This window comes from Triticum aestivum, chromosome 1A (genome assembly GCF_018294505.1).
Source record: "Triticum aestivum cultivar Chinese Spring chromosome 1A, IWGSC CS RefSeq v2.1, whole genome shotgun sequence".
NCBI classification, from domain to species: domain Eukaryota; kingdom Viridiplantae; phylum Streptophyta; class Magnoliopsida; order Poales; family Poaceae; genus Triticum; species Triticum aestivum.
The window spans coordinates 542,357,009-542,427,979 of NC_057794.1; the positions used below are offsets into that span (position 1 = coordinate 542,357,009).

General features: G+C 49.5%; 4 protein-coding genes, 1 long non-coding RNA gene and 1 other non-coding gene across 7 annotated transcripts; all 6 read left to right on the forward strand.

Annotated features, from left to right (window-relative positions):
- Positions 1 to 21,496: 21,496 nt before the first annotated feature.
- LOC123072484 (small nucleolar RNA Z118/Z121/Z120) lies at positions 21,497 to 21,604 on the forward strand. Its single transcript, XR_006435195.1, has one exon. It is a non-coding gene; the product is annotated as a small nucleolar RNA Z118/Z121/Z120 (small nucleolar RNA).
- A 1,524-nt stretch (positions 21,605 to 23,128) lies between these two features.
- LOC123180171 (putative cyclin-dependent kinase F-2) lies at positions 23,129 to 24,542 on the forward strand. Its single transcript, XM_044592143.1, has one exon. It carries the CDS (start codon positions 23,208 to 23,210, stop codon positions 24,186 to 24,188), a length of 981 nt encoding a protein of 326 aa, XP_044448078.1. The 5' UTR covers positions 23,129 to 23,207; the 3' UTR covers positions 24,189 to 24,542.
- Positions 24,543 to 29,735: 5,193 nt separating this feature from the next.
- Positions 29,736 to 38,735, forward strand: LOC123180181 (cyclin-dependent kinase 10-like). The gene is made up of 3 exons (XM_044592153.1): positions 29,736 to 29,816; positions 30,583 to 30,670; positions 38,470 to 38,735. The coding sequence occupies exons 1-3, from the start codon at positions 29,736 to 29,738 to the stop codon at positions 38,733 to 38,735; spliced, it is 435 nt and encodes a 144-aa protein (XP_044448088.1).
- LOC123180191 (uncharacterized) lies at positions 31,219 to 32,245 on the forward strand. The gene is made up of 2 exons (XR_006490748.1): positions 31,219 to 31,464; positions 31,853 to 32,245. It is a non-coding gene; the product is annotated as an uncharacterized lncRNA (long non-coding RNA).
- A 3,573-nt stretch (positions 38,736 to 42,308) lies between the features above and the next one.
- On the forward strand, positions 42,309 to 51,491 carry LOC123064912 (uncharacterized). Of its 2 annotated transcripts, none has more exons than XM_044488307.1 (7): positions 42,309 to 42,500; positions 43,049 to 43,167; positions 43,265 to 43,347; positions 43,618 to 43,739; positions 50,349 to 50,513; positions 50,993 to 51,086; positions 51,166 to 51,491. In XM_044488307.1, exons 1-7 carry the CDS (start codon positions 42,470 to 42,472, stop codon positions 51,371 to 51,373), a joined length of 822 nt encoding a protein of 273 aa, XP_044344242.1. In that variant the 5' UTR covers positions 42,309 to 42,469; the 3' UTR covers positions 51,374 to 51,491. The 2 variants fall into 2 exon arrangements, with proteins under 2 accessions (XP_044344242.1, XP_044344247.1); XM_044488312.1 differs by having other exon boundaries at positions 50,430 to 50,513.
- Positions 51,492 to 52,778: 1,287 nt separating this feature from the next.
- On the forward strand, positions 52,779 to 57,937 carry LOC123045094 (uncharacterized). The gene is made up of 3 exons (XM_044468065.1): positions 52,779 to 52,785; positions 56,688 to 56,813; positions 57,068 to 57,937. Exons 1-3 carry the CDS (start codon positions 52,779 to 52,781, stop codon positions 57,658 to 57,660), a joined length of 726 nt encoding a protein of 241 aa, XP_044324000.1. The 3' UTR covers positions 57,661 to 57,937.
- Positions 57,938 to 70,971: the final 13,034 nt, after the last annotated feature.

Genomic DNA, 70,971 nt, shown 5'->3' on the forward strand with positions numbered 1-70,971 from the left:
GCCGGTTTTGACACTGACATTGGTGCTTTCATTGAGAGTTCCTCTGTGCTGTCGCAATCAGGAAGGATGCCTCTTCCCGTCTTTAAAGACGGCGCTGTTACTAAGGGAGCCTTGGCTGTCAGCCAAACTCTCCGGCTAGGCGGTTTTCTCATGATCGCCTGTTCGGCCATTGCGCCGACGGTGACCTCTCGGGTCATCAAAAGCAATCTTCACGTCAGCTCGGAACTCGTCGAGCAGTTAGATCCAATGGAGCTCTCTTCCGTAAATGAGCTCTTGGATCGCATCGCCGCCTTGGGGGTCACTATGGATTATGACCAGGTTGGGCTTAAACCCGATCTAAGAGAAATTAATTCTCCCCAAGTCACCCATCATGTTGCCATGGTAGAGGCACAGTGCGGCGACTCTTCATCTATCTTAAGGACTAGCTATGTCCGGATTCCCGATCCCTCCAAGCCGGATACCCGCGGAGGGGAGGATGTAACTCAAGACCTGAACTTAGAATCAGGCAACGGGCTAGATTCACTGGACAACATCCAAGAATCAAAACTTCAGAGTTCGGAAACTCCTTGGCCTCTGAGTCTGAGATTGGGTGAAGTTCCGAATTTAATTCCACCCACCCACCCGGACATAAGCGATCTATCCCAAATCAGGCAAAAGCCCGAAGAAACAGTACATCATTACTGGGCAAGGTTCCTCCTGGTCATGAACAGGATAAAGGACTGCCGCGAGGAAGACGCAATCTCAATCTTCTGCAATAATTGCACGGACAAGGGAATCCTCAACGCCACAGGTCGTCGTGATCTTACACCCTTCGCTGACTTGGCGACCATAGTACAAAAGTACTGTGCTATGGAAAGCGTCCGGAAAACCGAAACTAAATTTTGGGACAATCCAGCCCTGAATAGAAACCTCGTCCGAAATAAAAGGGTGCATTATCATCAGACACCCGGGTTAAAAACCAAAAAACCAAAACCCTCTACAGGGCATGGAACCGTACTAGAGGGATGGCTTAATGGACCCTGTAAAATTCATAGTACAGAGGACGCCACACCAACTCATAGCCTTAGAGCATGTTGGATACTCCGGCAGGTGGCCAAAAGGGGCGAAGATCTCCTAATCCTGGAGGCCCTAGAAAGCCACCTCAGGGACTCCAGTACAGTCTTAACAGTCTTCGAAACTTTCGCATCAAATAATATGCGAAAAGAACACTCCGCAGCCTCGCCGAAGTCTATCAAGTAGCAATAATAAACCCATGGAGTGACACGGCTATCACTTTTAATACCAGTGATGAACCTAAATTCCGAACAGCTCGAGCACTAGCCGCATTGGTACTCAGTCCTATAGTGGACGGCTTTCACCTCACCAAGGTACTCATGGACGGAGGCAGCGGATTGAACCTCATTTATGAGGAAACCCTTCAAAAAATGGAAATAGACTGGAACCGCATTGAGCGAAGCAGCACAACCTTTAGAGGAATAATCCCCAGTCGGGAAGCGCGCTGTACAGGAAAAATCACACTAGATGTGGTGTTCGGCACGCCGGATAATTATAGGTCCGAAGAGGTCACATTCCAAGTGGCCCCGTTCAGTAGCGGACACCACGCTCTGCTGGGGCGGGAAGCGTTTACAATCTTCCAAGCAATACCCCATTACGGGTACATGAAGCTCAAGATGCCCGGGCCGAACGGAATCATCACTCTCGCTAGTGATCCGGACATAGCACTCCGCGCCAAAAACAAGACAACCGCATTGGCCCTTGAGGCACTGTCCGAAGCCCTAGCGGCTGAGGAACTGACTACGCTGCGCTCCACGGTAAACAGGGACGATGTGATACTCGACAAAAGAGCCAAGTCCACCTCCTTTAAACCAGCGGATGAAACAGTTAAATTCCAGGTCCATCCAACGGACCCCAATAAAACAACTTCCATTGGGGCACGATTAAACCCCGATGTAGACGCCGCACTGCGAGAATTCCTACGGGAGAACTGGGACATTTTTGCCTGGCACCCTTCAGACATGCCAGGAATCCCACGTAGGCTGGCCAAACACAGCTTAAATATCCTAAAAGGATTCAAACCTGTCAAACAAGCCCTTCGGCGTTTATCTGAGCCCAAGAGATAGGCAATGGGAGAGGAGCTAGCCAAACTATTGGAGGCCGGATTCATCAGAGATATAAAACATCCGGACTGGCTAGCAAACCTGGTGATGGTACCAAAGAAGGACAAATCCTGGCGCCTGTGCGTTGACTTCAAAGACCTTAACAAGGCTTGCCCAAAGGATCCCTTCCCCCTCCCCCGCATCGATCAAATTATCGACGCCACTGCAGGACACGATTCGTTGTGCTTCCTCGACGCATACTCCGGTTACCATCAAATCAAGATGGCCGAGTCAGACCAAGCCGCAACGGCATTCATCACCCCATACGGCCCATTCTGCTTCAACACAATGCCTTTCGGGCTCAAAAACACCGGCACAACATATCAGCGCATGATTCAGACATGTCTGGCAAACCAGATCGACAAAACAGTAGAGGCATACGTGGATGATGTGGTCGTAAAAACAGGACATGTCGAATCTCTAGTAGACGACTTGAGGCTTACATTTGACAACCTCTGAGCATATGACATCAAGCTAAATCCGGAAAAATGCGTTTTCGGCGTTCCAGCCGGTAAGCTCTTGGGCTTCATTGTATCCGGTAGAGGAATCGAAGCAAATCCAGCCAAGATTCGAGCTTTGTCACAATTGGATATCCCAAAGGACCTCAAACGAATACAAAAATTAACCGGATGTGTGGCGGCTCTAAGCCGCTTTATCTCCCGCTTGGGAGAAAAGGCGCTACCCCTCTATCGCCTCCTTCAGCGCACCGAACACTTCGAGTGGACGGATGCCGCCACGACCGAACTCGAGGAAATAAAAGCCATATTGGCAACAAAATCATGTCCTGGCCGCGCCAAACATCGGCGAACCAATGCTATTGTACATTGCAGCAACCCATCAAGTTGTCAGCGCAGTACTCATCGTCGAGCGGGAAACGGACGGACACAAATTCCCCCTTCAAAAGCCGGTTTACTATGTGTCCACTGTCCTCACCCCATGCAAATCATGGTACCCACATTATCAAAAGATTGCATATGCGGTATTCATGGCATCCCGGAAGCTACGACACTACTTTCAAGAGTGTTCAATCACAATAGCATTGGAAGTACCACTCAACGATATTATAAACAACCGTGACGCAATGGGCCGGATTGCAAAATGGGCCATTGAGCTCCTCCCGTTCGACATAACTTATAGGCCACGGTGAGCTATCAAGTCGCAAGTTTTGGCCGACTTCGTCGCAGAATGGACGGAGGCCGAACTCCCTAAAGAGTATGGCACATATTCAAACTGGATCATGCACTTCGACAGTTCCAAAATGTGGCCAGACTAGGGGCCGGCGTCGTTTTGACGTCCCCCACAAGAGACACAGTTCAATATGTACTCCAAATTATGTACACGGACTCCAACAATGCAGCCGAATATGAGGCCCTTTTACATGGTCTCCGGATGGCAGTATCCATGGGCATTCAACACCTAGAGGTGCGCGGGGATTCGAACCTCGCGATATCCCAAATAAATGGAGACTTCGATGCCAAGGATCCAAAAATGGCAACTTACCACAACGCCGTCCTCAAAATGTCAGCTCGGTTTGAGGGGCTCGAATTTCACCATATAGCCCAAGAAAACAATCAGGCGGCAAACGTCCTGGCACACATCAGCGCAAAACGCGATGCGGTCCCCCCCAACATCTTCCTGGAAAGGTTGTTCAAGCCATCCGTAGTATGAGAAGGGGAACATGGCAATATTAGCCCGGACCCAACCGCACTGTCCGACGCCGAACAATCTGACATAATCGGAGGCTCTGCCAATGAAATCACAACCTTAGCCCACGTACTAATGGCTGTTATCGCCCCGTGGACAGAACCATTCCTAGCCTACCTTACTAGGCAGGAACTCCCAGAGGACCAAAACGAGGCACGTTGTATAGTGCGGCGATCTAAAGCCCATAAAGTCCATGAGGGAGAACTTTATAAGAAAAGCACTACTGGAGTCCTTCAAAGGTGTATCTCCGAAGAGGAAGGGCGGAACTTGCTGGCTGAAATTCATGCCGGACTCGGTGGCCATCACGCCGCAGCCCGGTCCCTTGTAAGCAAGGCTTTTCGTACAGGCTTTTATTGGCCAACGGAATGCATCGGTTGCCAGCTTTTTGTAAACCAAAGCCATATGCCACCCACCGCCCTCCAAACTATCCCCATCACTTGGCCTTTCGCGGTATGGGGGCTTGACATGGTGGGACCCCATAAAGGCGGAACCCACAAGAAAAAATACTTACTGGTCATGGTGGATAAGTTCACCAAATGGATAGAAGCCAAGCCTGTTAAGACGGCCGAATCCGGACCTGTGATAGACTTTATATCTGGGGTCGTACACCGTTATGGCGTCCCCCACGGCATCATCACCGATAACGGCACAAACTTTACGGCCGATGAGGTAAAACTCTGGTGCAAAAACATGGGCATCAAGCTCGATTATGCTTCCGTCTATCACCCACAAACTAACGGTCAGGTGGAACGTGCAAATGGTCTCATCATGAGCGACATCAAACTCAGATTAGTGCGGTCCCTCAAGGAATCTAACACGCACTGGGTAGAGGAGCTCGACTCCGTACTCTGGGGGCTGCGGACCACGCTGAATCGCACCACCGGATACACACCATTTTTTATGGTGTACGGCGCAGAGGCAGTCTTGCCCTGCGACATAATTCATGACTCACCTCGAGTGCGCATGTACGAAGAAAGGGAAGCCGAGCTCGATCGGCAGGACAGTTTGGACGCCTTAGAGGAGGAGCGCGACGTGGCAAAAGCCCGTTCCGCATTCTATCAACAGCAGGCTTGAAGATATCAAAGCAGAGAAGTGCGGGCCAAAAACTACAACGTTGGCGAATTAGTTCTACGCCTGCCGGACAAGAAAAAGGACAAGCTGAAGCCCAAGTGGGAAGGTCCCTTCATAATCGACCAAGTCCTGACTGGTGGAGCATACCGCCTGCGAGATGCGTCGGATAACCGACTCGAGCCGAACCCATGGAACGCAGCCCGTCTCCGAAGATTCTATGCCTAGCGCCGGACTCTGTGTTTGTCTCCTTCCTCTGTCCATTTTTTACATTTTCTGTCTTACATTTCTCTCCTTCCCCTCTTTTCTTTTATAGCCCTTAAAGGCTCCTCAAGTGACGTGCTACTTGCGCTCATTAAACCTGGGGGCTTCTTTAACAGAAGCTTATTTACTCGGGCTTCACGCCCACCACATGTGTCAAACTTCCGCATGTACCTTTTCTTCACCATTATATGCATCGATATGACTTAAGTTTTGGCCAAGCTGGGTTGCCTGGCTCCTGTGCTTACCCCTACGTTCCCGATTGTTCGGCTAGGTGGTAAAGGGAGCACCTCTGCGATTGTTACTGCCGGATCAGCCGGATGTGTACCTCAGACTGGGTGAAGCCGAAAGCTAGCGTTCTTAAGGGAATATTCGGTCGGTGAACTAAAAGATGACCTTTTTTACTTATTTATATATATGCCCCCAGATGATTTTCCTGCGTTTGCAGTCCGGACATGCACTTTAGGGCATGCCTCCCAGAGAAAGGAACCCCTAACGGAACTATTCTCTCTGGAAGATGTTTCTTACTAACCATGTAATATAACATAACTAGTTGGGCACTTGTCTGATAAAGCACTAATGACCCCTACGCCTGGTCTCCATGCATACCCCGGTTCTTACATAACTGGTAGGGTATTCGGACACACTCCGGACCGTCAGGTCCTGAGGTTGAAGCGAAAAGGTCGGCAACGACAAACGATCTACAATCCGGCTAGAAGGCATTACACATGTCAATTAAAAATTACATAGTCACTCTGACTGATTGTATTCCTCTTCAATACCATCTAACAGGCTGTCTAACTTACAGTCCTGCTGGGAATACTTTGCGGCCAATTCTACTTGGCCGTACACTAAGCTTACAGGGATCTCCTTCCCGTCAGGCCCCACAGGTCCGACCTCAGCCATGTGGTTTGGGTCAGACTTCGTGTACCGCGTCTTCACCATGGCCCAGGCCTCCCTAGCGCCTTGTCGGCAGGCCGATATCTTCCACAACTAGAAGCACCGCCGAGCTCCCTTAAGCTTCTCCGAAAGCTCTCCAAGGCCCTCGGGCATGGAGTGGGAAGGCCATAAGGCTTGGGCAACGCCTCGCATCGCCTACCGAACTCGCTCGTGCAGTTGCGAGAGGTCGGGAAGAAGGTCACCCGTAGATCCGGGCATCTCCTCTGCAGGACGACCCGTTAGCATACCTACAGAAATTACTCTGTTAGTCGACTTCCTCGCCGAACTCTTTTCTTTCAAAGATTCTCTTAAGCACTTACTAAATATGCCGCGTCGAAGCCGCTGATTCTCCTTAGTGGATTCCGACAGCTGGCCACGAACATCTTTAAGTTCAACGTCCAGCTTGGTGTTGGCGTCCTGAAGATCATTCTTCTCCCGCCTCACCCTTGTCAGCATACTCTCACCATCTGCAATATGATTTGTCATATTTACACCCACACCGCACTTCGGAAGATACTAATCTTTCGAAGTGTATCTTACCAGAGGGGGTCTCTTTGGGCTCCCCTGCCGTGGCTAGTGTGGCCTCCAGTTGGGCTTTGTACTCTTCCAGCTCCTGGGACAGTATGGTATTCTTCTCTGTAAGAACCTGCATAACAAATGATCCTTAAATCAGTTACTCTAACTGTTTCAAGTCTCGGGGGCTACTGGTATATATATATATATAATTACCAAAATTTTCTTACCCATATGTCTTTTACATATTGCTCCATGGCTCTGGCTAGACCATTTTGAGCGGCACGGAGGTAAGCATCTCCCGAATTAAAGGCATCTAATGCCTCTTGGGAGAAACAAGCGTTGCAAAGAATTGTCCGGCGACGCCCGTGGTTCATGGCACTCTCCACCTCAGAGTTGGTGGCAGACAACCTGTCCACATCCTCCATCGGAGGAGCGTCCGGTGCGCGCCTGGTGTTCGCCTCCGCCTCCGGACCAGGCTTTGGAGCCTGGCTGGCGGAGGCGCGGTTGGCAGCCTCTCCGGGTATAGTCCGGCGAGGTCTCTTTGTCCTGAAGAGAGCACGAGTGTTAATATGCCTCGCAGGTGTAACACCTGGGATAAGGGGGCGCGTCATACCTTTGCGCTGAGGCCTCGGTCCGGACTGCACCTCTTTTCTGCCCATGGGGCCCTGCGGCCCCTCGTGGGCTTGCCGCCGCAGGTTCGGCCTCCCGTCTCAAAAACCTCCCCTGCAAAGCTCGGTTGTAATCAGAAAACTGCAAACACGAGAGGGCGGACACCTATTCGGGGTACTGGGACTTCGATCTCAGTTACCTGGGAGGCCGGGATCAGCCCTGGGTAATCAGCCGTAATGGCCACCAAGGTGTTGTCCTTTCTCAATTGATGGAACACTCCATCAATCAGATCCACAGATATGTCCGGATCCTCTTGAGAGGCCGGGTCGAGGGACCTTCCTGGGTCCTCGGGTTGTGGAGGAGGGTTGTTTATTTCCTTAATAGCCCGGCGCAGTTCCTGCGTTGAAGTCGTTAGACTAAATATTTAACAATGGGAATACAAAACGAATGGGCAAGTAAATGCGGCCGCTTACCCAGCTTGGTGGATTATGCATAGAGAATCCACCCTGTGGGTTGACGCGGAGAAATTCCTCCTCTTCTCCCTTATACAAAGTGGACAAGATCTTTAGTAGAGCGGCAGCCGAATCCGGCCCCTTACGGCCATAGCGGGTGGCGTCGTCCTCCCCGTTGAAGTCCTAGATGGGGTGGCTTCTATACTGAAGTGGTTGCACCCCTCGCATAATGCATTCGGCCATAACCCCGATCATGGTCAGTCCGGAATGGGCTAACAATCTTATTCGGCCCATCAGGTAAATGATGTCCCTGTCACTTTCCCCCTGAGGGCTCCATGGACGCCAGCTCAGGCGCTTCTTTAAAGGAGCACTATTGAACTCAGGGAGGGCGATCCGAATAGGATCCGGCAGCGGGCGTCCTCTATATAAAACCATGCCGAAGGCCAGTCTTCGGACGCCTTCTTTGGGGTTCCGGATAGATATCCGGTCCCGGTGATGCGCCACACTTCGGCTCCGCCCACTTGATACATTGACCCCTCCTTAGAGCGGGGCACCAGGCAGAATAACCTCTTCCATAGCGTGAAATGAGCCTCAACACCCAAGAATAGCTCGCAAAGGGCGACGAAGCCCGCGATATGCAATATAGAGCCGGGCGTGAGATTGTGCAGCTGGAGGCCGTAGAACTCCAGAAGCCCACGGAGAAATGGATGAATTGGAAATCCAAGTCCTCTTATTAGATATGGGACGACGCACACCCGCTCTCCTTTGGAGGGATTGGGCGTGCTCTCCGCTTGCTCTCCACCACTACAGGTGGCGAGTCCGGCTCGGATCGGGACCATGTAGGCCTGAGGGAGAAATCCCTTGGCCTAAAGCGACACTATCTCGCTGTGCGGGATGGAGCACCTCTCCCAGTCTCCAGGTTTAGGACTGGAAGGGCGAGAGGAGGAGCTGTGATGACTGGCCATGTTGGAATGGACCTTTACTGGAGGCGCTCTGATGACTACTCGCGGGAGGAGAAGGTGTGGTTTGGATCTGAATCCCCATCCCATTAAATAGGCGGCTCGTTTATGCGGCTAGGGGTGTGAATGTAAAAATACCCCGACTTTTCGCATTCATTTGACACGTGGAAGACGGCCATTGTTGGGCGTGGAAGCCAAGGTGCGCTACATTACGAAAATCATACGTTATTCAGCAGGTACACGGAATTTGGAGAAGAACCCGCCTTGCAATGCCGAAGACAATCTGCGCGCCAGACTCGTCATCATTGAAGCCTGGTTTGGGGGCTACTAAGGGAGTCCTGGATTAGGGGTGTCCGGGTAGCCGGTCTATACCTTCAGCCGGACTCCAGGACTATGAAGATACAAGATTGAAGTCTTCGTCCCGTGTCCGGATGGGACTTTCCTTGGCGTGGAAGGCAAGCTTGGCGATGCGGATATTCAAGATCTCCTACCATTGTAACCGACTTTGTGTAACCCTAACCCTCTCCGGTGTCTATATAAACCGGAGGGTTTTAGTCCGTAGGAAAACTTCATCATACAACAATCATACCATAGGCTAGCTTCTAGGGTTTAGCCTCCTTGATCTCGTGGTAGATCTACTCTTGTACTACCCATATCATCAATATTAATCAAGCAGGACGTAGGGTTTTACCTCCATCAAGAGGGCCCGAACCTGGGTAAAACATCGTGTTCCTTGCCTCTTGTTACCTTCCGGCCTAGACGCACAGTTCGGGACCCCCTACCCGAGATCCGCCGGTTTTGACACCGACAAAGGGTGCTTTCCAAGATCAGTTCTGGCAGAAGTTGGCATTTTCTTCTCCATTCTTTTATTCCAATGATCGATCTTCCATTCTTTCACCCGGACGCTTTGTGATGTTGCTCTTTTCAATCATCATCTTGAATTGCGAGGATCGTGTTCTTTTCGCGCTTATCTTTGCAACCGGAGTGTCGTGTCCTCTTTTCAAGTATCCTCTCATCTTGTCAAGATCATGTTCAATCCCTTCCATTTACAGTCGGAGGATGCCCAAATTATATCATTCTTATTCCTTCTCTATCTTGTTTTAACCGGAGTGTTGTGTCTATCATTCCTCTTTTAACCGAAGTCTCATCCAAGTGCTTTCATTTTGCCAAGCTCATATTCTTTACCTTCCATGTCCAACCGGAGTGTTGTCATAATTGATACTTATCGTTCCTTATACATCTCGTCTCAGTAGACAACCTGCCAAGTTTCATTGCATTCGGAGTCCCTTTGATGCCCCAACGGATAACTATAGCGGCAATAGTAGCCGGTCTATCGTCGGGCATTTTCGGTCTCCGAAAACAGTCGTCGGGCCTCTCTCTCTCCTCTCCTCTCAGCCCAACCCACCTACACAGCCCACAAACCCCACCTAGTTCCCCCCTCCGTCCGGTGTCGTTCGACTGCGATCGGAGGGTCCAGAAACGGAGCAAAACCCCTAACCCTAGCTCCCTTTCTATATATAGACGCCTCCCTGCCATTTTTGGCCTCCTACCTACCCTCCTCAATTTCCGCGCCACCCCAATCATCAGTCGTCGTCGCCTTCCTTGTTTTCAGCGCCGGCACGCTCCCCCACCGCCACTTGTCGCCGCCAGCACCACCCAGTGCCGCCGCCACTTCAGCAGCATCGCCGCGCGCAGCCAACCACACCCCGCCACTTGTCCTCCTCGCGCCCCACTTCGCCGCGGCCCTCAGAGCCCATCTGAGGCCCGCCCGAACCCATCCAGGGCCCGAGCGCCACCCGCTCCCTGCTGTGCCTCCCGATCCACCAACCTCCCGCTTCCCCAACCCCGTCGTCAAGCGCCGCCCGCCGGCGACCAAGGCCGCCGGCCACCTCGACGCCCAGGTTGCTGGACCTTCCTCTCAGGTCATGTCGTCGCCTCGTCGTGCTCCTCTTCTCCCTCTCCTCTCGATATCTCTCACCCTGAGCTCTCTCTCTCTCTCTCTCCCGCAGGAGCTCACCGCTGAAGTTTGCCGGAGCTCGCGACCCCGCCGTCCTTTCGCTCGGATCCGTGCCGTCATGGACTCCCTCGACACCATCCTTGTCTAACCCCGACCGGATCCGGTGCCCAGGGGCCGAATCCATCCATCCACGACCTCGTCTCCGGCCGTCCCGCGCCCCTGGACCTCGTCGGAGCTGCGCTAGGCCGCCGCCGTCGTCCTGCTTTGGGGAGGAGCATGAACCGCTCGCTCCTCTGCTCCATTGACCGTGGCCACCTCCCCATGGGCCGATTCCCAGTGCAGGGCCCAGCCTGTGCCAAGCCGGCCTGCTGCAGCCGCTCCATCGAACCGGCCCACGAAGCCCATGGTGCACTGCCTATGAGGGAGTCCTGGATTAGGGGGTCTCCGAACAGCCGGACTATATCCTTTGGCCGGACTGTTGGACTATGAAGATACAAGATTGAAGACTTTGTCCCGTGTCCGGATGGGACTTTCCTTGGCATAGAAGGCAAGCTTGGCAATACGGATATGTAGATCTCCTCCCTTGTAACCGATTCTGTGTAACCCTAGCCCCCTCCGATGTCTATATAAACCGAAGGGTTTAGTCCGTAGGACAAGAGACAATCATACCATAGGCTAGCCTCTAGGGTTTAGCCTCTCTGATCTCGTGGTAGATCAACTCTTGTAATGCTCATATCCTCAAGAACAATCAAGTAGGACGTAGGGTATTACCTCCATCAAGAGGGCCCGAACCTGGGTAAACATCGTGTCCCCTGCCTCATGTTACCATCCGCCTTAGACGCACAGTTCGGGACCCCCTACCCAAGATCCGTCGGATTTGACACCGACATTGGTGCTTTCATTGAGAGTTCCACTGTGTCGTCACTGTAAGGATCGATGGCTCCTTCAATCATCGGTAACGATGCGGTCCAGGGTGAGGTTTTCCTCCCCGGACAGATCTTCGTATTCGGCGGCTTCGCACTACGGGCCAATTCGCTTGGCCACCTAGAGCAGATCGAGAGCTACGCCCCTGGCCAACAGGTCAGGTTCGGAAACTTAAACTACACTGCCGACATCTGCGGAGACTTGATCTTCGACGGATTCGAGCCCATGTCAGGTGCGCCGCACAGTCACGACGAGCATGACGTAACTCTGCTATCGGACAATATTCGGGAGATTGCATATGCAACTACTCCGGCCATCAGTCCGGAGCAAATCAATCCATCCGAGAGCGGAGGAATAGACCCCGCCATGGAGGCCACACTCTCAGTGGCGATAGAGCCGGATACTGACTTCACCCCTTATGAGAGCCGTGTTGCCGAACCACTGGATTTATCTCCGGCCACGGACTCCGAGCCGCTTGCATCCGTGCCCATCGAATCCGACTGGGCGCCGATCATGGAGTTCACCTCCGCGGATATCTTTCAGCACTCGCCTTTCGGTGATGTGCTAAATTCATTAAGGTCTCTCTCCTTGTCAGGAGAACCTTGGCCGAACTATGTCCGGCTAGAATGGGATGCGGACGACGAAGAAATTTGCTGCCCACCCACCACCCACTTAGTAGCCACTATCGATGGTTTAACCGACATGCTCGACTTCGACTCCGAAGACATTGACGGTATGGACGACGATGCAGGAGACGAACAGGAACCACCGCCCACAGGGCGCTAGACCGCCACCTCATCATATGATATATATACATGGTGGACACCCCCAAAGAAGGCAATGGCGACGAGATAACGGAGGATGACCCCTCCAAGAAGCAACCCAAGCGCCGACATCAGCGGCGCCGCTCTAAGTCTCGCCACAGCAAAAGTAGTGATACCGACACAGGAGATAATAACACTCCAGATAGTGCCGAAGACAACCACAATTCCCTCCAGCGTGATGTAGAGAGGGAGGATGAACAAGCTAGCCCTCCAGAGCAGGAGGAAGATTGAGAACCGGAGGAGGACAATTACATGCCTCTCTCCGAAGACGAGGTGAGCCTCGGCGACGAAGAATTTATCGTGCCTGAGGATCCCGTCGAGCAGGAGTGCTTCAAACGCCGGCTTATGGCCACAGCAAATAGCCTGAAAAAAAAGCAACAACAGCTTCAAGCTGATCAAGACTTGCTAGCAGACAGATGGACCAAAGTCCTTGCGGACGAGGAATTCGAACTCGAGCGCCCCTCCAAGAGTTACCCAAAACGCAGGTTGCTACCTCACCTCGAGGAGGAAGCATTGAAACCTCCATCACCAGTGTACGGTGCGGCTGACCGGCCACTGCGTGGCCGAGCCAAAAAGGCGTTTCAGCCCGAAGTTCAGCCCGCACACCGTCGCCACTCAATCAAAAATACCAAGGCCAGGGACAACACACAGGACCTGCGAGACGTATTGGACAGCGGGGCAAAACATGCAAGGTCAATATACAGGTCACGGGGGCATGCGCCAACGCGGGACAATGACCGTCGTGCCGGATACACTAAAGGTAAATCCGGCCGGGCCGAATACAGCAGACAAGACTCATATGAACTGTGTCGTGATATAGCCCGGCACAGAGGCGCCGCACACCCCCTATGCTTCACTGATGAAGTTATGGATCACGAATTCCCGAAGGGTTTTAAACCCGTAAATATCGAATCGTATGATGGTACAACAGATCCCGCTGTATGGGTTGAGGATTTCCTCATTCACATCCACATGGATCGCGGCGATGATCTACATGCCATCAAGTACCTCCCACTAAAACTCAAAGGACCAGCTCGGCATTGGCTAAATAGCTTGCCAGCAGACTCCGTCGGCAGTTGGGAGGATTTGGAAGACGCACTCCTTGACAACTTCCAGGGCACTGACGTGCGACCACCGGATGCTGATGACTTGAGCCATATAACTCAGCAGCCAGGGGAATCGGCCAGGCAATTCTGGACACGGTTCTTAACTAAGAAAAACCAAATTGTCGACTGTTTGGATGTAGAGGCCTTAGCAGCATTCAAGCATAACATCCATGATGAGTGACTGGCCCGGCACCTCGGCTAGGAGAAGCCGAAGTCTATGGCAGCCCTCACGACACTCATGACCCGCTTTTGCACGGGCGAGGATAGCTGGTTGGCTCGCAGCAACAACACATCCAGGAATCCGGGCACTCCAGATACCAAAGATGCCAACGGCAAACCATGACGCAACAAACACAAGCGCCACAAATATGGTGATAAAACCAAAAATAAGGCAGTTAATGTCGGGCTTAGGGTCTCAAAATTCGGTCAGCGGAAAGGGCCGCCCAAAAATACAAATCCAGGTCCATCCAGTCTGGACCACATACTCGCTCGTCAATGTCAAATTCATGGCACCCCAAAAACGCCAGCCACCCATACCAACAGAGAATGATGGGTTTTCAAACAAGCCAGCAAGGCAGGCGCCAAAAACGAAGAGGGGTTTCAAAGCGACGATAGCAACAAAGAGCCCAAATCGCCGAACATAGGAGGGCAAAAGAAATCCCCCCCATACTCAATCGGTAAACATGGTAAATACCACCCAAATTGCCCACTTGCACCAGATATGCACCCTCAGGGACGGTGGCCCAACGGAACTCGCCGTCCCACAATATAAGCTAGGGCCGGTCACCTTCAACCGCACGGATCGTCCGGTTAACGCCAATCGGGGCAATCCAGCCGCACTAATCCTCGACCCAATAGTAGGCGGGTTCCACCTCACTCGAGTCCTTATGGACGGAGGTAGAAGTTTAAATCTGCTGCATCAGATACAATGCGCAAGATGGGCATCGATCATTCAGCGACCAAGTCCACTAAAGCCACTTTTAGAGGCATCATACCAGGTATGGAGGTCAGTTGTACAGGCTCCATTGCCCTCGAGGTAATCTTCGGATCACCGGAAAATTACCGTATCGAAGAGTTAATCTTCGAAATCGCCCCTTTCCGCAGTGACTATCAAGCACTGCTCGGGCGAACCGCGTTCGCTCGATTCAACGTGGTGCCACATTATGCCTACTGTAAGCTCAAAATGCCCGGTCCACGCGGCATCATCACAGTCCATGGCAAGGCCGAACCTTCCTTCGGCACCAACAAATACATCCCTGCCTTAGCAGCAGGAACACCGAGCAGCACCTTGCAACCAAACCTCGAGTCGACACCTAGGCTCCCGGACACCATCAAGGGGCTCCAAACTACTTTGCGGGAGAGTACCCCGGCTCGTCCAGAGCTCAACTAAACACTCCGGCGAAGGCCATGACAGGCCACACTCAGTGGTTCAACCGCCCTCCAGCACACAAACATTTCTTATATTTCCTTTGTAGGTTCACCTTCGCACTGACCAGGACGGACTCTACAGAGGCAGCTCGAACGCATCAGGGGATTCCTTAGACATTCCCCGCAGCGAACGTCCGGCTACAATACGGATCCGCACTCAACCTCTTCCCCCTAGTCACAGTAGGTTCTGTTATCACAACCTTTTTTTCACATTACTTGTACCCATACGCATAGACGTATTATTCAAATACAACATGTGGATTCATATGACGTTTACCTGCTGATTATTTCTTATCAAAATCACTTCGTCAAATGGCATCCGTACACAGCGATATGCCTTAAATACGCCAGGGGCTTCGTTTTCCCCGTAACATGGCAATAAAATTCCGAACACCTTCATGGAAGTTCGGCACCCCGAACTTATAGCATTATATGCATCAGCTCTGAATCATGTCTTGGGTCAATAGTTGGGTTTGCCCGGCTCCCCGTAACATGGCAATAAATGCGCGCAACGCTTGTGCATACCTTGTTTATCCCTCAACTGCAGTTTTAATTGGACAATTCTTCCATGGCCCGCTCCACACTTTGATTCAGTCCGGAGATCTCCGTAGTGCGAGAGGCAGCAGCCGCTGCAGGTACCTGCTTGGAACAGAAGAGAAATCAATATTACTCAATGAGTCTTCCTGGGATCTTCAATGCGATCCCCTATCCGGTTCCTTCTTTCACCGAACAGGGTATCAGGGGCTACTATCTATACTATGTCACTCTTCGGCAAACTCATAAAACATACCTCAAAGCCTCTTATAAGGCTAATACAGGCTTCGTTCAGTCCACTCTCGGTTGACTGAATTTTCTCAATCACCGCACCCATAAGGGCACGGTGTTCGTCAACAATGGAGGCGTCTCATAACGCCGCCAGCAAAGCATCGGACACCTCTGGATGGACAGAGGTCGCCGGCGGAACAGGCACGCCCCCTCCAGCTGAAGGAGGCTGCCTTCTCAATTCTGGAGCCGTATAAACCTCTGGAATCACATCCGATGAGGAACCAAACTCAGGGTCGCCCCCGCCGTCAGACCCTGTGGGAATCTTTTCCCCCACGTGTCCGACCCCTGTGGTTTGACCTCCAGGCGCCGCCTTCACGGTTTCTTCCTTTCCTCCTTGGTCGGGGTCCTTCTGGGATGAAGCCTCGGTGTTATGCACCTGTTTGGAGGAAGGGGCCTTTTGGGGCGTCCCACTCTCCATAGCATTCGAGCTCAGCAGGTCCTCTGATGAGGATTGTTTGGTACGGGACCTCACCGGACTACCAAAAAATTTGGCTTAAGGTTAAAATACTAAGCCACGATGAGTCCGGACGCTTAAACGTACTCGAATTTTATATACTTACGAGTTGACCAGGGGCTGGGCCCTGGGATCCCATGCCAGGCCGCTGTCGGCGGCGGTAGTGGACTCCTCCGGAAGAGAAGCCCTTCGCCTTTTGGGCAGTTCTGCCTCTAAGGGTGTAGAGCCCGTCCTCTTCCTCCTTCCCCCCGCAGGGGATTCATCTTCCTCCTCCTTTTTATCCTCTTCAGAGGCGGAGTGGGCATCAGAGCCTTCGGGTATTGTGTCCGAAGTGCCGCGACGATGAAGGCTGCCCCGGGTCTTTTTGGCCTCCTTTTCGGCCGTCTTCTTCGGCACCTTGTAGGGCGCCGGGACCAAAATCTTCGTCAGAAGTGGAATGGTCGGGTCTTCGGGCAATGGGGCCGGACAATGGATCCGCTCCGCCTTCTTCGTCCAGCTCTGGGGGAGTTGAATAAACATGCGTTAAGCGCTTCCTTTGGGTCATGCGGATAGTAAAGTTTAATAAACTCACTGAACTTGCACGACGGGACAGTTGGTACCCGCGATCTTCGGCGGAGTCCGGCCATGATTCGCCAGACTTGAAAAGCACCTTCCAAATGTCCTCGTGCATGGAGCCGAAGAACCTTCGCAAAGTTTGGTGCCTGGCCGGATCGAAATCCCATAGATTGCAAGTCCGGTGTTGACATGGCAGTATACGATGGACTAACATCACCTGGACTACGTTGACAAGTTCAATGTTCTTATCTCCCATATCTTTAACGCACGTCTGAAGCACTGACAGTTCGTCAGACAAGGACCAGTCCAGGCCTTTCTTGACCCAGGATGTAAGCCGCAGAGGGGCGCCGGAGCGAAACTCAGAAGAGGCGGCCCATTCCTTGTTGCACGGCTCAGTGATGTAAAACCACTGCTGTTGCCACTCCTTGATAGAATCATTAAAGGTTCCCGTTGGCCACACGACGTTGGGCATCTTGCTCACCATAGCGCCCCCGCACTTGGCATGCTCGCCGCCCACCACCTTGGGCTTCACATTAAAAACCTTCAGCCATAAACTGAAGTGCGGCGAAATATGGAGAAAAGCCTCGCACACGACAATGAATGTCGATATGTTGAGGAAGGAGTTAGGGGACAGATCATGAAGATCGATCCCATAATAATACATGAGGCCACGGACGAACTGGTGGAGAGGAAACCCTAGCCCGCGGACAAAATGAGGGAGGAATACAACCCTCTCGTGGGGTTCCAGAGTAGGGACGATCTGTCCCGCCGTCGGGAGATGGTGGTTGATTTTCTTGACCAGATACTCGGCTTCCCGAAGCTTTTTGATATCCTTCTCTCGGACGGTAGAGGCCATCCATTTGCCTCCCGCTCCGGATCCAGACATCTTTGGAAGACCTTTTGTGGGTAGAGAAGGTGAACGCCATGGCGCTGGAGCCTGAGTAGAGTGGAATGAATTGGGAAGAAGGCGTGGGTGAAAAGAATGAATCCTAATCCCTTTATAAGGGGGGAAGAGGCGATGCACCCCCCACTCGCCTGATAAAACCTCTTATTCCCCAAGCGCCGTAATTGATGGCGCGGTTGAGTTACCCGCATCCGTATTGATGAGAATCCCGTGATAAGGGGACACGATCTTTGCTTTGACAATACATGCTAAGAAAACCACCTCGCGATGTGCGCAGTGGCTGGTTGGGAAAAACGTTTCGAATAATGACCGAGCCATGACATGATGTCAGGCTGTCAAACGTATCAGCAGATTGGATTTGTGGAAATATTATTCTCTCTATGATGGTATGTGGAACTTGTTTTGCAGAGCCAGACACTATCCTTGTGTTTAAAATCTTTTATGGAGTATTCGGAGGAGGAACCTGCCTTGCAATGCCAAAGACGATACTGCGCACCGGACTCATCGTCATTTAAGCCTGGTTCAGGGGCTACTGAGGGAGTCCTGGATTAGGGGGTCTCCGGACAGCCGGACTATATCCTTTGGCCGGACTGTTGGACTATGAAGATACAAGATTGAATACTTCGTCCCGTGTTCGGATGGGACTTCCCTTGGCGTAGAAGGCAAGCTTGGCAATACGGATATGTAGATCTCCTCCCTTGTAACCGACTCTGTGTAACCCTAGCCCCCTCCGGTGTCTATATAAACCGGAGGGTTTAGTCCGTAGGACAAGAAACAATCATACCATAGGCTAGCCTCTAGGGTTTAGCCTCTCTGATCTCGTGGTAGATCAACTCTTGTAATACTCATATCATCAAGAACAATCAAGCAGGACGTAGTGTATTACCTCCATCAAGAGGGCCCGAACCTGGGTAAACATCGTGTCCCCTGCCTCATGTTACCATCCGCCTTAGACGCACAGTTTGGGACCCCCTACCCGAGATCCGCCGGTTTTGACACCGACAGCCGCCCAGACCCTATGCACTGTTGGGCTGCCAGTTTCGGCCCGATCAGTGTTTTTTTCCTTTGGACGCATTTAATCTTTTATCCCAGGTTTTACAGATTTGCAGAAAAACCCCTAAGCTCCATGCATTTAATAACTTCACAACCGTGCATCGGATTAAAAAAACTTTATATGAAAAATGCTTAGATTTTTGTGTAGATTCATATTATGCAACTTTCATCTATGTTTAAAATGTTTAAGATGTTGTTTGTCTAAATTTGCCATATTGCCATGCTAAAATGATTTAATCCATAACTAAACAACCGTAGCTCCAAACTTTTAAACTTTATATGTAAATGGGGTAGAAAAATGCCTAGTTTAACATGGTGCACTCATATTGCATGGTTAACAACTCTAAAATATGCTTTAGGACAGAACAATACCAAATCCATAAATATGCACATGAGGATTTTCCGGACTTGTTGTTTGTTGTTCCGGCCTCATTTAAAATTGCGTAGTTAAGTAGTTTTATTATGCTTCACCTCTTGCCATGATTAACAACATTTAATATTGTTGGGTACCTAAACGAGAGAGAACTAAATAAGTCGTGTGGTGTTTCGTCAATATGCAACTCGTTGCATATTGAGCTCCACTTAACTTGTAGTTTTGCTTGTGCACTTTGCCATGCCATGCCTCATTAAACCGGACATGCATCATACTTAATTGTGCATCATGCCATGATTATGTGATGGTTGTTTACTATGTTGTTTGCTTCTTTCCGGTGTTGCTTCTTGGGGTTAGTTCCGATAACGTCGCGTTTGTGAGGATCCGTTTGACTTTGTTCGTTTGTCTTCTTCATGGACTCGTTCTTCTTCCTTGCGGGATCTCACGCAAGATGACCATACCCTCGAAATCACTTCTATCTTTGCTTGCTAGTTGTTCGCTCTATTGCTATGCCGCGATACCTACCACTTGATATATCATGCCTCCCATATTGCCATGTCAAGCCTCTAACCCTCCTTTCCTAGCAAACCGTTGTTTGGCTATGTTACCGCTTTGCTCAGCCTCTCTTATAGCGTTGCTAGTTGCAGGTGAAGATGAAGTTTGTTCTATGTTCGGAACATGGATATGGTGGGATATCATTATTATATCTTATTTACTTTAATGCATCTATATACTTGGTAAAGGGTGGAAGGCTCGGCCTTATGCCTGGTGTTTTGTTCCACTCTTGCCGCCCTAGTTTCCGTCATACCGGTGTTATATTCCTTGATTTTGCATTCCTTACACAGTTGGGTGTTATGGGGACCCCTTGACAGTTCGCTTTGAATAAAACTCCTCCAGCAAGACCCAACCTTGGTTTTACCATTTGCCTCACCACCACCTACCCTTCCCTCGGGTCGGCCAACCCGAGGGTCATCTTTATTTAACCCCCCCCCCCCCGGGGCCAGTGCTTCTCTAAGTGTTGGTCCGAACCAGATCAACTTGCGGCACCACCTCGGGGAAACTTGAGGGCTGGTTTTAGCTATACGTAGTGTTCATCCGGTGTTGCCCTGAGAACGAGATATGTGCAGCTCTTATCAGGATGTCGGCGCATCGGGCGGTCTTGCTGGTCTTGTTTTACCATTATCGAAATGTCTTGTAACCGGGATTTAGAGACAGATCGGGTCTTCCCGGGAGAAGGAATATCCTTCGTTGACAGTGAGAGCTTGTGATGGGCTATGTTGGGACACCCCTGCAGGGTTTGAACTTTCGAAAGCCGTGCCCGCGGTTATGTGGTAGATGGGAATTTGTTAATGTCCGGTTGTAGAGAACTTGACACTTAACTTAATTAAAATGAATCAACCACGTGTGTAGCCGTGATGGTCTCTTCTCGGCGGAGTCCGGGAAGTGAACACGGTTCTTGTGTTATGCTTGAACGTAAGTAGTTTCAGGATCACTTCTAGTTCACGACCGTTGTGTTGCTTCTCTTCTCGCTCTTATTTGCGTAAGTTAGCTACCATATATGTTTAGTGCTTGTTGTAGCTCCACCTCACTACCCTTTCCTACCCATAAGCTTAAATAGTCTTGATCTCGCGGGTGTGAGATTGCTGAGTCCTCGTGACTCACAGATACTTCCAAATAGTTGCAGGTGCCGATGAAACCCGTGCAGGTGACGCAACCGTGCTCAAGTGGGAGCCCGATGAAGATCTTGGTCGTTGTTTTGTTTTGTTTCCTTTTGATCAGTAGTGGAGCCCAGTTGGGACGATTGGGGATCTAGCATTTGGGGTTGTCTTCTTTTATTTTGGTTCCGTAGTCGGACATTTGATTGTACTCTGGATGATGTGTTTTTAACTTGTATTTGTGTGAAGTGGCGATTGTAAGCCAAATCTTTATCCCTTTCTTATTCAGTACATGGGATTGTGTGAAGATTACCCCTTTTGCGACAAACCTACCATGCGGCTATGCCTCTAAGTCGTGCCCCGACATGTGGAAGATATAGCCGCATTGTGGGTGTTACAGGTTGTTACTGTAAGGTGCCCAGGTTGATACATTATTTTTTCTCTGTTTATGCAATATCTTAGAGGCTTGATGGCAATTCCCCTCAATCAGTTTGCCTCCTACCAATTGGTGTGTGCTCGCATTGTGCCCGTTCAAAGGGAGGAACACATCTCATTTGATTGTTTAAGTATAAGCCAATCTCTTGCGACTGGATTATTATGATCTGATGGTTGTATGGTACTTGAGAAATAACGCTATCTTCACTATTAAGACGCCTGAAACTTGACATAATTCATAACTTGTAGAGAGACGTTGAGTTTTCTTCTTTTGAAATACGATTTCTTGCATAGCAGTTTCGGTTCACTACTTCTTCCATTGAGCAACGGTAACTTAATCGTTTGCTGTGATGAATCACAAGGGCGGTATCATAGTAAGTTGGTTGTTGTAGAAGGCTGATTTCCCTGATTATAAATCCTAAACTGATCATAATCTCTGAGCAAACATATTCATTGTTCATTTTCCTGTAGCATGGTTGTGTGTTGATTAGTCTCGAATATTTTAATGCCATAATTTTGTGTCGTGTCCATTCGAGAGAGACTTGAATCCCTTGTTTGAATATTACAGGAGAGCATATGTAGAGAGAGAAAAACCTGGAAGTCATGGTTGTTACAGTCTGAGGGAACTTGCTATTCTCAAGGGCCACGTGGAGTCGGTTGTCAAGCTGAAGGGCCTCGACATTAATACCATCCAGCAGCCCGTACATGGTGTGATGATCTGGACTTCCATGATTGCCTTCTTGGCTACAGCTACTTAGGCGAGTCCCTGATCTCTCTTTCCTCCCGTGTCTACTCTAGGAATTAGCTTTTGAGCTATGGTCATCGAGCCAGTGATATAGTGCATGTGGTCTTCGGTGACAGTCTTCTGGCCATCAGGTCGATGGTTCAATTGTTTGGAACTGTGGTGGTCTTCTTGCCACCACGAGCTTGCTTCGAGTCTATGCAGTATATATCTAGACACAGATTTTGATCACTTCTTTCTGCAGGTCTACCATTGAGGGCCAGCATGGAGCTCCGTGGTGACAACTTGGTGCCATACTTTGGCCCATCTCAACTACAACTACTTATGTGAGTCCCTTAGTTTCTCTTTCCTCTTATGTCTTCTCCTGGAGCTAGCTTTTAAGCCATGGCCGTCTAGCCATAAGAGCTAAAAAACCTAGGCATGTGGTGAGATACATAGGTACATTCTTGTCGAGAACGATGGGATAATTGGGTGTCATGCAGGAGATGTGTTTGATGCAGGTATGAGTCAATTCAAGTAAAGGTTAGGCCCGTGAGCGCTCTGCGAGCTAGAGATCGGCCCCTTTTTTTGATATAGATAGATAGATAGATATAGATTATTAGATATAGATATAGATAGATAAATAGATAGATAGACAAATAGATAGATAGATAGATAGATAGATATAGATTATTAGGTATGGATATAGTGTATCTGTACAGTTATAATTGATGAATAGATTAAAATTTCTTTCTGAAAAAAACATATGTATTGCCAAATGAAAAAAAAACGATGCATACGTTTCGCAATCGATCATGTGCACTGAAAAGAAAAGAAAAGTTACCTCAAAAAAAAAAAAGAATCGATGGAGAGCACGGAGCACAGCCGGCAGCCCGTCACCGCCAATCGCGCTCTTTCCACCTGCTGCGCCGAACCACCGTCGTCGGCTACTACTACTAGTCATACCGCACGCGGTACCCCGAGCCCAGTCCACGTCTTCCTTGCTGCTCCGGTGGTTCGCCTCGCAACCACTCCGAAGACGCTAACCCTGCCGGGCCGTTCCGAGCGTCGGTCGGTTGGCTCCGCCGCACACTCCCGGCCTAACTCCAACTAACCACGTGAAAAATCTAAACAGTCAACGCGCTTACTGCTGCTTATACTGACAGCGTGGACCTGTGTGCTCGGCCGCTGCGTGCCAAACCGAAAGCGACTCGTCGTCCAGCCACCCCTTATAACACAGCGGCCTTCCCTAATTTTCAGCCACCTACCTACTCGCGCGCACAAGCCGCGAGCGAGGCACCCAACCACCGCCGGCGGCCGCGGTCGGCAATGGAGCACTACGAGAGGCTGGAGAAGATCGGCGAGGGCGCCTCGGGCGTCGTCTACAAGGCGCGGGACAGCCGCACGGGCGCCATCGTCGCTGTCAAGCGCCTCCGCGGCGGCGGCTTCGGCGACCACGACGGCAGCCGGCTCTCCGAGGACCTCCTCCGCGAGGCCGCGTGCCTCGAGGCCTGCCGCGGCCACCCGTCCGTCGTCGAGCTGCGGGCCGCGCACCGCGACGGCGCGGGCGGCGCGTTCCTCGTGATGGAGTACGTCGGGCCCAGCGTGGCGCAGGTCATGCGGGAGCGCGGCCGGCCCTTCCCCGAGGCCGACGCGCGCCGGCTCATGCGCCAGCTCCTGGACGGCGCCAGGGCGATGCACGACCTCGGGGTCCTGCACCGCGACCTCAAGCCGGACAACGTCCTCGTCGACGCCCACGGCGACCTCAAGATCTGCGACTTCGGGATGTCGCGCTTCGCCGCCGGAGGTGCCGCGACGGCACCGCCCTACACGTCGCCCGTGGTCACGCTGTGGTACCGCGCGCCGGAGCTCCTGCTTGGCTCCACGGAGTACGACGCGCGGGTGGACACGTGGGCGCTCGGGTGCATCATGGCCGAGCTGCTCGCCGGCGCGCCGCTGCTGCCGGGGAGGTCGGAGATGGACCAGCTGAACAGGGCGTTCGACACGGTCGGGGCCGACGACATGACGGACTGGCCCGGCTTCAGCCGGCTCCCGCGCGCCGGCTCGCCGCTCTGCCAGCGCAGCAGGCCGCCGAGCCGGCTGCGGGAGATGTTCCCGTCGCTCTCCGCCGCGGGCTTCGACGTCCTCAGCGGGCTGCTGGCATGCAGGCCGGACAGGAGGCTCACGGCCGCGGACGCGCTCCGGCGGCCCTGGTTCACGGACGCCGAGTCGGCCAACGCCGACCAGCCTCTCAACGCCTGCCGCTTCACGGCGCGCGTCGGTGGCGTCGCTGACGCCATCGTTGTGTAGAAAGCTCCAGATTCGCCATGATTCAACATTCTTTTAATCGGCTGGAGATTCGCTTGGCAGAGTGTACAGTTTTGGTGGCGGCTTTGGCGCTCCTGTCCTCTGCTCTGCGTTGTTGCACTGTCGTCTTCAGTTCCGTTTAGGCTGGTGGGATAGCCGGTGAAGTGGCACGGGTTCCTCGAGGGTCCTGCCGATTAGTTCATCATTTTTTCCCTCCTCTTGTTTATGTTGTCCTTGCAAAGCAATCGCAGCGAGCATCTTGTGATACTGTAAACAAAGCAATACTACAATAGGGGCAAAGCTCTCATGTCCGTGAAAAACTGTCCTTGTTGCTTCAAATCTGTCCGAATTTCACAAGCTGCCTGCAAGCATACACACTGAGAGCACACCCAGACTGGTAGCTGCACACCAAAACACCACGCGCGCACAGATACTTGCCGACAAGAATAAATTGTTGGAAACCTAGTAGGCCAGAGCGTTAGGCTCTCAGAGATGGTCCTGCCTATGGTGTCCAGAGACGTCGGCCGTCGGTGTAGCCATCGGGACGCCGGCCACGTCTCCCGTCCCGTCCCGGCTCAAGTTGGTCCCAGTGCTGAAAAATGAAGCAGTACTAGGCGCCAAACCCGCCATGTGTGGCGACCGTGCCTCACGTGTGATCCCGGCGAGCCACCGGGGAAACCGCGCGCGACTTCCACGAGCACGCCGCCTCGTGGCCTCGTCGGCGGCGTACGGACGCGCGACCCAGCTGGTCCCCAAGATCGCATGGTGACCCGGCCGTCGTGATTTCGCCGCTCTCCACTCCACGTGATGTTGTTGCCCCGGGCTGCTCACTGCATATCTCACGCTCAGTACAACGAACGGAGCCGCACACACGGCTTCCCAAGCCAGCCGCCGCCGTGGTTCAATGGTGAACCTGGACGAGGAGCGTTTGGCTCTTTTGATCAGGGATCATACAAACTAGAAGGAAAAGACAGCGCGTTGCCGCGTCCGGTCTAATACAATCGACGATAAATAAATATCTTTTTAGTGAAAATGTATAAATATAGTACAAATAATGAAAACAGTAGTACCACTTGCTCATTCTCTTGCAAAATGCTCACTCAGACATACTCACATAAATATAGAGAAGTAAAGAAAGAAACATAATTATGTGAGTTGTAGCAAGAATATGTACACCACTCAAGAGATAGAACACGGGACCCTGTAAAAAAAAAGTTTAAACTCTCAGATACTTAGTTAGACGATTAAAATATGACCAAAATTATGACATGCCATGAAAGGTAAATTGTGTACATGATTCTATGAAGATTCCAATAAAAGAACTGAACAAATTTCCGACAATCTGTAGACAATGTATGACATATATGATCAGCAATGCAAACTCAAGAAATGATTATTCATGACTTGATTAGCCATCGAGACAAGGTCACATATTTATTGTAATGAAATCAAATAGACTTTTCTGCATTAGTTATCCCACAGTCAGTAATAGTTGGTATAATTATGTCCTGAGAAATTCAATCAATTCGATCGAGTACAATTGATACTATGTAAATGGAAGAATATTCTGCCGATAAATTCTAAATAATGAACACAAAAAATAGAGCAAGGTGAGATCTTAAACGGTTTATATGCCATTTTTTATCTAAGAATGAGACCCATATTACATAAAATAAAATATAAACATAAATAAATGGCATGAATACCACCAATAATTTTGAGTATATATCTAATTGCAGAAATGGCCATCTCTAAACATATAGTTTTTCATCTTCACTGTACTTCACATGCTATTTTATCATTGTACAGTCATGACTTTTCTGCACTCTAACGACTTCAGCTGAGGCTAGACACATATAGCTCCTTTTCAGTTGATGCATCCAACCATCTACCAAATAAACACACGCACTTGCTTACATAATACATTCTCTTAATATTAATGACATATAAACAAATAAAGTGTAGAGAAAAGGTTCACAAATAAATACACACATGATCTTTTTATCAGTAATTAGGTGGCATCCAACAAAATGCGTCTAACTCATCATACCACCCTCATTAACCATCGAATTGTTCCTCACGGTGTCAACCGCAGCTGCCACCATCGCCGAGTCAAGCACCACTAACAGCAGCGGCGGCGTCGGCGACTGATGCGAGAGTTAACATGGGTATCACGTGCAATTACTGTGTGAGATGTAGGTAGTCTTTCACCTCATGGGCCAGCATTGGGTGACCACATAAATATGCATCGACAGGGAGGTTACGTGGCTTGCAAATTAACAATGGACTTGAGAGGCGACATTGGGAATGGAGGGGCTCCGTATTCCAAGGGGCTTAATGGAGCCATATGAGTGTGCGGAGAGGTGGGTAAAATTTCAGTGAAACGTAGTATGTTTTTGGTAGAATACAGATCGAGGGAAGCGGAGGGAGAGAAATGATGTCGTGTGGCTTAGCCCGCGTGATGCTGGCGGCAGAGAAAGGATAAGTGAGAGAGTTGTCATAAATTACATGTAGCTTTGAGCTCACCATATTTTCTTTTTTTAGAAAAAATGAAACGACATGTCTAAGTTTCATCATTTGGAATAAAAGCATACAACTACGTGTACATGCTCTTGAAATTTCGTAAGCATTTTGTATTTTGGGCTACACAAAAAAGAGATTTTAAGGGGAATAAAGTTATTTTCTTTTTCATAGTCACAATTTTCTTTTTTGTGTAGCTGGGAATATCATTTTTTCACAGAAAATTTAGCATATTTATATATATATATATCGACAAAGCTAATTTCTTGCCGACCGGAATTTCGCTTCGGATCCGAACGACGTGGTTACTGTTTGATCCAAATCGAACCATCAACAGCGACCCCACTGTCACAATTATCGTCTGCGGCCCCACTAATGTCTGGTCAACTCCGTAAATCACTCTTGATTTATAACTGTCCTAATATAATTGACGCGGCCCCATGTCAGATCGGGATTACTCCACAAATCGCGCCCTGATTTTAACTGCCTTAGCTAAATCGCCAACTGCTCTATCCAGTCAACTCATCACGTCGGTGTAGGCAAAAATTGTTACTCTTAATAAGACTTGAACCTACGACCTCTAGTAAATATTCCCGTGGCAATTACCAGTCGGACTAGCTCTCTTCTTTGATATACAAATAAGGTACATTCCACTTGTATGATATGAATACGAAAAATAAAGCTAGGAAGGTTGTCTTCAGATATGGGAATTTACATACAAGCATCATGTTAATTTTGAGCCGGCAAAAACTCGTTAAAACATATCTCATCTGAAAATACTAGTTAGAGAAATGGATGTATCTAGACGTATTTTTGTTCTAGATACATTCATTTGTATCAATTTCTTCGACAAATATTTCTAGACAGAGGAGTACCTCGGTAATATATATGTAAGTCGCATGGTATTTTACACAGCGCATGCCTCATAACTTATGCACACAGGGCTGATTACTTTTTGACCTAGAGATAAAAGTTGTTGCAAAATATACCTCCGGTAAATTCTGTGTCAATTGCATGGCTATATATGCACCGCAGACTTGATAACTTAGATACAATACCGCGGTAATTTTGACCCAGGTGCGAAAAAGTTATTTCAAAAATACCCCCTGCCACATCGATGTAAATAGATGATAATATACACACCCAGGCTTGATAACTTACGTACAAATACCATGGTAACTTTTGAACCGGAGAAAAAAATAGTTGTTGAAACCATGCCTCTGGTAACTACTGTGGAAATAGCACGGAAAATCATGCACTGTAGACCTGATAACTCAGGTACAAACATCATGGTAACATTTTAATCCAGAAGAAAAAGATGTTGAAAACATGCCCCGATAACTTATGTGTAAATTACATGGTAATATATGAATAGCTGACCCGACTTACGCACAAACTAACTTTTGACCAGGGCAAAAAATTGTTAAAAACATACCCACGGTAAATTCTGGTAAATAACACATGGTAACATACACACAATAGAGCTGATAACTCACGCACAAATACCACGGTAACTTTTCCCCCCGCCCACCTACCCCAGATAACTTCCGTGCAAGTAGCATGGTACTATACGCATCGTATACATGATAACCCACGCACAAACACCACGGTAACTCGCGCATAAACACCACAGTAACATTGATTGGGGCTGGGGGAGGGGAGGAAGTTGTTTGAAAATATACATCCATCCTCCCGATAACTTTCATGTAAATAGCACGGTATATATGCACTGTAGATTTGATAACTCACATATAAACACCATATAACTTTGACCCGGGGAGGAAGTTGTTTGAAAACATTCCCTCAATATCTTAGGTATAAATAGTGTGATAATATACGGAACACAGACGTGGTAATTCATGCACAAACATCACAGTAACTTTGTCCTGGAAAACATGTTGCTGAAAGTATACCACGGTAACTTATGTGTAAATAGCATGATAATATACACACATCAAAGATGATAACTTACTTATCCTGGGCCTGGTAACTACTAATTTGCAGGAAAATAAATCGTCAGAATATATCAATATGTGATCTAATTTTGTAGGTCTTGTCGTGACAGACTTTTTATGTGAAAACGATTTTTGATCGGACTGACGATACGAGCTATATAAGTTTTGTAATAGAGCAGAAACTAGGATTCCATCAAATTTCCCCCCTCTAGTGCACGCACTCTAATGTATGCACACATGTGCATATGATGAGAAGGTTGGTGGAACAATTTTTATGCCTTGATAATTTTGTGTAATCAACATGATAACTTATGCTCAACTGACATGATAATTTTCGTAGTTCACGCGTGATAACTTTTTACCCGAAAAAAAGTCATCGGAACATATCAATATGGGATCTAGTTTTGAAAGTCTCGTCGCGACAAATCATTTATATGAAAAGAGTTTTTAGATCGGACCAACGGTTTGAGTTACAAAACATTTTGAAGTTTTGAAATATAAGAGAATCTAGAGTGATGTCATCAATTTTGTCTTACATGCATGCATGTAATTAGGCTTTCTAATAAGTACCATGCACACGTACATGAAGAAAGAGATGCAGTAATAATCACATGCATGTGAAGAGAAATCTCGCTGCATGCACTCGTGAAGCTAGGAATGGTCGTGCGGTTTTGTTGCTTAAATTCAGAACGGTTGAAAGTTAGCACAGTCCATGCATGTGAAGAGAAATCTCGCTGCATGCATGTGTATGTATTCAACTTTTTTTTGTAGTTGTGAACTATAGATGTGGTCCCATCCCAAAAAAAAACTATAGATGGGGTCCATGATCCACCATGGTGTAGTATAAAGATTAGTATTTAACTAAATGATATCAAAGTGGGGTCCATTTTAATGTGGACATGTGAAGTAAGGAGAAGGCAAGAATTATAGGGAGCTTAATATTTGTAGAGATTTGAACCTAATAATATCAAAATCATTTCAAATCAATCCTAAAGCAAACATACAACAATTTCATCAATCCAGAACATAAGATTGTAGCATAGTTCATCAAATCCACAAGACCAAGTGCGCGAGGATGGTTTATGTCGAATGCCTTGTGCACGAGGATGATGAAATCGGGCGGCTGCTCGTTGGAGCAAAGATGATAGTCGCGCCGGTCTCTGAGGCCTCTCCTTCGCCTCATTGATGTGTGCTAGTTGGGGGTTGCCCGTAATATTGACGACGCGTCACCGGCGACACCGAGCAAAGCATCGGCCGCTCGGCTCGGTAGCGGCGGTTACACAACTGCCCACTGCAGCTCTGACGGTCAGAAATCCTGCTTCAGACGATAGCCACGAGCTGTAGGAGGCATTACGGACGCCAACGCTCCGACAAACATCCAAATCGACGCCGCGACGGGTCCTTCGGCGATCGTGGGTGGCGGGGTCGCGTGGGATTCAGCGAAGGATGAATGAGCGGTGGCCGCAACCTTGCCAGGCAAAATCACCGGTGGCGGTGCTCGGGTGGAGGAGCGGGTGCGCACCAAGAATATTCCGCGCGATAGTTGAGGCTGCGCGACTGCTCGCCGTTTTCTTGAGCGGCATGATGCAAATTTGCATCACTTGCTGCCCTGTTTTACATCATGCCCTATCCTCGAGTAAATTTTTTTTGCATCTCCATCATCTATCGGAATATCATTTTTGTCCTCTTCTGATGTAATATTTATTTTCATCTACATCATTTACTAGAGATGCTATAAGATGCTCGGTTTTCTTTTGAAAAAGGGATTGCCCCGCCCAATGCACATGCAGAGAATCTAATTTATTAAAAAGAATAAGTAGTTTTAGTACCCCATAAAGTCAACTGAAGAAAAGAAAAAAACACAATCGGTTGTTAAAAATCATTACATGAGTCAACCATGTAATAATCTGTTGACACAATAGGCAAACCGGTTGAAAAGTGCATGCGCGGCCATCTTCAGACGGTTGATCCCAAAGCATGTGCTCCTGGGCATCACACGACGAAGTAGAGCTCTTTTATGATATCCTGGGGTAAATTCTGACCGTCAGTTCGTGAAATCGTACAGTGTGTGATGACATATACTGCTCCAGTTCTCGTGAGCGGTAGACCATGCACTGGTGAGCTCCCGTCCTCCAGTATAGATGTCCTGAGGGCATTTTGGGAAGAAAAAAATCGACAGAGGTAATCAGCCTGGCCGCGTGTCGAACAGGCCCATCCGTCCCTCGTGTCCAACTAGCCCACCCCGCCCTCCCCATCCAATTTCGTTCCCTCCCCTAAAAAAATCCGATTTCGTCCCCACCGTTTGGCCCCGATCTCCACCGCGCTCTAGGGTTCCGGCCGCCGCCGGCGAGGGCCTGCCATTTGAGGCGCTCCTTCGTTCTCCACCGCGCTCAATAGGCTCCCGGCCGCCGCCGGCGAGGGCCTGTCATTTGAGGCGCTCGAGGAGGATTCGCCGTCCCCCGACGCCGCTGCTCCCCTGGACCCCGTCGTGCTTCGGGACAGGCCTGCGCTCACCCCTACCGGCCGCCGCCGGCGAGGGCCTGCCATTTGAGGCGCTCGAGAAGGACTCGCCGTCCCCCGACGCCGTTGCTCCCCTGGACCACGTCGCGCTCCGGGACAGGCCGGCGCTCACCCCCGACTTCTCTCGCCTCGTCTTCTCCATGGAGCTCCCCTGCCGACGGCCCACGCCGGAGCTTTGGGCCGACCTCCCCTCCGGCAGCACGCGCCGCCCGAACCCAGTTGGCCGCGTCGGCAATTTCAATATTACGCTCTCACAGTCCGGCTCTGCTCGTGCCAAGCTCTAGGTATACGTTCTAATCCTCCTTGCAAATCTTAGGCTGAAATTGGATGTGATTTGCTTAATTCCGGTAGTAGTTTCTGAGAAATATATATTTCATAGCACGAGCACGTAGTATGAGAGATTATTAGAGCAGTAGTTGTACCTACTACGACATGTATTTTGCCGTTGATTGTACAAGTTCACATGTACATCTCTGAATAAAGAAAAACCTTATTGCTGAAGTTATAGAATAGAGGTGGTGTTGTTCGACTTCCATTATGCAGTACCATTTCTTGCAAAATACTTCCAATTAGAATAGTTGTCGTTCAGTATTTGCCTACCTCTAATACCATTCCTCACAAAATACATACACCTTTTTTAGTGTCTGAATTTTATTATCTGTTGATGATCAGTTTTTCGTACTCCAGCTCTTGGATGTGCTATCCTCCCTTCTCACTCTCGGGCTCCAGCAGCAAATGGACGAAAAGCATCACGAAGCAGCTCAGCTCCATCTTCTATAGTTATTTCTTGAATCTGTGATATACTATATAATGCATTCTGTAGAAAACAGAATGATGTTCATTGGAGCCTCTCTCTTGCTATGTTTCTTCCATTTGTTTCTGCTCTAAGAAAACTCCATACTTGGAAAATGTCTCTTCATGACTTCTTCGAAGTTTTTTCTGTAGTTTTCAGTCTTGGGTGCGTGCAGTTTCTTCATGTCACATCTGAAATTTGGGGCCATGTATGTACATTGTAATTAGCAGGGCCTTCCCTGTTTGTGATACTAAATGAGGTACCTCTATATATAGGTTTGCACCGTGTCATTTTTTCCTGTCATTAATTGATCTTCATACCAAGAAAATCCTGTTGGAGGGATATCGTGCATACTCTGGTTTTCAGTGCTTTTTATGAGAAGAGGGTTTTCAAGTAATTATTTTTATCTTTGATCTGAACAACAATAATACTTTAGGATTGATCAACACCTGTGTAATATGTAGCCTGAGTTGTGGCTCATGGTAGTACACCACATGGTTGAGTACCTGAGATGGAAAGCCAATCATTAAGATTTTTTTTCTGTAGACAATTACTAAGTATTTTGAACATATTTTTCCTGCCATCTATTTTTTTTGAAATTGGTTGCTTGATTAGAAATACTGACTGTTAGTATATACTCCCTCGTCCCAAAATTCTTGTTTTATTCTATTTGCAACAATTGGCGATTGGTATGAGTACTTATTGACATATCAGTCTAAGGTTTGAGCTTGTGATGCAACTGTGATTGTACTGAACAGTGTCGAATGAATTCGTCAGTTAGAGCGTGCATGTACTTGAGTGTTTGGTAGATTTCTTCTCTCTGGTCTTCAAAAATACCCAAATCGACGCGTATTTTGTCATGCTAGTACTGATCAAGAAGGTGTTGACTTGTACATTCAGTTCACATGGCCGAGATATTCACTTGTTTAACTTCACACTTATTAATTACAGTCCAGGATCTGCTAAACCTTGCAAGTACAAGAGGATGAGTGCTCTCTGTCCTACAAGTCAAAGAGGCCTCCAGGTCAAACAATGCTTGCTGTCAGTAGAAACCGATCAAACTTAAAATTCTGTGCGAAACCATGTGCTTGAGATTTCCCACTGAAATACTCATGTACGTGCTTTATAATTATAAGTTTCTCCAGTTGAGTCTGTCTACTTTGTCATGACTAAATGATTCAAAAATAGGGATCGCACACCATGACTGCCTTCTATTTAGTTTAAATCAAGCTAAAACTTGTTCCTGAATTTCGTAGCCACTTATATGTTCAGTTGTGTGATTTGCAGGCTAAGACCTTGCTAGGTTACTTGCGTGCACACATGGTGGGCAAAATTTGATGCCATTTCATGCAATGCCATCACGTACATCATGTGCAACTAAGACCGTTCGGGTCTGCCGGAGATGAAGTTTGAAAGGCGTTTTCTTTTCCAACTTAATCAAATGAGCTCAATCTTTTTCCACGCCCTCACAGCACCATTGCAAGCATGCATGCCAATTTTTGTTGATTTCCGACGTTCGATGTATTTTTTAATGGTTTTTGGCTGAAAAACCATAAACACCGTCTGGACTGACGCAACGTGCGATCAGTGTCTGAATTCGTTCAAATCTTGTGTGGGGGTATAGAATGGGCATGCGCACATGCTGGCAAAAGTTTGTGTCATTTTATGCATGCCATCATGTATTTTTTCAACTCAAAGAAATGAGCCCAAACTTTTTCCACACCCTCACAACACCATGGCAAGAATGCATGCCAATTTTCGTTGATTCCCGACGTTTGATGCATTTTCTAGGGTTTTTTCGGTGAAAAAACCCTAAAACACTGCCCGGACGTGACGCAACGTGCGTTAGGTGTCCGGCTTCGTCCAAATTTTACGTGGGGGGTATAGATAGGGCATGCACACGTGCTGGAAAAATTTGATGTCATTTCATTCATGCCATCACGTACATCATGTGCAATCAGGACCGTTCAGGTTTGCCGGAGGTCAAGTCTCAAAGGCATTTTCTTTTCTAACTCAACCAAAAATGAGCCCAAACTTTTTCCACACCCTCACAGCACCATGGCAATAATGCATGCCAATTTTTGTTGATTCCCGACGTTCGATGCATATTTTAGGGTTTTCCCGGTGAAAAAACCCTAGAACACCGCCCGGACATGACGCAATGTGCGTTCAGTGTCCGTTTTCGTCCAAATCATGCGTGGAGGGATAGATTGGGCATGCACACATGCTGGCAAAATTTGTTGTCATTTCATCCATATCATCACGTACATCATGTGCAATCAGGACCGTTCGGGTCTGCCGGAGGCCAAGTCTCAAAGGCATTTTCTTTTCCAACTCAACCAAATAAGCTCAAACTTTTTCCAATTTTTAGGATGTACAGAAGGATATTAGGTGACTCCAATTATCTGTACAAAATAATTTGCGACCCTAGTTATAATATTTTCCAAATATAGGGTGTATAGTTTTTGGCACGAAAATTAAAGAACGCACGTGGAGTGAAAATTTCACAAGTTTTGGGCGAGATTACACCTGACTAATTGACATGAAAAAATAGAAGAGTTTGCCTAATATAAGTAAATGTAATCAAATCCTTAAAAAAATTATTCAAACAAGTGGGGCAACGCAAGACACCTTATATTTCGAACTTTTTCTAAAAGATCTATACACCTTATATCAAGGAACGGAGGGAGTATTTTTTTATTGCGAGCTATTTGAAGTGACATAAATAACTATATATCTGAAAAGTTACATAAAAAATATTTGTTCATCTGGTTAGGTTGTCTAGTAATGTCCTCAAGGTCACAGGTTCGAAACCCATCATGGACATTATTTATATTTTGCTTGTACTTATTTTTTATTATCTGTAGCCCAAAACGGTAATTCATTTTGTGATTTTCACCTATTGCCTCCTTTTCAGTGTATACTTTGCATACATGTGCAACCATCCGTCCAGATACCGCCATAGCCAACTTTTCAGCTCAAGAACAGAATATATAACTCACCCAAGAAATTAGAAATTGACTCGCGAGATCATATGAACACGCTTACTATGCACTTCCTAATCCCAATAAAATGACCTTCATGCGATAAGATAAATCATTCAGGAAACACCAACACAATAAATCTTCTGCCACACAACGCAACAAAATAATGGTTTCAGGAGATGCATCAATAGCATGAGTAGACGAGTACATGAGCGGCACCACCACTAAAAAATCAATTCATATAAGTCTGGCATTATAAAAGTCAGGCATTATAAAAATAAAATTCACTTCTTCGGAACATTGTTTTCATTCCAAATCTCGTTAAACGGCTTCCACCTCTTGTTGGATGTCTTGGATGGAGCACCTTTCGGTTTAATTATTTTTGGATTCCGGACATTTCCTGGACATGCTTGGCTTGACCCTGAAAAATATGCTGGAAGAGGGCCCAGTGATGCCGCCTCATTTTCCCCACCATCTTCGCCGCCTTCAGCTATAATACCCTTGAGAAAATCCACCACCTTCTGTGACGTCTCCTGGCCTGTTTGAAGCTTTGAATAAATACAGACTACAAATGTTCCGGAGTTCATGGTAACGATCCATCCGCTCAGACCATTCATGCATATTACCATTCCTCTCTGAGTCAAATGCGGACTTGCCTACCATCGTCCATCTTGTTGAGACACAACACCTAGGAATGCTGACTAAGCCAAGGTATTTTAGAACAGAAAAAATGTGAGCGCACGGGATCTCCTCCGATTCCATCTTCAGACAACGGCAATTCAAGCTCTGAAGCAACGGGCCTGCCATGACAAACCTCACATCATACGTCACATGCCTACTCTCTTTGCGAGCTACTGTATACAGAACAAAAGCATCATTCTTGGTCACTTCTGCTACTTCCCATTTTGACAACTGCATGATTTGATGTTTTACCTTCTTGAACATCACTGGAGTATAAATGAGAGCAGCACTTCTCTCAAGTGGATCAGCTGTTAATTCAGTAAAAGGTACTGTCAATGAAGCTGTAGCATCCAACTCGGCCTCATTCTTGCGGATACGCGATAAACAGTGATCTGAGTGCTCTAGCAAATCAACAAGTGACATTCTCCTATCCAGATTCTTATGAAGCCTAGAGTTTAGGCTTTCGCTACGCTGATTGCTCTGCATGCCAAGGAAATATCTACCTTTCGTATAGGCCCTAGACCACTTCTTCCTCAGCTCGTACATCGTCATAATCCAAGCATCTTTTTCAGAGATATCATAATCCACCATAAACTCAACCCAACGTCTCTCAAACTCATCGACATCCCAGATGTGACAAACAAATTTCCTAAAATCCTTGAGCTTTTGCTTCCGTAGGTGTCGTATCATGTTTTGCTCGATGTGCCAGCTGCACAACCGGTGATCTGTATTGGGAAAACCGCCGCTATTGCCTTCGCCATTGCATGGTCACCATCTGTGATAACTGATCTAGGATGTTTCTGCTGCGTTGACTTCAAAAATGCTTCAAGCAACCACACAAAAGATGCCTCGGTCTCAGCTGAGACAATACCGAAGCCAAACACGGTCGTGCTGCGATGGTGATTCACTCCCATGAAGGGGACAAACGGCAGGTTGTATTTGTTCACACGGTAAGTGCTATCAAAGATCACGACGCCACCAAAGGCATCGTAGTCAATCCGAAACTGTGTGTCTGCCCAAAAGATGTTCAGCAGATGCCCTTCACTATCAGTTGTGTACTTGTAAAAAAATTCACCATCCATGTCCTTTCGGGCTGCCATATAACGGAGCACAAATTCGGCATCACGGCCTTTTATCCTTTCCTTCTTGTACTTGGCAACAAAATTATACAAGCCCCGAGGTATAAAGCCTACCTTGCTGAAACCACCACTATCTTTCTCCATTACTTCCATTATTTGATGTGTTCGAAGGCCATCAATTCCATACTCAATGACATCAGCTTTTTGCACATCACTCAGCCCATGATGTGACCTTATGTAAGTTGTCTGCTCAGGCTTAGCGAGTGGATGGTTATGTTCGTCCACAAAATCTTTTACAAACCATTCACCATTATCCATACGAAGCTCGATCTGCATCAGAGCGCCACATCCACAACGTGACAGCGGCCTAGGAGTTCGCACCCGTTTAGTCTTCTCAAAGTGCTTCCTCGCCCGATATCCTTCTTTAGAGCAGACATAGAGGCGCCGAAAAGCTATGTTCGTGTCCGACTTCCTAGTCAGTTCTTCCTTTCTAACACCAAAACCCTTTGACCGAGCATATGCATTATAGTAATTGTAACCTTCTTCCTCGCTGCCAAAAATTTGACTGACTACCGTGTCATATTCTGCAATGTCCTCCAGGGTGGCACTCCCATATTCCATGTCAAACACTGCAATTAATAAAGAATCAAATCTAACTTATTTGAATTCCATTTGTGAAACTGAAACTCGTTTCAGTACAAAGAATAAGATAGCCTTAGTATGTCGTGCTAAAAGTATGAACAATAAGATCAAAATGCATCAGTAACAATGCTTGCGTATATAATCAAACAGAACATTACATATACTCCAGTATGTCATTGAACAACATTTGGTATTATTTTTGTTATTGTCCGAAACTGAGCCATGATGTTTTGACGTTCATAGACAGCAGTACACAGGCATATGAATTCTAGCACAAAACAACATTACACGTAATAAACCGTGGCTACCCCCCCCCCCCCACACACACACACACTATCGCACAAATGACCCACTGATAAACACCATGTACCAGATGACAATGCATTCCGTAAGAACATTTCTTTTGACGAGCATGCACTGCAGGATCTAATTAACTCTGATTTTCCCCATCATGCAAGATCTAATTAACTGTGATTTTTTCCATCCTGCATCACTACTCAACATGATTTGTCCATGAACTGAAGACATGCCAATTCTACTTTAGTGTTCACAAGAGTAATCCTTACCACGTCCAGATACAGGGACGCGCCGCAGAGGTCCACGACGGCAAGCGTGGATATACAAGGGCGGAAGCAGCTTCGTCGACTAGGGTGGCGCGGCCGCAGGAGCAGGGCTGTGCGTGGGAGAGTGGCAGCGACTGGCGGCGGCGCCCACGGTAGGGAGAAGGAGGCGAGCGGCGGCGACTGGCGGGGTGGCGCGGCCGCAGGAGCAGGGCTGTGCGTGGGAGAGTGGCAGCGACTGCCGGCGGCGCCCACGGCAGGGAGAAGGAGGCGAGCGGCGGCGACTGGCGGCGCCGGCAGGGCGGCGACTGGCGGCGCCGGCAGGGCGGCGACTGGCGGCGGCGGCAGGGAGAAGGAGGCGAATGACTGGGTGTGTCGTGTGAGTACAAAATGGGCTGAAACCTAGGCCCGTGGCAAAAAATAAAACATGTCGCCCTTAATTTTGATGCCTATCCTACCCTTAAGAATTCAATGGTCAGATTTAGTTATACTGATCCATCCTGCTTCAGCAGTACAGGGTACCGTAAAAAAGCTCCCGAAGTAAGGACCACGTATGGTACCGCGCGGCTCGCGCCGGAGCTCCTGCTGGCGTCGACGGAGTACAACGCGCGGGTGGGCACGTGGGCGCTCGGGTGCATCATGGCCGAGCTCCTCGCCGGCGCGCCGCTGCTGCCCGGGAGGTCGGAGATGGACCAGCTGAACAGGGTGTTCGACACGGTCGGGACTGACGATATGACGGGCTGGCCCGGCTTCTGCCGGCTCGCCGCTCTGCCAGCGCAGCAGGCCGCCCAGCCGGCTCTTGGAGATGTTCCCTGAACTGTCCGCCGCCGGCTTTGACGTCCTCAGCGGACTGCTGGCATGCAGGCCGGACAGGAGGCTCACCGCCGCGGCCGCGCTTCTGGTTCACGGACGCCGAGTCACCCGATGTTCACCAGAGGCGCAACCCATGTGGCGGTCGCTTCACGGCGCGTGCCGGTGGCGTTGCGGACGCGATCGTTGTATAGAAAACTCTGGATTCGTCAGGATTCAATATTCTTTTAACCAGCTGAGGATTCGCTTGGCAGAGTGTACAGGTTTGGTGGCGGCTTTGTGGCTCCTGTCATCTGCGTTGTTGCACTGTCGTCTTCAGTTCCGTTTAGGCTGGTGGGATAGCTGGTGAAGTGGCACGAGTTCCTCGAGGGTCCTGCTGATTAGCTCGTCCTTTTTCCTTCTTGTATGTATGTTGTCCATGCAAGCAATCGCAAAGGTATCTTGTGTATACTGAGTATAATAAACAAAGCAATAGTGGCAAAGCACCCATGGACGAATCTTCACGTCCGTAAAAGGCTGTCCTTGTTGCTTAAAATTTGTCCGAATTGAGAAGGACCGATTTCAGAAGCCGCAAGCATACACTGTGATAGGTCGCCCAGACCGGTAGTTTTATACCCAAACACCACGCGCGCGCAGACACATGCCGGCAAGAATAAATTGTGGGAAACCTAGGACAGAGCGTCAGGCTGAGAGATGGTCCTGTCTCCTGTGAGAGTGTCCAGAGGCGTCGGCCGTCGGTATGGCCATCGGGACACCGGCCACGTCTCCTGTCCCGGCTCAAAGTTGGTCCCAGTGCAGTGCTCGAAAATGAACTAGGAATAAACGCCAAATCCGTCCTGTGTGCCTCACGTGTGATGCCAGCGAGCCACCGGCAAATCCACGCGCGACTTCCACGAGCCCGGCACGCCGCCTCGTGGCCTCGTCGACCCCGTCCCGACGCGTCACCCAACCGGTCCCCGCAATCGCATGATGACGCCCGTCGTGGTTTCGCCGCTCTCCACTCCACGTGATGTCGTTGCCACACGCCACTCCAGCGGGCTGCTCCGTGCGGCGGCTGCAGCCACCTTCGCGGTCTCGCGCTCAGACTGCTCAATGACAATTCGGAGAGTCTTGGTGTTTTTTCGGTGGAGCCATCGCATGTTCATCGCTGCGGTCGTAAGTGATCGGCGATAGACCCATTCAAGGAGCCGCGCGTTCTCGTCGGACTCTATCTATATCCCACGGCTGCGGTGCACGGACTGCTCCACCTCCCTTCTCTTCTTTTCACGCTGCCGCTTGCGGCGGGCGGCGCGCGCCTCTGATTCCGGCGTACGTGTTTGACCGGCAGGACGGACACAAGCACCCACTCAGGGCCGGTCCTGAGATTTCAGGGGCCCTGGGTGAAATTATAATTGGGGGCCCTTGATGGCCCGTAGTATAGATGTCTATTTATAAATCATTATATGTAGATATAATTTGTATCAAAGAAAAAATTAAGTGCATATCAAATAATGTATTACATATTCCTTCAAAAAATCTCCTCATAGTCTGAGATGGAAAATCGCTAATGATATTATCAATATCAATTTCATCAAGCATGTTTTTCTCAATGCATAATGTTGCCAAGCTGTTGTAACCCTTTGTCAATTTGTTTCATGCTTTCTCAGTCCAGTGCTCAGTTCATTCCAAGAGTTTATGTTGGTAATATGGTCAACACTAGCTGCATGTTTCGGTCTCGCATTAATATGCTTCCAATCACAAAACCCCTCATGCCTCAATGCACTTTTGCATTTGTCAGAATTGAAAAGCTTACATCACAATGAAAACACTTTTTTTGCGCCTTTTGAAATAACTGACCATTTCCTATCACACACTTCTCAATTGCACATATTTCTTGAGTAATGCGTATATGAAAAATGTCTTGAATTTTCATCCAAAGAATATTTAGTGTTTTCTTCTTTCCTTTTAGGCCCCTTTTCCACTAATATATCCCTCAATTTATTTTCAAGATTACCCAAATTGCTTAGATCATAAATATCCACAGTAATAACCGGTTCGTCATCAACACTAGCAAATTATGTCGCAGATGAATTAAATATGGACGCAGGATCGCTCACATTGGTATCATCAATGTTGATGTCAACATCATCTTCTGTAGGAGAATGACCATCATTTTTCTGATTGGCACTAGTTTGGTCATCCATAAGAACTATCACCAACTCGTCTAGATTTTTTGAAGTGCTCGGATGGCTCTTATGATTTATTAAGAAGGGATCCTTTCATGTCATCTACCTCCTTCCTTTTTCTTTTATCACATCCAGATGGATACTTTACACCCGAACCCAATATGGCAGTGCTGAAATTGAAAGGAACAATAAAATTAGTGCAAAAAATTAAAATATTGGATTAATTACAGAAGATCTTCACCTAATATCATGACAAAATCTGCTAGGGCATAGTATAGTACCTTCTCTCCGTAGTCTAATCAGGCTATGTGCGCGCGTTTGATCACGCTGGCAACAATTCCCTATTGACCTGTTCGAGAATTCGGAAATCAGGATTAGAAAAAGAAAGAAACAGGAAGAAGAACATGCAAGGGCAGAAGGCGCGCACGAGGAGACGTACCTGCCGTAGTCGTCGCGCCGTTTGTCAGGAGGCGGAGTTGAAGTCTTGAAGACGAATAGCGGTCGGCGGAACATGCAAAAGGGCAGGGAACGAGACGATCGAGGATCCGAAGGAAAAGGAAATCGTGCGTGAATCGAGCGATTTCTTTCACGTCATCTGCCTGTACGTGCAAACATGGGCCAAGCCCATCATCTCTCCCTTTCTTTCCTAGGCCTAGCACGTGAGTCACACGAGAGGAGCAGAGGCTGGGGCGTTGCTGAGTTTGGCTTCAATTTTTTTTGGTCGTAGTATATACTTGTGTACCCTACATACACGTACCTGGAGGGGGCCCCCTGGCGTTTGGGGGCCCGGGGCGGCCGCCCCGTTCACCCCCCTCAGGGCCGGCCCTGCACCCACCGCTATTCACGAGGGGGAGCAACAGTCGGTAGGGCCAGGGAACGACATAAAGGAGACGCGGATTGTGCAGGCCGCCTGTCGGAGCTACGCCCAGGCCTAGAGGGGCCAGCGCCGACGTCTGACCTACGCCGACGAAACATCGGAATCCTTGAATCATTTGATCAAGCTTCATCGGTCGATACTCCTCGTCCGACGAAACATCAAAATCCATCATTTTCTCTAATAAAATCACAAAAAATCCGATCAGATAATCCGTTGAGCACACAAGCGCAAGATGGAGCTAGAGAGTTGTCAGGCATACCGCGGTTCGTGACCTAAAGGAATCTTTGTTAGGGAAACCCAAGAATATTGTTGCATGAAATTAGAAAAAAAGAACCGATGGCTCTTAAGGCGGCGGATCTCTTAGCACGCCCCATTCAGAGTTTTTTTAGGGGTTCGTACTCCATTCAAAGTTTCTTTTAGGGGTTCGTACCCCCCGTTCAGATGCAAACTGGGCCGTGTGCAAGCTAAGGAAGCCCTATTGGTTTCAAAAATAAATAAATAAGGAGGCGTACTGAAAGCCCACCGCGGCACCCCACGGCGTGAGGCAAGCAGGCTCGGAAGCTTGCAGTCAAAAAAAAATGCAGTCAAAAAAGCAGGCTCGGAAGCTCAGTTGGCTCAAAAAAAAAAGGCTCGGAAGCTCAGTGTCCAGCTCGACTCCGGTCTAGCGTCTCGCCGGCGCCCGGCCCCCCTGCCTGTCCATGCCGCCGGAGAAATCGCCGCAGTCCCCAGGTACGCCGTCCGCCTTCCGCAGCCCCCCGCCCCCGGCCCCGCTCGCTTTGAATAGAGTTTTGGGCGGATCCTTCCTGTGCTGGTCTCCAGCAGCTAGGTTTCTTTCGACCGGGATGATGCAGCATGAGATCGGAAAATTCCACACGCTCAGTACAAAATTCGGAGTCTACATGATTAATTCTAGCATTTCGGATTGCTATCTTCGCTTGCACCCAAACGTTTATATGGTGATTTAGCCAGGTCTCCGGGTTAGTACTTAGTTGGATCTCCTCAAGAAAATGTCAGGTTGTGGTGCAGTGGATTTAGTCTGACCATCAGGTTCTATAATTTTGTGGAGAGCTGTTGTCAGGCATTAGCTTGTCTATCTATAGTTCACTCAGTTGAACATTTGTGTCGAAGTTGGTCACATGTAAGTTTGCAACAGAAATTTGCGGATTATCTACTGACAATCATGATATGGATCATATGCATCTTCTTGCCTTACTCATTTCATTGCAAAGACATAAATTAATACTTTATGACACTTGATCTGAATTTATGGGCTTCAGTGGCTTGTGGACAAAGAGTACTAATTTCGAACAAACTTGGGGAGAAGCTTGTTGGTTTATTACATGAAGCATGTTCGAAGGAACTTGTGATACTTTGTCATGGATTCAGAGCTACAAAGGCAAGTCTGTACCATCCATATGTCCATTTATCCAAGAACCTTCACTATTTTTGTTCTCAATCTTTGTATGGCCATCTTACTCTGTAATCGCTTCCAGGACGACAGTATCTTGGTCGACCTTGCCGCTGCACTAGCAAGTGTTGGAGTTAATGCTTTTCGGTTTGATTTTGCTGGAAATGGGTAAGCTGCTTCTAACAAAATTGTGGTGGTCATGGCATAGCTTCATACCACTCATCATGCAGACTTCCACTTTTGCTGTTGAATTAAAATGTTTCTGAATTAGGAATTAGGAATAGAATTTTTCATGCAATTTAGCTGTAGCAAGAGCCACAGTTTCCCCCACTAATATTTTTTATTAATAACACAATGTTCTTTGAGTACTTCCTTGCTGACTGCCACATTCAATTTGCCTACTGTTGTTGAATTAGGGGTTTGTTATCTCTCTCGCAGGGAAAGTGAGGGTCTATTCCAATATGGGAACTACCGAAAAGAGGCAGATGACTTGCGCTCTGTAGTATCTTATTTCTCAGAACAGAAGTATGACATAATTGCCCTTGTTGGGCATAGCAAAGGTAGATAATCTTTGGTGATTTTTTTTATTGAAGGGATTGCATCCTGATTACATACTGGAAGGGAAAATAACATTGTTATGCAGCTGTTATGACCGGTTTGGTCTATACTAGGAAGAGGCCCACCGGGCATTAGTATTAGGGCATCTACAATGGTCGACGCTTGTATGGGCGCTAGCAGAGAATAAAATAAATATCAAATAATTAAATGGGTGACTAAGCGCCTAGCCTTACAACGGCCGATGCTAATACACAGGCTAATTTAAAGGGTTTGGGCGCTTGCTGCGGGAAGGAAAAGGCTCTAGCGCCCGACGCAGAGTTTTGCGTCGACGCCTCACCAGACACTGGGATTCTTTCAATTAACCGCTAATTGGCCGGGAATAGTACCCTGGCGCCCATGCTAAGCGTCCGCATTGGACATGCCCTTAGGGGCTTGGCCCACAAGTTATCTTAGGCAAGTTATCTTAGGCTAAAGTTATAAATACTAGTTGTAAGACACCGTTGAGATCAAGCAATAAAGATATTATAATCTTCTGTTGCCCGGCTCCTTGAGGAGCCGGAACCCTAGCCGCCGCCTCAAACCCTAGCCGCGATGGCGCCTGTCCGCCGGCGCGCCCGCTCCAGCCCTCGTCCCCCTCCTCCTTGCCCATACAATCTGCGCCGGAGGCCTGGTAGGAACCCTAGTCCTACCAATTTGGTATTCAGAGACACTAGCCCGATCATGTCGCTTCCTCCATCACCGCCTCCGCTGCCAAACACCACCGCCTCACCTACACTGCCGCCAGCCCCGTCCGCGTCCATGCTGGCGCTCACGTCCGGGACTACCACCCCGACAGCGCCGACCGCCACCGCGGCGGAGCCGCCCCCATCCTCTCGCCCGAGGAGGTCTCGGGCACCCTTCGGGAGCTCATCCAGGCGGTCAAGGGCATCAGCCTCTATCTCGCCGGGAACCAGCCCCCGCCGCCGAGCGCCGCCACCACCGCCTACGGGCCGCCGCCGCTCCAGTGGCCCGCCCCGGCCTTCCAGTCGCCCTACGGAGGGCCGCCCCCGCCGCCGCTGCTGCTGCAGCACTACCCGGCCGCGGGGAACCCTTGGCCCGCGTGGCCAACCGCCACCGCACCGCTGGGGGACCCTTCCCAGCAGCTTCTCCAGGCGCCCCCGCCGGCTACTTCGACTCTGGCTACGGCACCGCAGCTCCACCAGGCGCCGCCACCGTCGACAACATCACCACCCGCGCCCCGGCCCACTGGCCGGCCCATGCACCAGGTGCAGTTTCCGCCATCGCCATCGCCAATTCCCGCGTGGGCGGCCGGCTCGTCTCCAGGCCCGGTGTATACCACGGCGCCGGAGCACCCGACGCCTTCCCTCCGGTTTGACTGTCCCTCCGGCTCGGCGACCTACGCCCCGAAGATCCCCGACCCGGCACACTCGCTGCCGCCGACTGCAGCAGCCCTCGGGCACGGTGGTCCGACACCCCCTCGCTTCGCCAAACTGGACTTCGCCACCTACGAGGGCACGGAGGACCCTCTCAACTGGCTCAACCAGTGCGAGCAGTTCTTTCGCGGGCAGCGGACGCTCGCTTCGGATCGTACCTGGCTCGCGTCCTATCATCTCCGCGGCGCGGCACAGACCTGGTACTACGCCCTCGAGCAGGACGAGGGCGGCATGCCACCATGGGAGCGCTTCCGGGAGCTCTGTCTTCTCCGGTTCGGGCCTCCTATCCGCGGGAGCCGCCTGGCGGCCCTCGGCCGTTTACAGTTCACATCCACGGTTCAGGACTACGCCGACCGCTTCCAGGCCCTGGCGTGCCACGCGCCGAGCGTCTCCGGGATTCAGCGCGCCGAGTTATTTGTGGGCGGTCTGCCGGACCATATTCGCGTGGACGTCGAGCTCCGGGATCCCCCCGACCTCCAGACGGCCATGTACTATGCCCGGGCTTTCGAGCAGCAGGCCCAGGCACTGCAGCAACAACCCGGATGGGCCGGCCGCCAGCCCAGTCGGCCAGCGCCGACTCCTCCAGCACCGGGCCGGCCTCCTCCAGCCGCGGCGGTCGCGCCCCCGGCCACCACATGGACTTTCCGTCGGTTGTCATCGGCCGAGCAGCAGGAGCGTCGCCGTCAGGGACTCTGCTTCAACTGCGATGAGCCCTACACACCGACCCATGTCTGCCCCCGCCTATTTTACTTGGAGACGGTCAACTACACCGAGGCGGACGACTCGACCGACGCGACACCACCACCCGAGGCGGCCGCGGACACGCCCGCGGATCCCACGGTGACGGCGTGCGTCGTCTCCCTCCACGCCCTCGCCGGCATCCGTGGCGAGCGGACCATGCTGCTGCCGGTGACGATCCATGGCGAGCGGCTGGTGGCCCTGCTGGATACTGGCTCCACCCATAACTTCTTGCCCGAGGCGACCATGCGTCGGCTAGCCCTTCCGACGACGGACGGGGAGCGCCTGCGGATCACGGTGGCGAACGGCGATCGCCTCGGGTGTCATGGGCTCGCCCGCGACGTTCCCATCTCCATTGGTGGCGAACACTTCTCGATTACCTGTGGAGGGATCGACCTCGGCTGCTTCGACTTCATCCTCGGGGTGGATTTTCTCCGGACCCTCGGTCCCATCCTATGGGACTTTGACGCGCTCACAATGACGTTCTGGCGGCTAGGCCGCCACGTCCGGTGGGACGGCCTTGGGGGCGCTGCGCCGGCCGTGCCACATCTCCAGCTGGTCGCCGCGTCCTTAGAGGCCGAGCAACCCCTGCTGGATTCCCTTCTGCAGCAGCACAGCGGCCTCTTCGACGAGCCACGGGGTCTTCCGCCCGCCCGGGTGTACGACCATCATATTCACCTCATGCCGGGTACCCCTCCCGTGGCGGTTCGGCCCTACCGCTACCCTCAGCTGCAGAAGGATGAGTTGGAGCGCCAGTGTGCCCTTATGCTCGCCGCGGGCATCATCCGGATCTCCACGTCACCCTTCACCGCCTCGGTGCTGCTCGTCCGCAAGTCGGACGGCACTTGGCGTTTCTGCATCGACTACCGCGCCCTGAACGCGCTCACGCTCAAGGACAAGTTCCCTATACCGGTGGTCGACGAGCTCTTGGATGAGCTCCATGGGGCGCGCTTCTTCACCAAGCTCGATCTTCGGTCGGGCTATCATCAGGTGCGTATGCATCCCGACGACATCGCAAAGACGGCATTTCGCACCCACCATGGCCACTTCGAGTTCTTGGTCATGCCCTTCGGCCTCGCCAACGCCCCAGCGACTTTCCATGCCCTGATGAACGACGTCCTCCGGCCCTACTTACGGCGGTTTGTGCTTGTTTTCTTTGATGCCATTCTTAACTACAGCGCCACCTGGGCCGAGCACCTCCAGCACGTCGCCATCGTCTTCAACGAGCTTCGGGCGCACCACCTCCACCTTAAGCGCTCGAAGTGCTCGTTCGGGACACCTACCGTCGCCTACCTCGGCCATGTCATCTCTGCCGACGGGGTGGCTATGGACGCCGACAAGGTGGTGGCCGTCTCCGCATGGCCGACACCTCGCTCACTGCGGGCTCTCCGCGGGTTCCTCGGCCTCGCCGGCTACTACCGGAAATTTATCCGGGACTTCGGGCTCATCACGGCGCCCCTCACGCGGTTGCTTCGCCACGACGCTTTCGCTTGGGGCGACGAGGCGACGACGGCGTTCGAGGCCCTCAAGGGGGCCCTCACGACGGGCCCCGTCCTCCAGATGCCCGACTTCGACCGCCTGTTCGTGGTGGACTGTGACGCCTCCGGCGCTGGTTTCGGCGTCGTGCTTCATCAGGGCGATGGACCCCTCGCCTTCTTCAGCCGGCCTTTCGCTCCTCGCCATCTCAAGCTGGCGGCATACGAGCGGGAGCTCATTGGCCTTGTGCAGGCTGTTCGTCATTGGCGGCCATACTTGTGGGGACGGTCCTTCCACATTCGCAGGGACCACTACAGCCTGAAGTTCTTGCTGGACCAACGACCGTCGACCGTGCCACAGCACCAGTGGATCAGCAAGCTCTTTGGCTTCGACTTCTCCGTCGAGTATCGGCCGGGTCGCCTTAACACCGTGGCCGACGCGCTGTCCCGTCGCGACTCCGACATCGCTACCTCCGTCGACGAGTCCGCCGGGGCGGTCCTGTGCATCCGCTCCGGGCCGACGTTCGGTCTCTTCGTCGACATCCGCCGCGCAACTGCGACAGCCGACGCCGCCGTCCTTCTTCGGCAGCAGCTCACGGCCGGCGACCTGGAGGAGCCTTGGCGCTTCTCTGACGGACTGCTTCTCCATGGGCGCCGGATCTTTGTTCCGGCGCATGATGATCTCCATCACCAGGTGTTACAGCTCGCCCACTCGGCAGGTCATGAGGGTGTGCAGAAAACCCTCCATCGTCTTCGCGCCGACTTCTACATCCCTGGCGATCGCGCCCTGGTCCGCGACTGGGTTCTGTCTTGTCAGACATGCCAGCGCAACAAGACGGAGACCCTGCGGCCGGCTGGGTTACTTCAGCCCTTGGAGGTGCCGTCTCAGGTCTGGGCGGATATCTCCATGGACTTCATCGAGGGCCTCCCCAAGGTGGACGTCAAGTCGGTCATCCTCACGGTGGTCGACCGCTTCTCCAAGTACGCCCACTTCATCGCGCTCGACCATCCGTACACGGCGGCGTCCGTGGCCCGGGCCTTCTTCGACGGCATTGTCCGCCTACACGGGTTCCCTGCTTCGATCGTCAGTGATCGGGACCCAGTATTCACGGGCCATGTCTGGCACGACCTCTTCAGGATGGCGGGTGTCTAGCTCCGCCTGAGTACGGCGTTCCATCCTCAGACAGACGGTCAGTTCGAGGTGGTTAACAAGGTCATTGCCATGTATTTGCGTTGTGTGACAGGTGATCGGCCTCGCGCTTGGGTGGACTGGCTCTCTTGGGCGGAGTACTGCTACAACACCTCCTATCACTCCGCCCTGCGCGCTACGCCGTTTGAGGTGGTCTATGGTCGACCACCCCCGCCTATACTACCGGTGGACCCGGAGACGGCTCGGACAGCGGTTGCGGGTGACCTTATCCGCACCCGTGACGAGATGCTTGCTGAGGTCCGTCAGCGTCTCCTTCAGGCCCAGCAGCTGGCCAAGCATTACTACGACGATCATCATCGCGAGGCGGAGTTCGCGGTGGGTGATTGGGTGTGGCTGCGTCTTCTCCACCGCTCTACGCAGTCACTTGACCCGCGCGCCAAGCGCAAGCTCGGGCCTCGCTACGCCGGGCCCTTCCCTATCTTGGAGCGCATTGGGAAGGTGGCCTATCGTCTTCAGCTTCCAGCCCGCGCTCGCATCCACGACGTCTTCCATGTGGGGCTGCTCAATCCTTTCCGTGGCGAGCCACCGGCGGCTCCTCCGGCGCTTCCGCCAACCGCCGATGGTCGCATTCTTCCAGAGCCGGCAAAGGTGTTGCAGGCACAGCTCCGTCGTGGCGTCTGGTTCGTCCTCGTTCTTGGGCGGGCCTTCCGGAGGAGGAGGCTACTTGGGAGCAGCGGGAGGATTTTCGCCAAAACACTATCCAGACTTTCAGCTCGAGGACGAGCTGTTTGCGCAGGCGGGGAGAGATGTTATGACCGGTTTGGTCTATACTAGGAAGAGGCCCACCGGGCATTAGTATTAGGGGCTTGGCCCACAAGTTATCTTAGGCAGGTTATCTTAGGCTAAAGTTATAAATACTAGGTGTAAGACACCGTTGAGATCAAGCAATAAAGATATTATAATCTTCTGTTGCCCGGCTCCTTGAGGAGCTGGAACCCTAGCCGCCGCCGCCTCCAACCCTAGCCGCGACGGCGCCTGTCCGCCGGCGCGCCCGCTCCAGCCCTCGTCCCCCTCCTCCTTGCCCATACAATCTGCGCCGGAGGCCTGGTAGGAACCCTAGTCCTACCAGCAGCTCATCAGATAGCCCATTCCCAACTTTCCTTGTACCCTTAATATCCATCAGAGCCCCAGAACTGAGATTGTCCTGGTTTTTTCTTGGCCTGCGACAGAGTTTGATTACTGAGATACTTTTTCTGCAGTAAGCCCTGCCACACACCACCCTCATGTTCCAGCTTCCAAAGCCAATTAACCAGAAGTCTAATGTACATTAATTACAATTTAAGAACACACAGCCCTCCCATATCCTTTGATAAACAAATAGTTTTCCAGTTTACCAAATGATGTTTTCTGGACCCAAGATCTTCCTGCCATAAAAGCCTCTTCATAAAGTAGATCAACTCTTTTTCCACTCCCTTAGGAAAATTATAGAAGGAAGTCATATAAATTGGAATGGTCCTGTGTGCACATATCGCGCACAAGCGCTAGCTGCACTAGAATGCATAGTCGACATAAATAGGCGGTAGGAACTCATAATTGGTGTACTGCTTCTGTGTTTGCTCTTTGCTGCGTTCTGGAAGGACCTCTTCAATGTATTCATGTATAACTGAATGTAATCAAGAATATTTACATGTGCCATGCATTATATCCTGATCTCCTTGCTTTGTCGTGTAAATGTATCTGCCTCCTATGCTTTACATTTATGTTACTTTATACAGTATACTGCTATATTTCACCGCTTCTGTTTCTTGCTTTTAGGAGGAAATGCTGTGCTTTTATATGCTTCCATGTACCATGATGTTACCGTCATTGTGAATATTTCTGGCCGCTTTGCTTTAGAGCAAGGTATGGAAGGGCGGCTGGGGAAGAATTTCCTGCAGAGGATAAAGAAAGATGGATACATAGACGTCAGAAATAAAAAAGGTGTAAGTTTGCTACATTTGACATGTCATTATCTTGTTAAGTACTAAAAAATAAGCCTCACATGGTATTTATTTTGATAAAATACTACAGATCTGAAGCCTATCACATGTTTATGAATCAAACAAACTTTTCCCGAGTTTTCCAAGTAAAATAGTTTTGTGCTGATTCTGGTAGTGTATATCACAAGCCTTTTCAGTTTATCTGGTGAAACCAGTTAACAAGATCAGGTTATGACATGTGTTATGGGATGACTTACAATACATGAGAATCCATTGAATTGTATAGGTTAGTCAGTTATTTGTAAGCTTCATCATCCTTATGTCAACCATAGGTGGCATAGTTATTTTTGTTTCTCTGCTTATATCCACAAGACTGAACCTGCAAATATTGTAACTGAAAGATTTATTTTGAAAATGAGAGCCCCAGTGTTATGCTTACTTACCTTATTGCAATATTAACGTTGCTATGCCTTTGTGCAGGGAAGTTTGAGTACCGGGTGACAGAAGAAAGCCTGCGAGATCGCCTGAGCACTGATACCCTGCTTTCGAGCCGCTCCATAAGCAAAGACTGCAGGTTCTAAGCTGCTCTCTTGCACCTGAACCTACTCACATGAACAATTCAATCATTGAGAAAAATATGTACCGATCTGCAGGGTTCTCACGGTTCATGGCTCTGAAGATGAAACGGTCCCAGCGAGAGACGCCCTGATGTTTGCTGCGAACATCCCAAACCATGACTTGCATATAGTCGTGGGAGCCAACCATCGGTACACAGGCCACGAGCAAGAGCTGACATCACTCGTACTGGATTTCATCAAGCCCCGTCCTCGAAAATCATCATCCTTACGTCCGAAATTGTGATCATCTGACCATTGTGGGGCTTGATTGATGTACCATTTACTTGTTACATTACAGGATGACAAAAGGCCTGTGTATAGTCGTTGTGCTGTGCTGCACTAATTTCAGTAAGATTTCTTCATCTTACATTTTCTGAACGCAGAAAGAAGCTCAGACTAGTTATCATTTCTAAAAGTAGGAAATGTGCTAATTGGGCAATATCGCAAAATTACTTTTTTTTTTGAACCGGGCCTCAACCCCTTTCCATTAAAAGCATAACGGAAATACATAGTTCAGATATCCACAGACCCAAGTACCAACTACATTGCAAGGAAACTAGAAAGGGGAGGCGAGTTTAAAGCACCACTGGAAAACCCACCATGAGCACTCGTCATCGAGCAGCTCATTGCGGGGCGAATGGTCTTGCAAAGGCTCATACTCCCTCCGTCCGGGAATAGTTGTCCCCGCAGGATTTTTACAAAAAAACCCTTCACGTTTGCCAGACCAAACCCGCACTCCCTCTCCATCTTCCTCCGACACCGGCCGACTCCAACGCCGCCCCGCGCCACCGCGCCGTGCAGCTCCCCTGCGCAACCGCGCCGCGCTGCCGCGCCGCGCCGCCGCGCAGCTCCCTCGCAGCTCAACCGCGCCGCGCCGCCGCACCATCGTTCCGCGCTCCCCTGCACAACCCCTAAAAATCCCCCATTTCCCTTGTTGCTCGAGCTCGACTCCTCCACGCCGGACGCCGCCTCGTCCACACCGCCGGACGCCGCCTCGTCCACACCGCCAGACGCCGCCCCGCCCTCACCGCCGGAGCTCCCCCGCCCCACGCCTCCGCCGTGTTGCTTCCGGCGGTCGGCGGATTAAGGCAGCGGCCTCGCTGGCCCATGGAACCCGCCAGAGTTCAAAGGTCTCCTTTTTCCCCTTCTGCTCCCTTTGATCTCTTGCAATTTTCTTCTTCATCTTCTTCGATTGGTCTACTGGAAACAGAACAGAGGTAAACAAAGCAATCTTTACTGAAAACATAACAGAGTTGCATGGTGGCATTCGAGGTTGAACCTGTACTGAACAAAACAAGGCTGAGATGGATGGATGGATAGATTGTGTGAGATGAAATATGAGAATCTTGCTTTGTGTCAATTTCAGTTGTCCATCAAGTACTCCATTCACATTGCTGCTGCTCCATCTTTATTAATCCTGAAATAACATCAATGTTGTACTCCATTCAGACTGTTGTTATCTAACTGAATTTCAGTTGTCAATTTTTTTGCACTCACATGCTTCTATCAGTGGTTATCTAACTGAATCTTGCTCATTTGTTTGTCACCTGTAGATGCCATGCTCAATTTTTTGGTAAAGCTACTCGAGTTGCCAGCAATGCATGCAAAGCGGCAACAGTTGGCTGCTCAGTTTTTCTTGTACTGCCAAGATGGAAGGTGAGCACCAATATTTCTGAAACTAGTGATTTGACACTAGTGAAAATTCAGTTACTGCTTGAGTGATTTGACACTGTTGAAAATTCAGTTACTGTCAATTCTACAGTACACAAGATTCAGTGTAAATCTTCAAAATGAATTGCTGTTAGTACACGATCAATTAACTAATTTGGCATTATTACTCCCTAGAGAATGGATTGTACAACACTGAAAATTACTCTGAATGTACTCCAGTTGACTGTATATTCACTGAATGTACAACACCAAAAATTACTCCAATGACTGTACATTGACTGCATATATTTCATTGATGTCAAATTTTATTTATGTGTCAAGTCTGACATCAACTTGTAAGAAGAATAAGGGTGAGTCCAAGATCAGGTGATTGAGTGAGTGATGTGGTTGCTGAAGTTCAGACATGTTCAATGAGAACAACTACCGTGGAGATTAAATTCAATGAGAATAAATTCAAATAAATCCAAATAAATCCATCATGTCAGGATTCTTGATCAAAGACCCACTTAGGAGTAGTTTGTCATTGTTAAACACAAGTTTAAAATGAATATGCTTCTTTTGCTGTGGTAATCCAAAATGCTTCTTTTGAGTACAGTAGCTGTAAAACTTAGTCTATCTGGAGCTTGAGCTTGTGAGCTTCTTTAGCAAGATTACTGAATACACTGAATTTGTCATTATAATTTATACTGTGAACTGAACACTAACACTTTTACAATTAATTAGGACTATACAAACACTTTTACAGTTCTGAACACTTTTCACAAGATGAAGCTCTTGATCTTACAGTAAAACTGTTCTGAACACTTTTCACAAGATGAAGCTCTTGATCTTACAGTAAAACTGTTCTGAACACTTTTCACAAGAGGAAGCTTGGTTTTTTTTTTGATCTATACTTTTAAAGTTCAAGACACTCATGTAAATTAAATAAATCAAATGGTGTATAAATGGTGTATAAATCCTCTTGGAAACTTTAGGTATGTTTGCAATTGGACAAATGGTGTATAAATCCAAATAAATCAAATAAATTCAAATAATTCAAATAAATCCAAATAAATCCAAATAAATCCAAATACGTCTATCCTTTCTTTCCCTATCCTTTCTCATTGAACACATGACACAATACATACACATGACACAAGCCATACACATGACACATCAAATACTCCTATCCTTTCTTTTCTTTTTCCCTTTCCCTTTCTTTTTGAGCTTTCTCTATCTACTCATTTCCTTGTTCTATAATGGCCATTGTATCAGTAATTAGCTCAGGACTGCAGTATACACCGGTTATTTCTTCTCCCCCATTTTGTAGACGGTCCTTGTGTAGATGCGGCAGCTTATAGTTGTTTCCTCCTTGATCTTTCATCACTTCCACCATGACTGCTTGCAACGTCATAAAGCTTTTGAACAACTTATGGGGATCGTAGTTCTCAAACTCCTCCTCTACACCCTGTACTAGTTCCTGTATATTCATAGGCGCTCTGCAGTCGGTTAGGGATTGGAGGGAGCAGTGGAAACAAAGATCCAGAACATTGAGCTCAGGGCTGTTTGGTGGTTGTTGCAATAATCGAATATCCAGATCTGTCTGTGCCACGGCTTCTAGAAAACCAGCATCATTAGGGAGGACATGCGGTGTTGCATTATCTTGTTGAATAAAGATCGTTGTGTCCTCGTCACCGTCCGACCATTTGTCTTGAATGGCAGGGATTACTTTATTGATCAAGTAATCTCTGCACACAGGTCTAGTAACTTTGACCGGCTTCAACTCTATTGTCCCCCTATCTCTGTTCTGGCTTGTTCGTTGTGCCTCGGTCTATACCACGAAATGGCCAAATGCCAAGTTTCCCATCAAATATCATCTCCCCATCTTCATTGTAGCGAGGTTTGGCTACAGCTGTTAGAAACATTACCTTCCCAATGCTATGAGTATTGTGCACAGTTCGGTTTGGTTCTTCTTCTCCAGGCGGTACGTAGTAGCTACTCTTCACTCGGGTCATGTCATACCATTTCTCGTCGATGTGGACCATATTTGTCATTGGCTTGAAACTGGGCCAAGGACTTGATATCCATCTTTCATCCATCATGGATAGGCAGAACTTTAGTCTCGCTATCTTGTTCTGTGGCTTGAGGGTGGGTTTGATGGTGCTTGTGATGCGTTTCAGCTCTTGCAATTGAAATCTGTCATGTAGGGTTGATCGGGGCACACCTAAACACCTTGCTAGAGACCGGATTGTTCTTATTTTGTTCAAGGGGATTGTGGCTGTTCTCGACAGATCTAGTTCTTTTCTCTTCCTACCACTTTTGTTCTTCTTGCTTGAAACATCAACTTCTTGGCCTGCTGCAAGTTGTCGTTTGGCTAGATTCCATATTCTTGTAACTGTTCGCAGGTGAACATTCAGCATAGTCGAAATGAGCACCTTGTCATACACGTGAACCTGTCCATCTCTAAGCTCGATTACTCGCAGAGCAAAGTAAACACCATGTCTCTCCTTGTCTGTCAAGTCCTTCCCTCTTTGATTGCCATGTGCATCAGCTTCTTTCACTTCTGCATATTCTTGTGCATCTTGAGCTTCTTCCAATTCTGCATCTTCTTATGCCTCTTGAGCTTCTTCCAATTCTGCATCTTCTTGTGCCTCTTGAGCTTCTTCCTCTTCAGGAAACCAATTCAATTCAATGTCTCCATTCTCATCTTCCGGCATCAAGTTCAAATCAATAGCGTCACCTTGTTGAGCTTGTTCTTCTTCTTGAGCTTCGTTCTCCTCTTCCAGCATCAAGTTCAAATCAATAGCGTCACCCTGCTGAGCTTGTTCTTCTTCTTGAGCTTCGTCCTCCTCTTCCGGCATCAAATTCAAATCCATAGTTGTGTGCTCCTGTCTGATCTCATAACAAGAGTATACAAAAGATGAATGGTGAGCATATAATCATAACAAGAAAACCATGAAGAATCCTAGACAAAAAGCAAATAAACCAAGAAAGGGAAAAGTAGATATTAAAAGTACTCCTTGTTCATAAGCAACTACAGGTCCTAGAAAACTAGAACCTGGCATGGCTACATAAGGGCATTTCCACTATTCATTTGATGGAAATAATCTTAAGCAAATGTTGAACTATTGGTCATTTCCACTGTTCATATGATGCGAAATTTTTTACAGCCAGTGGATGCTTGAGTCAAGGCAAGAAATTTAGTTAACTTAAGGCAAGAAATTCAGTTAACTTAATCTGAATAATTCAGAGATATGTTCATTCAGAGAATTGTTTAGATATGTTCATTCAGAGAATTTGTTGGTACTCTTTGCTTGTGTTGAATAACAAGAAGATTTTTCCCTATTGGATGATCTACACACTGAATGCATCAATTTAGAGTAAGATGAACCTGACATTAACATTTGGTGTTTATTTTGAACCTGACAATGAACCTGACATTAACTAAACAACAATAATTCAGTAGTTTTCTCAAATTTGGTGGAGTACTGCTCACTGAAAACAGTGGAGTATTCACTCAAATTTAGCATCTCCTATTCACTGCAAACTGATCTACTCCAGTACTCCATCTTGACAAATTACAGTGCTGATTTTGGAGTAAACTGGACACTGAATTTGACAAACAGTGGAGTATTATTCTACACAGTGGAGTATTCACTCAATTTTTTTCTGGCCTGCCCGGTGGTGCTTTCCTTTTCTTTTTTCTTTGAGATGCAGTGACTAAAGGACTCGTTTGAGCTGGCTATTGTCTGAAGTATTTCATGAGTTAGCTTTCTCATCATGCAGGTGTAAAACGATGGACCTCTGATCTGAAGAAATAAGATAATCTGCTCTGTGTTGCAAGTTGCTGTCATGCCGCCGGTGTCATTAGTTCGCTGTCATCTGAGAAATATGCGTCCTCCATGAAGCCAAGGTTCAGCCCTATGTTTTCCTCCCGGCTGCTCGAAGCTCACTTTCAGAGCTGCGTCGACGAACTGCCATACGAGCTGTCACACCCGGTTCATCCTCCGGCTGTTGCCGGCCGCAAAGTACAGGTGAAGGCGCAGGCATGCCCTTATTGTTCACCTCCAATTCACTAAATCTTGTCCAATTTTTTCTACTCAGTCTATAACATTCAGTTTGATTTAGTCTTGTCCAGTTAACTGAAGAACATGTTTATCCAGACTAAGAACATTCAGTTAACTTCTTTGACATTGGAGTTGAACACATTCAGTTAACTTTTTTGCAACATTTCTGCAGAGTAGATGATCAATTGTGTTTCAAATTAATGAACAAGCGCAATGTATAGAAATTGGAGCTCAGGTTCTTCTTCTCACCGGCAGAAGAACGAGCAGGGGAGCTCCGGGCGGCAGCACGAGCAGGCCCGTCGGGGAAGAGCAGCAACTTGCAGACGAGCAGCAGAAGAAGCTCGAGGTTGAGGAGGAGCTTGAGTCCCAGGCCCGCCTGGAGCTCCAGGTCCAGGCACTCGAGACCCAGGCGCGTGCAGGTCCTGTGCGGCGCCGGCGCAGGCCCTGGGCGGCGGGAGGGATAGCAGCGCAGCCCTGGGCGGCGGGAGGGGATCGCGACGCAGCCCTAGGCGGCGGGAGGGATCACGGCTGGAGAGGATGGCGGCGGAGCAGCGCCCTTCAGCAGTGGAGCCGCCGCCCGTCGAGGTGGTCGCCGTGGAGGAGCAGGTGGACGGCGCGGCGCAGCTCGCCTCCGTGCGGGCGACACAGCTCGCCTCGGGCGGCGCAGCTGGGCAGGGGCGGCGGTGGTTCACAGCGGTGGCGCAGGCCCTGGCCGTCGTCACCTGCTCGGCCTTATGGTGGGTGCCGACGGTGGCGCGGGCGACCACGGTGTGCGTCGGCGACGAAGAAAGGAGGAAGAAGTAGCGGGGTCTGATTAGCAAGAGATTTGAAGCTAGAAGGGGTTTTCTGCAAAATTGTAAATGAACTAAGCAGTGGACAACTATTCCCGGATGGAGGGAGTACATACGCTATAACTGATAGATACACATGGTCATACACCTCTTCCTATGGGGGTTTAGCTGTGATCAGCCCAGGATAATGTAGACAAATGATGATGTTAGTGATAACAAAGACTCGTGGTAAACCGGCCCGGATGGCATTTGGGTTTTGTAAGTACAATCTTCATATCATATTCTCTCCATTGGGAATTACTTGTCGCAGAAATGAATATATCTAGATGTATTTTAGTTGTAGATACATCCATTTTCGAGACAAGTAATTCTGAACGGAAGGAGTACCTTGCAGCGGGAAGGCTTGGCACAGGATTGATTGTCTGGAGTCGACTTGTGGCCATTCACAAGCCATCTTGATGGTAGCTTCTCTTCTTCATAGTGCCTGATCCATCCCAGGGCCTGACATTGACTACTCATTGTGCCGTATGGGAGAAGGGGCTGGCCAGCTACATTACATGCACCGCCTGACCAGAGAAACAGAGTCTGCTACTCAGGTCAGAAACCCAATGCAAAAAACCAAGTCAAGTATAACAATGTTTTGCTGTGGTTATTATTATACTAGTGTGAAGAAACAGAGAGTTGGCCCAGTCAGGTTATTTACTTTCGCAAGTGCCACCACCTAACGAATGGTGCGCTATTAGTGAGGACCATTCACAAGCCGGCCCGCGCATGAAAGTTGGTCCAGTCAGTGCCCGAGCTCAGATGAGCTCGGGTGAACAGTAAAATCCAAAAAAAAAAAATTCAAACAATTGTGAACTTTTTACTGACAAAAGTTTTCAACGCTTACAAAATTTAACCATGAAATGGCATTTGTAGAAGCCATGGATAAAAAACAAAATCAATGCTTCAAAAATGTTATTTTCAAAAGCATTTTAGATCGATGTTTTTTTTGCCACGGCTTCTAAAAATGTCGTTTCACGCTGAAATTTCGCAAGCACCTAATTTTTTGTTAATGTTTGTCACTAAATAATTTAAAATGTTTTTCTAATATTTTTTTTATTTTAATGTTCACACAAACTCATTTGAGCTCGGGACTAGAAGAGTACTTTCGCAGTCAGGGGCTGGATTTGACCCAAACAAGGGCACTTCTTCAGTAGTAAACATCTCTATGAGCTCCTTCGCCAGTACATCCTTGTCCATCTGATAACGCAGTTACAAGAAGAATACGAAATTAGAAAAATCCACATTTCAACTCTGGATTAACCACTCGATTTAATTTACAATCCTCATTTTTGAAACCTCAACTTGCCCTAAAGTTTAAAAGACCACCCTGGTCTCGTTTTTGGGCTGGGGTCAACCGGTTTTGACCAAAGTCAAGACTGACTGGACGCCGACTCAGCAACCAACTCATGCAATGCAACATCTAAACGTATCCTCTCCCTCTGCCTCGATTCAGTCCACCCCGAGCCCTGCCGCTTGCCTTGGGCCTTGGCGGTGCTTCCCTTCATCCAGCGCCGTCGTTCATCGATCGGTGTCCCGGGTGCCGGAGCCGGACGGATTCGTGGTTGTCGGGGCCGGCGGTCGTGTGGAGAGAGGAGCCAAGCTCCTTTGGATCGAGCATGCACACACAATGCAAAACACATGTCGCCTCGGCCATCTCTTCATTCATCCGGCGTGGTGTAGCATAGCATGCAGTTGGTTACATACCTGCACGTCCTGCGCGCTCACGTCACGTCCAGGTGCTCGGCGACGAGGAACCTGAACCGGCCTGGAGGAGTCGAGGTTGGTGCCGGAGCCGATGACGCGGCTGGCCGGGAAGCCCGAGAGCTTCCAGGCGACGTAGGTGAGGACGTCGACGGCGACGAGCAGCAGAGCGTCCGGGGAGTGCTCGGCCACGGGCGGCACGATCTTCCTCTACAGGGCCACGTTCCTCTGCAGCAGGTTGAGCCTTGTCTCCCCCGGGATCTGCCTGGCGGCTGGCGCCGACGAGGTCCGAGTTCTTGGTGCCGGAGACGATGCGGACGCGGGGGAGGAATGCGGCGGCGTGCTGCGGGTCGAGGGCGATCTCGTCGGCCAGGTTCTGGGTGAGGATGGTCTGCGCGATGGCCATGCCCGCGTTGCCGGAGAGAGAAGCACCACCGCCCCCCGCCGCTACAGCTCGCTGCCTGCCACATATGTGTCGACCACACCACCCCACCTCGACGGCGGAGCAGGGTGGAAGACCTTGCCTTGCGCGACGCTGCCGGTCTCCAGTCGCCGGCGGCGGGGGACCTGGGTGGCGGTTGGAGGCGTCAGGCAGGCATCCATCCCACTCCCAGGCGGCGGTGGCGGTGGCGGGGACTACGGTCGATCAGTTGCATGCGTGAGTTGAGTAGGCCACCAAATAAACCGGTTGACCACAGTAAAAAAAAACCGCGGAGACGGGTGGAAGGGAGATGGAAACCCAAACCCAAAAAGAAAAAAAAGGAAAATAATAATAATAATCCTGTGGCGTGGTAGCCACGTACCGGAAAAGGAAGAGGAAGCAGGGCCGAGGAAAGCAGAGGAGATGCAGAGGAAGCAGAGCTGAGTCTTGTCTTGATTGTCAAGTGTCAACAGCAATGGGATCGATGGCACTGCTGCTGGCTGCTGCTAAGCGCCGGTGACCTGCAGGTTACCTTTGAGAGCATTATCATCCGAAAAAGTCTTTTACGTTCGCGTTCCATGCACAGCGCCAATCTCGGCCGCCCACGTTCGCATGCGGATCCACACCATCCGGACCCACAACCTACTTAACAAGAGCCCCCGCTAGGACTAGCTAGTAGCTGGAGCTATGCTAGATTCGCTCGCTTTATCTCTTGCATGCGAGCCATGCACATTGCACATGAATAATTCCGTGATTATCTCTCCTACTTCCCTCCAGCCATCGTATTAATTCTGTGCTTATCTCTCCCGCTGTAAGTAATTCAAACGCCATGAAATTAAAATATCATGTGGTTTAAATTGTGCTGAGATAGTTCAAATTTGAACGTTCTTTAAATAGTTTCAAAGAGAACCAAACTTTGTTAAATTGGTATATGAACTTTTCCATGAAAAATAGAAGAACTTTTCAAAAATTCTGACATAGCCCGCAACTTTTGAAAAAAAAGGCTAGAGAACTTTACGTGCGCGTTTTTGGAACTTCATCGCCAAAACTCAAAGAACTTTTGGTTTTTACGCTTTTTCCAAAAGTCCTTCTATTTTTATTGCAAAGTTCACATACATCATTGTAGAGTTCTTTTGGAATTTATACTTATGATGATTTTTTAGCCCTTCTACTACATAATTAGTGGTGTCATGCGTTAACATGTAAACATCTCACAGTAATCAGCTACATTAATTATGCATACCATATAAAATTAAAAACCTTGTTCTGTCACCTAAACAAGAATATGGGTGGAAAAGAGCGCAGCGCATGCATGCATAGGAGTAGGACCTAGCAAGAAAAGGAATCTATAGACTGTACTAGTAGTTGATGCATGGCAGCACATGTGTGGCCCTAGCCGATTAGACCACATGCATGATGATCGGCTTGGATTCACGCTACAGATGGAACGCGAAGGTAAAAAACCGCGTCCTCCATTATCATCCATGGCTGCGACCCCTTGGTCAGTAATCCTTTGCTCCTGACCATCAGACAGACACAAGTTCTTCCATGGGCTGCTGCAAGAACTGCTCCTTGATCCTTCAACTCGTCGTTGCAGGTCACCGGCGCGTCTTGGCGTCCGGATACCTCCTGTCCATGGAGGCGTTCCTTGCCCCGGAGCGCTGCCATGCCGGAGTCCAGAAAAGCGACACGGAGACGTTGTGGTCCTGCTCGCCGCATCTCTGGCAGTTCTGAGCCGGATGATGGCGGCGGTGGCATTCGCTTCGTCTCTCTACTCCTAGCCGCCGGGGACAATCATTTTCTACTACCTCGAGCATGCACTTATCAAGAGCCTGGAGATTCATATATATGCACCTATGTACACCAAAGTGCTGTTCGGTAAAATCACAAAAAAATAGAAAACAAATTCAAAAAGTTCCAACAAAAATTTGTGTGAAGCATTGACAAATGTTTTCATAGCTTGCAAAATTTCATCATGAAATGACATTCGCGAAAAATGTGGCAAAAAAACAAAATCGATGCTCCAAAATACGCTTGAAAATAACATGATGAATTTTGTTTTGAAAATAACATCGATGCTCCAAGTAGAGTGGAGAAATTTTGTTTTTGATTTTTTTATGGGCGGTATGGGAACCGAAGTAGAGTGGCATATTCTGCAATGTTTTTCATCTCTCCAATACAGATCATGACAACTTTCACAATGAACCAGTGATTCCTTGTATGACCTCTTGCCACAAATAACAGCTGCAAGGGAAGAATAGAAAGAAGTCCATATCCATTTATCTTCTTTCTCATCACTTGTCCTCCCAACTTCAACTCCTATTGAAGATTATACCAGCTACTAAATAGTATGTTGGAACAGAAGTACTGTCAATGTCTGATAGGATAGGGGTGAAGCTCCATCTCCACTCTACTTGGCTTGGTTCCCGGAACGAGAAGGATCAGATGATGCTGTCAGCCAGTGCAACTACACACCCATCTTCCAAGTGTTTTTTCATGCCTTTAAAAGGACATGATTGCCTCTTTTTCATGGATGCAAGAAGATGAGCTTCCCTGGACAGACAACAGCGAGAGTAAATCCTGCAATGCAAAAAAAGAGAGCCGGTAACTTTATTTCTGGAAGTTTAACCTCAGGCTTCCTGACAGTCCTTGCATAGAAGAATCAAAACTGTGTGAGCTTCCCGGTCTATTTACGTACTCATCACTAGATTGATAAATGGTTCTTGTACACTTCTTTATTTCCTCACCTGAGGCATGCGACTGTGCTCTCTTTATGTTAGACAGGATACTTTGTGGTTCCTATGGAAGGTAGAAAAGAATGATATAAGATTCTGCAGCTAGCCTTCCAACAGGGCATACAAATAGAGAATGCAAGATTTATGTGAAGGCTGAGCTTGAACTTGGAACATGAACACAATAAAGTTATGCAAGATTAAGTTTCCCAACAACTGAGTATGTATTTTCACTTCGACTACTTCGAATGAGTTATATACAGTAACCTAAGGCCGGTAGTCCTCACTAAGATGTCCATATACAGTATCGTAATGAAGTTAGTGTCTACTTAAAATGTCCATTTCTCCTAATTCTTCCTAAAGCCATAAGGAGAGATGATCATAATATAGTTAGGAACTTAGGAAAAACAACTACAAGTGTGATCATTTATGTTCGTTGTGGAGAAGTGAATAAAGCACATCAATAGAAGAAGAAAAGTCAATGGAGGTAAATTTGCTTAAATGGTTTGTGGGGTTGGATGATTTCAAAACAAAAAAAAAACTGATATAAGGCCAGCAATCTTCTAAACAATAACGCCTTGCTCTCTTAACTCATCTGGTCACTTCTAAGAACATCCAGCCTATTCATGTAGTCACATTACCAGGACAGAGCACTATACTCTGCTAGCAAACTCCAGGGAGCAGGTAGGGAGGAGGAAGAAGAAGAAGACTAGAATTGTTTTCTCATTTCTTTCGTATATCGGACAAGTTGCTCGCTGGGGCTTATAGCAGCGCCCTGTCAGCGGGTCCCATAGGACAGACGACTTACATGGTCCACCCACAGAAACACGGCACCTAATCCTCACTAGTTGTCGACTTTCTCTGTTCTCCTTCGTCAGTTAGCCTTGCTGCTTCCTGCTTGTCGTCAGGTTGGTTGTCACTGGCAGGAGCTGCGACACTGCCCTCTCCATGAGATGCAGCTTGTCCCCAAGCTGGAGCAGCTGGAAAGCACTTGCGCAGCACCTCATAATCTTCCCATTTGGACATTGTATCAGGCAGTGAACTCTAGTGTACTAGTACTTGCAGATAAGCAGCATTACCCTTCTTGACCAGACGTCGATCAATGATCTGTAGTGGCTCTAGTTCAACTGTATCCAGCCCCAATGGTGTTGGCAGAGAGGTATACAGTGGGGGTGTGATCTGGATGTGTGAATAATTGAGATACAAACATGATGAATTTGACTTCCTGGTGGTAGCTCTAGAGTCTAGACGATATGCTAAAGGCCCAATGCGCTGCAAAACTTTGTATGGTCCAAAGAATTTGTAAGAGAGTTTAGGATATGATCTGTTCAACACCGAGTTCTGCACATATGGTTGAAGTCGGGAGGTAAACATGTTCTCCCACAAAAATTCCCTGTTGTCGTGTTCCCTGTCAGCCAAATGTTTCATGCGGACTTGGGAACGAGCTAGCTGCACTTTGAGCATATCAGCATGGCTGTGCTGTTCTTGGAATAGTTGCACAACTTCTGGATTGGTGTTGTGGGCTAAGTCAGGCAGCATGCCATACTTGGGTTCAGTTTTTATACAGTGCTTAAAAGGAGAGCATCCTAAAGAGCTGGAGTGAATTGCAAAAAACCACCACAATTACGCAAAAGTCATCAAACACCCACCAAAATGCATGTTTTCTGGTGGGTTTTTTCTGAAGCATTGAAAACTCCGACCAAATTGTGGTGGTTTTTTGCAATTTACTCAAAGAGCTGTGATAGGACGTGTTATACCAAAACTCTGCCATGGGCAACCATTTCACCCAATTTGTTGGAGTTGCTTGAGTAACACATCTCAAATACTATTCTACACACTTGTTGACACGTTCACTTTGACCATCAGTTTGAGGATGGTAAGTTGTACTCAGTTGAAGCTCTGTTTGCAATCCCTTGAACAAGCCTTGCCAGAAAGAACTGGTGAAGATTTTGTCTGTCAGGGACAATGGACAGAGGAATGCCATGTAGTTTGACAACATTATACATGAAAAATTTAGCTACTTGAGTTGCGGTGAAGGGATGTCGTAGTGGCATGAAGTGAGCATATTTTGTGTATCTATCTACTACCACAAGAATAGAATTGTACCCCGCTGATTCAGGTAAGCCCTCACTGTAATCCATTGTGATGTCTTAGATGAATACTGAGAAGTGTGTGTATTGATTCAGAAACAGTCCAGTATATATACAAGGGGTAGTCCCTACATGCAGGGCACGTACCGTTGTGGGGCGATGGGCAAGGATCGCCCCCCTGAAGACTAGGACTACGTGGTTACACAAGATAACGATACAATGCATTATCGTGACAGTTCAACACTCCCCCGCAGTTGGAACGGCTCCCGACAAGACGTTCAAACTGGACCGAAACTCACAGAAGAGAGAGGAGGGCAACCCCTTGGTGAAAATGTCGGCGTACTGCGATGATCTGGGAACATGGAGCACCTTGGCTTCACCGAGAGCGACGCGATCGCGCACAAAGTGAAGATCAATCTCGACGTGCTTCGTCCGCTGATGTTGGACGGGATTAGTAGAGAGATACATAGCACTGACATTGTCACAGTAAACGACGGTCGGCCGGCGGGGCGGACAACGAAGCTCGGCGAGGAGTTGACGAAGCCAGCACGACTCGGCGATGCAGTTTGCGACCTCACGGTACACAGCTTCTGCACTGGACCGTGAAACGGTGTGCTGGCGTTTGGAAGACCAGGACACCAAGTTTGCGCCCAAGAACACGCAGAAGCCAGATGTGGACCGCCATGTATCCGGGCACCCAACCCAATCAGCATCACTGTAGGCTATCAGATCGTGAGAGGAGGATCGGTAGAGCTGCAGGCCATGGTGAGATGTGCCGTGGAGATAGCGCAATACGCGCTTCACGAGCTGGAAGTGGTGATCCATGGGAGCGTGCATGAAGAGGCAGATCTGCTGCACAGCATAGGTGATGTCGGGGCGGGTGAGACAGAGGTACTGGAGGGCGCCGGCAATCGATCTGTAGTGAGAGGGGTCGGGATAGGGCGAGCCGCCAGAGCCCGACGCCTTGGAACGAGCGTCGACAGGGGTGGAGATGGGGTTGCAGTGTAGCATATGGGCCCGATCCAAGATCTCAAGTAAATATTGTTCCTGAGAGAGAAAAAGCCCATGGGCGTTGCGGTGAACGTTCACGCCGAGGAAGTGGTGGATGTCACCGAGATCGCTCATGGAAAACTCTCGGGCAAGGGATGTAACGAGGGTGTTGAGTAGGGATGTGGTGCTAGCAGTCAAGATGATGTCATCGACATACATCAAGAGATAGGCGGTTGTGGTCCCACGGTGAAGAATGAACAGAGAGCTATCACACTTAGAAGGGGAAAAGCCAATGGTGCGGAGAAACCCAGTGAACCGGAGAAACCACGTGCGAGGGGCTTGTTTCAGACCATAAAGGGATTTGCGAAGGCGACACACGTGAGTGGGACAAGAGGGGTCGACAAAACCGGAGGGTTGTTGACAATAGACCGTCTCGGCGAGATCACCATGAAGGAACGCATTCTTGACGTCCAACTGGCGAATGAGCCAAGAGTTGGCGGTAGCGATGCTGAGGACCACACGGATGGTAGCTGGCTTGACGACGGGGCTGAAGGTCTTGCCGTAGTCGACGCCGGGTTGTTGAGTGAAGCCACGCACGACCCAGCGAGCTTTGTACCGGGCAAGCGTGCCGTCGGGATGGAGTTTGTGGCGATAGATCCACTTGCCGGTCACCATGTTGACACCTGCAGGACAAGGCACCAAAGACCAAGTGTCATTCCGCATTAGCGCATTAAACTCGTCAAGCATAGCAGCACGCCAATAGGGATCCTTAAGGGCCGCACGGTAAGAGGAAGGGAGGGGGAAATATCGGTAGAAACAGTTAAATTATAGTGTTGTTTTGGCATGAAAAATCCGGTTTTGGCACGAGTTAACATTTTATGTGGGTTAACGGGGGGTGGAACCGGGATAGACTTCTGTGGTAGGGGTGGTTTGGTGGGGGGCAACGCAGGACGGGGCGAGGAATGTGCGGCCGAAGCGGGATCAGGCGAGGGGATCGAGGGCGAACGGGGCGTAGCGAGCGGAGTCAGCGGGGTGCAATCCCGAGCGAGATTCGGGCGGGGGGACGTGCATGGGTGGTTGCGATCCCGAGGAGAGTTAGGAGTGGACGGGTGGGTAGGGCTAGCAGGCGGGTGCGGCGCGAGGGGCGGGTGCGGCGCGTGGGTCGGCTGAGCTGGCGGTGTGCGGGTGGTGGACGAGGTATGGGCGCGAGACCCGGGAAAGATTGGGTCAGGTGGTGCGGGTGGAAGGTGGGGATCTGGTGTGGCCGGGCGATCCGTGGACGGTGTGTATGGAAAGGTTGTTTCGTCAAAAACAACATGTCGAGAGATAATGACCTTGCGAGTAGACAGATCGAAACACCTGTAGCCTTTCTGTTCACGGGGATATCCGAGGAAGATGCAGTGGGTCGAGCGCGGCGAAAGCTTGTGGGGAACCGTGGCAGGGAGGTTGGGGAAACATAGACACCCAAACGTGCGAAGATGGTCGTATGTAGGATGGGAGTCGTAGAGGAGAAAGTGAGGAGTAAAATGGTGGATGGCACGGGATGGGCGGATGTTAAGGAGAGTGGTGGCGGTGTGCAAGGCTTCAACCCAGAAGGGGGGTGGCAAGTGTGCTTGGAGGAGCAGCGTGCGGACGACATCGTTAGTGGTACGGAGGAAGCGCTCCTCTTTGCCATTTTATGGAGAGGTATAGGGACACGAAAGACAGAATGAGACACCACGCAAGGCAAAGAATTCACGAAGAGAGGCGGTGAGGAATTCACCTCCATTATCGCACTGCAAACAGCGAATCACCACACCAAATTGAGTTAGGATAAAGGAAAAGAACCGTTGAAGAGTGACACACGTATCAGATTTAGCTCGCAAAGGGAACGTCCATGAATAGTGAGAATAATCATCCAAAATGATAAGGTAATAATTATAACCAGAGAAGCTAACAACCGGTGATGTCCATAGATCACAATGCACTAACTGAAAAGGGGCGATGGTATAGAAGGTAGAGGTGGGAAAGGGTAGACGTGTGTGTTTGCCAAGCTGGCAGGCAGTACAGAGCATGGGATCATGAGCATTCTTATTAAATGAGTCTAAGAAATCAAGAGAAAAACGCGCTAAAGTGGAGGAACTGGGGTGGCCAAGGCGGTGATGCCACAACTCGGAGGGCTGGACGGCGAGGATCAGCACGGAGGAGCCACCATTATTGCTTGAAAACAAGTAGAGATCGCCTCTACTATTGCGCCTCAGAAGAACTTGGCTGGCCAAATCCTTCACGGAGAAACCAGCAGGGTCAAATTCCACAGATACAAGATCAGTTTGTTTAATTCACATCTAGATGTTTTTAAGGATGTCACATCTAAGCTCCTACAAATATATAATGTAGCAATAAGAAATAAAAAAACTAGGATAAAAAAAATAGACCACAAACAGAGTGGACATCAGCTTAGATGTGACATAGTTATGTCACATTTAGATGTGTCCTAGACAGACCTATACAAGATTATCACGAGTAAATTGTCGGACAGAAATAAGATTTTTAACAACATTGGGAGAAAGCAGAATTTTGGTAAGATGGAACGGACGTGGGGAAGAAGAGTGCTACCGGTGGCAATAACAGGAAGGCGAGCCCCGTTGCCGACTATTATGTGGCGAGAATTAGGCGCTAATGAAGAACGAGACATGGTAAGGTTACTTGCTTGGATCCCGGTGACGTGGGAGGTGGCGCCAGAGTCCATTATCCACTCCGGTGCCGACGGGAACGCAGCGCCATAGCTGGGTGCGGCGTGAAACATGGCGTTGGCGTCCCACGCGTAGGGCGGGGCGGCGTACGGAGCAGGAGGTGCAGCAGGGGCGGAGGAGTACATCACGGGGTAGGCCTGCGTCGGCACACCCGGCCGCGGCCCCAAGATGCCGGCAGAGTTGGGAGGGACCCACGGGGGGCGAGGCGGCGGGAATGGCGCCCCCAGGGGAGCGAAATAGCCGAGCCAAGGCTGCTGGCCACGACCGACGGACGAGTCGCCGCGTCCCCCACCGTTGCGGCCACGGCCGCCACGTCCACGACCTCCACGGCCGCGGGCGGCGTTGAGTTGGCCGCCGCCACGGCCACCACCACCGCCGCCACGGTCGCCGCCGCGGTCCTGGCGGTCTCCACGATCGCCGCCGCGGTCACCACCGCGGTCGCCACCGCCACCAGCGCCTCCGCCGCCGCCGGCGACGTTGACAGCGAGCACCTGAGAGCCTGCCGTGCGGGCGCGCTTGTCGAGCGCGATCTCGGCAAGGACCAGGCGAGAGCGCGCCTGGACGAACGAAGGCAGCGGCACGGTAGCCTGCAGGATGGCCGCCTGCATGGCGAACTTGTCACCGAGCCCGTCGATCATCTGGAGCGTCAGGGTGCTGTCGTCGACGGGGCCACCGACGTCGGCGAGGGCAGATGCGAGTTGCTGGAGCTGATGGCAGTAGTCGTGGATGGAGCGGTCGCCGCGCACGCACGGGCGGAACTCCTGCCCGAGATGGAGACGACGCCCGGCCTGGTTGTCGAAGAAGTAGGCGTGGAGGCACGACCAGATCAGGTACGCCGAGGAGTCTGGCGGGGCGACGACGTCGAGGAGGTCGCCCTCGATCGTGGCGAGGAACCACAGCACGATAGTGTTGTCCACATCGCGCCAGTCAGGATCGTCGAGACGGTCGGCGCCCCCCCGCTGGACGTGGTCCTGGGCATGGTGACGGGCGAGGAGGAAGTTGATCACCTTGCGCCAGCGGGTGAAGTTGACGGCGCCGAGGTCGACTTTGGTTTGGATGTAGCTGCCGATGTTGACGTTGTGGATGGAAGGAACAGAAGAAGAAGAAGCACCGGCCGCAGGGAGGGTCGTAAGGGGCAGAGAACCTGCGGCGGGGTGGGCAGCGAGGGGCAGAGAGTCGCCACGGGGAGCATCCTCCGTGACATGGGCGCGAGGGCGGGGGGAGAGGCCACCGGTGCAACCCGTCTTGCTCAGCAGCTCGGTCGGCGGCGAGGTCTTCGCTGGTGAGGGATGGAGTGGGAGAGGAGACAGCAGCAGCGCCGGAGGACGCCATGGGAGAGGAGGGTGGGAGAAACCAAGCTCTGATTACCAAGATGAATACTGAGAAGTGTATGTATTGATTCAGAAACAGTCCAGTATATATACAAGGGGTAGTCCCTACATGCAGGGCACATACCATTGTGGGGCGATGGGCAAGGATCACCCCCCTGAAGACTAGGACTACGTGGTTACACAAGATAACGATACAATGCATTATCGTGACAGTTCAACAGTCTTGCCATGCCTCATCAGGAAATTACCTAGAGACAAGGTCGAGCTACATATCTGACCGAGAACCCTAGTCGACTCTTTTTGTTTTGAAACGGAACGGCGAGAGCTCTGCCTATGCATTAAATAATTAGGAATGTATAGAGAAGAGATACAGGTCCAGAGGAAAGTGAGGAAAAACAAAAATGCAATCACCAGCAGTGACATGCCTATACATGGGCGTGACACTAGAGTGCTAAGTCCATCAGCTTAATATCTGCAAATACTATCGGACAGGTAACACCACTGGCCAACGTCGCGGAGTTGGAGCAAATGTACAGATATTTCTCACTGTTTGGAACTGATCGCCTGCACCTCTTCTTGCAATTATGACACATGTGACTGCATTTGAGCACTATCCTTTTGTAGAACTCCAAAGTCATCGTGCAGAGACAGAACTTCTTGAAGATCCGCCTCATCAATTGCCTTTGCACGCCCCGTTGCCTTGATCTGAGTTATCGGTGAGGAATTTTACCACAGAGGAAAACCCCAGCAACCTTCATGAAACCTCCTATGCTTCCGCCACCTAGATCCACGCCTCTCTGGCACACGGATCAGTGTTCGAACATCATGCGGTGGCGACTAGTCGTCAGAGTAGGAAGCCATCGCAGCCATCCATCTTGTGAATCGGTATTGCCGGGTCTGCTACACCCCTTCTTTGAACATACGACAGTGTTTACTGAATGTGCAACAGGTTACTTATGCCTGACACTTGTGCTATGTCTATAGATATGTTCACCTATTCTATTGTGCACACACGACATACATTGTCGTTGAGATCTGTTCTAGTCGTCTAGGATGGCCATTAACAACTAATCTCCTATTCTGGGATCCCATTTGGAAAAACATGACTCAGTTCAGCTCAATACCATCACGTGTAAGTAGGGGTAAAAAAACAGGATGCACCAGCCCATTTGCTTCACAAACAACATGGCCTTGGCCAGCAGCGTCTTGCTGCAGCCCCGCGATGGCTCCATGCTGAAAAACTCCGTCCCAAGTGAGGCGATTGAAGCATTGCAATTACATTAGGCCATTTG

What these genes read in the sequence shown, in the direction of transcription:
- LOC123180171 (XM_044592143.1), top strand. Translation starts at nt 23,208, where the DNA reads ATGGAGCACTACGAGAGGCTGGAGAAGATCGGCGAGGGCGCCTCGGGC.
- LOC123180181 (XM_044592153.1), top strand. Translation starts at nt 29,736, where the DNA reads ATGGTTTATGTCGAATGCCTTGTGCACGAGGATGATGAAATCGGGCGG. An exon ending in CAAAGATGATAGTCGCGCCG is followed by an intron (nt 29,817 to 30,582) that starts GTCTCTGAGGCC and finishes TTGACACAATAG; the next exon opens with GCAAACCGGTTGAAAAGTGC. An exon ending in CATCACACGACGAAGTAGAG is followed by an intron (nt 30,671 to 38,469) that starts CTCTTTTATGAT and finishes AAGTAAGGACCA; the next exon opens with CGTATGGTACCGCGCGGCTC.
- LOC123064912 (XM_044488307.1), top strand. Translation starts at nt 42,470, where the DNA reads ATGCCGCCGGAGAAATCGCCGCAGTCCCCAG. An exon ending in TTTGATTTTGCTGGAAATGG is followed by an intron (nt 43,348 to 43,617) that starts GTAAGCTGCTTC and finishes TCTCTCTCGCAG; the next exon opens with GGAAAGTGAGGGTCTATTCC. An exon ending in AGACGTCAGAAATAAAAAAG is followed by an intron (nt 50,514 to 50,992) that starts GTGTAAGTTTGC and finishes GCCTTTGTGCAG; the next exon opens with GGAAGTTTGAGTACCGGGTG.
- LOC123045094 (XM_044468065.1), top strand. An exon ending in TTGCCGGCCGCAAAGTACAG is followed by an intron (nt 56,814 to 57,067) that starts GTGAAGGCGCAG and finishes CGCAATGTATAG; the next exon opens with AAATTGGAGCTCAGGTTCTT.